Source organism: Oncorhynchus nerka, linkage group LG22 (genome assembly GCF_034236695.1).
Source record: "Oncorhynchus nerka isolate Pitt River linkage group LG22, Oner_Uvic_2.0, whole genome shotgun sequence".
Classification (NCBI taxonomy): domain Eukaryota; kingdom Metazoa; phylum Chordata; class Actinopteri; order Salmoniformes; family Salmonidae; genus Oncorhynchus; species Oncorhynchus nerka.
Window position 1 is genome coordinate 20,056,970 of NC_088417.1, and position 72,089 is coordinate 20,129,058.

The 72,089-nt window shown below is 44.7% G+C and overlaps 3 protein-coding genes across 4 annotated transcripts in view; all 3 read left to right on the plus strand.

The window, feature by feature from the left end:
- Positions 1–210: 210 nt before the first annotated feature.
- LOC115104570 (gamma-aminobutyric acid receptor subunit rho-3-like) lies at positions 211–12,845 on the plus strand. The gene is made up of 10 exons (XM_065006794.1): positions 211–813; positions 1,453–1,565; positions 3,793–3,860; positions 3,961–4,184; positions 4,284–4,366; positions 4,548–4,685; positions 7,306–7,372; positions 10,744–10,961; positions 11,624–11,790; positions 12,067–12,845. The coding sequence occupies exons 1-10, from the start codon at positions 659–661 to the stop codon at positions 12,370–12,372; spliced, it is 1,539 nt and encodes a 512-aa protein (XP_064862866.1). The 5' UTR covers positions 211–658; the 3' UTR covers positions 12,373–12,845.
- An 8,637-nt stretch (positions 12,846–21,482) lies between these two features.
- Positions 21,483–50,464, plus strand: LOC115104501 (uncharacterized). Of its 2 annotated transcripts, XM_065007024.1 has the most exons (16): positions 21,483–25,904; positions 29,348–29,474; positions 29,617–29,745; positions 29,840–29,888; positions 30,387–30,523; positions 30,661–30,764; positions 43,925–44,035; positions 44,290–44,343; positions 44,538–44,741; positions 44,822–44,898; positions 45,044–45,271; positions 48,732–48,777; positions 48,915–49,058; positions 49,135–49,232; positions 49,408–49,507; positions 49,600–50,464. In XM_065007024.1, the coding sequence occupies exons 1-16, from the start codon at positions 21,552–21,554 to the stop codon at positions 49,750–49,752; spliced, it is 6,114 nt and encodes a 2,037-aa protein (XP_064863096.1). In that variant the 5' UTR covers positions 21,483–21,551; the 3' UTR covers positions 49,753–50,464. The 2 variants fall into 2 exon arrangements, with proteins under 2 accessions (XP_064863096.1, XP_064863095.1); XM_065007023.1 differs by lacking the exons at positions 49,408–49,507; positions 49,600–50,464 and having other exon boundaries at positions 48,913–49,058; positions 49,135–49,223.
- Positions 50,465–52,191: 1,727 nt separating this feature from the next.
- The window catches only part of LOC115104502 (disco-interacting protein 2 homolog C-like), a 73,300-nt gene continuing 53,402 nt past the window's right edge, over positions 52,192–72,089 (plus strand). Inside the window, exons 1-21 of the mRNA XM_065007025.1 lie at positions 52,192–52,571; positions 60,501–60,572; positions 60,925–61,026; positions 61,213–61,338; positions 61,597–61,899; positions 61,979–62,101; positions 62,809–63,069; positions 63,249–63,446; positions 63,528–63,619; positions 63,762–63,872; positions 64,045–64,168; positions 64,281–64,390; positions 65,081–65,183; positions 65,410–65,474; positions 65,567–65,660; positions 65,811–65,930; positions 66,026–66,140; positions 66,323–66,468; positions 66,897–67,027; positions 67,190–67,398; positions 67,550–67,664. Coding sequence (XP_064863097.1) covers positions 52,493–52,571; positions 60,501–60,572; positions 60,925–61,026; positions 61,213–61,338; positions 61,597–61,899; positions 61,979–62,101; positions 62,809–63,069; positions 63,249–63,446; positions 63,528–63,619; positions 63,762–63,872; positions 64,045–64,168; positions 64,281–64,390; positions 65,081–65,183; positions 65,410–65,474; positions 65,567–65,660; positions 65,811–65,930; positions 66,026–66,140; positions 66,323–66,468; positions 66,897–67,027; positions 67,190–67,398; positions 67,550–67,664 — 2,799 coding nt within the window. The 5' untranslated portion in view covers positions 52,192–52,492. The remainder of the gene's footprint in view (positions 52,572–60,500; positions 60,573–60,924; positions 61,027–61,212; positions 61,339–61,596; positions 61,900–61,978; positions 62,102–62,808; positions 63,070–63,248; positions 63,447–63,527; positions 63,620–63,761; positions 63,873–64,044; positions 64,169–64,280; positions 64,391–65,080; positions 65,184–65,409; positions 65,475–65,566; positions 65,661–65,810; positions 65,931–66,025; positions 66,141–66,322; positions 66,469–66,896; positions 67,028–67,189; positions 67,399–67,549; positions 67,665–72,089) is intronic.

Sequence of the window (72,089 nt, forward strand, 5' to 3'; positions counted from 1 at the left end):
GCTGCAGATAAGAGGATTTGAGTGGAATTTGTGTCATTCTATCGGCGGAGGAATAGATTTATATTGATTTTAATCAGAGAGAGACAGATTCACTGAACCACAGATAATATAGATGGGGAGAGATAGAGAGAGGCAGAGAAGGTGTCAGAGGTAAACACAGAAAGAGAGAGCAAGCAACTGACGAGAGGAGAGAGAATATTAGAGAGAATAAAGAGGTTCTCCAAAACAAAAACACATGACACGCTGGCCGGGTGTTTCTTGGCGAGAGAGTGAAAGATCAACGGAACATCAGGACACCATTATGAGGAGGAAGAGCTAACAACACACTCATCACATCACATCTTGGAGTATTTGAAGAAATGCAGCTGTGTGGTGAGTGATCATCGACCACAACCATCAACAGTGCAACAAGGAACCACAACCATCATCACTGCAACAAGGACCACAACCATCAACCCCAACTCCTGACTGTGATCGGAGCAATCATAGTTCTATTGGAGTCCCTGCTTTAAGTGACTGCCATTTATTTTTCTAATATGCTTTTATTAGTTAATGTTTCCCTGGAAAAACAGTGACACATGTTATTGCTCTGTGGACTATACTGGCTACATAAAGATGAACTGAACTCCTGACCTTTAACTCCAACCCTGACCACATCATGAACGCTGTCCTTCTGGCCGTGAAGTGGCTGTGCTTGGTCTGGGCCGTGACGTGGCCTGTAACCATGGTGACAGGGATCCGTAACCCAGGACATTTACGACGGAGGCACAAAGACGTTTACTTGGGGGAGCACAGCAAGAACAAACACAGAGGGTAGGAGGACACATACTATAGGCACACATGCATCAGGGTTGGGGCTAATTCATTTTGAATTCCAGTCGATTCAGAAAGTACACTGAAATTCAAATTCTCTCCAATGTTTGGAATTGTAATTTGGTTTACTTTCTGAATTGACTGGAATTGACCCCAACCCTGGCATGCACACACATAACTCCGTAACCCTGTAAACCACATACCTCCATAACCCTATACATCCTGTACTTCAGTGGTTCTCAAACCTCTCCTGGGGACACACAACAGTTCCATGTATTTGATCTATTCAGTGCTACAACAACACTGTGAAATGTCTGGCAGTCCCAAGGAGAGGTTTGAGAACCATTGCTGTTATTTTTTCCTTGCTCTTACTCCCCGACCTGGGGTCCACCTTGGCTTCCAGCTATATCAGTCTTCATCAAGTTACGGAGTGCCGGCCCGGAAGAAGTCTGGAGTGATTCCAGGGAGTAGCTAATTACCAAATTTGTCAGTGTGTGTGTATGTGGGAGGGCTGTTGTGAAAACCGCAGGCTGTGTTTCTTCAATCAAACCCTACGATTAGTCTTATTAAAGAAACATATTGCTCAACTATTGCAGGGTGTTGGGGTGTGTGGGTTTATAATGTGTGTTTTCTTTCCAGGCGTATAGACCATAAACTGATGCGGCAGGACAGCACCAAGTCTCTACTCATTAAGACTGAACAGCTGCTGAGGATCGAGGAGCACGACTTCGCTATGAGACCTGGCTTTGGAGGTGAGAAACACGCATGTCCACCATACACAGGAAACACTAAAACTAATCCAATCAGTCACTCTCTGTCCCCCTTTAATGATGCGTACGATGGCCGTGCTATGAGAGGACCTGCAGGCCACTGGGTTTTCCTGAACATATCGCTCCCAAATCAACACTGACCCACATTACACTGTGTGTGTGTGTGTGTGTGTGTGTGTGTGTGTGTGTGTGTGTGTGTGTGTGTGTGTGTGTGTGTGTGTGTGTGTGTGTGTGTGTGTGTGTGTGTGTGTGTGTGTGTGTGTGTGTTGGGGGGATTCATAAACAGTAATCTGGATTATAATCCAGGTCTGTTGAAACAGATAGAGGGGTGGGAAATAGGGTTGGAAATAGCCCAGTTCAACCAAGGGTGGACGACAGGCCTTCATACTACCCAAACAGGTCATTGACAGTGAGAGAGAGACTGGTTTGACTGGTTAATAAGGCTTTAAATGTAATATAGAGATGTTTATTCTGTTGGTTTATGAGTCACTCTGTGCAACAGAAGGAAGCAGAGGCTTAATTACAAGATGTGGTGTGTGTGTGTGGTTTGTTTAATTGTGAGGGTGGTTCATTTAAAACTATGTTTATTGGGCTGAAAGGCTGCTAACATTCAGAGAACATCAACATACTTCACACCCATAAAAAATGATCAATTAAAACACACATATAATAATGGCACCACCGTTGATGGCTGCCGTTTTACAGGCTCCTAACCAACTGTACGATTATGTTTCTTTTTTTGCATTGTTTGTAACTCATTTTAAACATAATGTTGCTGCTACCGTCTCTTATGACTGAAAATAGTTTCTGGTCACCACAACAGCGATTACTCACCTCAAACAGGACTAAGATTTTTTTATTTAATGATTCTAATGTGAAGGATATACTGGTTTATCAAGACAAGGCCCAAATTCCCATCATCAGCGTGAAGAAAAGACGGAGAAAAAGGGGGGTGGAGTGTCTTGTAAGAATTTGCGATGAGTAGGTAAACCACCACTACCCTCCGTATTATTGGCCTGAAGTGCAATCATTGGAAAACAAACTGGACGATCTACGATTAAGATTATCATACCAACAGGACATTAACATCTGTAATATTTTATGTTTCACGAGACGTGGCCGAACGATGACACGGGTAATATAGAGCTGGCTGGCTTCTCCGTGCATCGGCAGGACAGAGCTGCTGCGTCTGGTAAGAAGAGGGACGAGGGTGTGTCTATTTGTCAATAACTGCTGGTGCGCGATGTCTAATATTAAAGAGGTATTGTTCACCTGAGATAGAATACCTCATTATAAGCTGTAGACCACACACACCAAGAGAGTTCTCATCTACATTTTTCATAGCTGTCTATTTACCACCACAAACCGATGCTGGCACTAAGACTGCACTCAACCAGCTGTATAAGGCCATAAGCAAACAAGAAAATGCTCATCCAGAAGTGGCGCTCCTAGTGGCTGGGGACTTTAATTCAGGCAAACTTACATATATTTTACCTCATTTCTACCAGCATATCACGTGCAACCAGAGGAAAAAAATACAAGATCCCCTTTACACCACACACAGAGACGCATACAATGCTCTCCCTCGCCCTCCATTTGGCAAATCTGACTATAACTCTATCCTCCTGATTCCTGCATACAAGCAAAAACTAATGCAGTAAGTATCCGTGACTCGCACAGTTTGCTAGCACAGACTGGAATATGTTCCGGGATCCATCCAATGGATTTGAGGGGTTTACCACCCGTCACCGGCTTCATCAATAAGTGCATCAATGACGTCGTCACCACATTGACCCTATGTACATTTCCCAAACAGAAGTCATGGATTACAGGCAACATGCGCACCGAGCTAAAGGCTGGAGCTGCCGCTTTCAAAGAGCGGGACACTAATCCGGACGCTTATAAGAAATCCCACTATGCCCTCAGGCAAACCATCAAACAGGCAAAGCGTCAATACAGGACTAAGATTGAATCGTACTACACCGGCTTTGATGCTCGTCGGATGTGGCAGGGCTTGGAAAATATTACGGACTACAAAGGGAAACCCAGCCGCGAGCTCCCCAGGCGAGCTAAGTGCCTTTTATGCTCGCTACGAGGCAAGAAACACTGAAGCATGCATGAGGGTGTTGGTGTTTGTTTCTCTGTTTTGGTGTTTTGGGTGAGGAGCTCTGCCGGTCCTGACGAGATGTGTGTGCGTGTCTGTTCTCAGGTGCAGCCATCCCTGTAGGCATTGATGTTCAGGTGGAGAGCATCGACAGCATTTCAGAGGTCAACATGGTATGAGCCTGTGTATCCTTTGTGTATAATCTATACACGTGTGTGTATAATCCACACACGTGTCTGAGTGTGTTTAATCATGAGTGTGTGTTCTGCTCAGGACTTCACCATGACTCTGTACCTGCGCCACTACTGGAAGGATGAGCGGCTGGCGTTTCCATCTCGTAGCAACGTGAGCAGGACATTTGATGGGCGTCTGGTGAAGAAGATGTGGGTTCCTGACGTGTTCTTCGTCCACTCCAAGAGGTCCTTCATCCATGACACCACCATGGAGAACATCATGATCAGGGTCTATCCTGACGGAAGCATACTCTACAGCGTCAGGTAGAGCATCAGTGTGTGTGTGTGTGCATGTGTGTGTTACTATATGTAGGTTTACTGTATCTTATCTATTGGCATATGATTATTATGTGGGTGTTATAGGATAACAGTGACTGCTCTCTGCTCAATGGACTTCAGCAGCTTCCCTCTGGACACACAGAACTGTTCACTGGAACTAGAGAGCTGTGAGTCACGCTGACTTACACACATCACGCAGCAGCACATATGCACACACACATATTTCCCCAAATATAAACCTGCACCCACACTAACAATCTGATTGCTGATTGATTGGTTAGACAAATACACACCAAACTCTCTCTCTCCCCCTCCTCCCTCTCTCCCTCTCTCCATCCCCCTTTCTAGATGCGTATAATGAGAATGATCTGATGTTGTATTGGAAGAATGGCAACGACTCTCTGAGGACAGATGAGATGGTTCTCTCTCAGTTCTTCATCAAGAAGTTCCACCCTTCCAGTGGGCTCGCCTTCTACAGCAGCACAGGTCTGTCTGGATATTTGTGTATGTGTTCTGTGTTCCATGTGTCTCATCTCTCATACCATTTAGACCAGGGGTACTCAACTACTATTTGAGAAGGTCCGGTCACACAAATTTCCTAGATGGCAAAGGGTCCGGATAGATATTTATCGGCATAGTAACAAACCGCCACCCAGTTTCAAAGCAAATTTCTTGCAATACTACACATTTTGCCATGTCATATGTGTTTTCATATCAAATCATATTTATTTATATAGCCCTTCGAACATCAGCTGATATCTCAAAGTGCTGTACAGAAACCCAGCCTAAAGCCCCTAGGAAAAACTCCCTAGAAAGGCCAAAACCTAGGAAGAAACCTAGAGAGGAACCAGGCTATGAGGGGTGGCCAGTCCTCTTCTGGCTGTGCTGGGTGGAGATTATAACAGAACATGGCCTAGATGTTCAAATGTTCATAAATGACCAGCATGGTCAAATAATAGTAATCACAGTAGTTGTCGTGGGTGGAGTCAGCACATCAGGAGTAAATGTCAGTTGGCTTTTCATAACCGATCATTAAGAGCATCTCTACCACTCCTGCTGTCTCTAGAGAGTTGAAAACAGCAGGTCTGGGACAGGTAGCACGTCCGGTGAACAGGTCAGGATTCCATTGCCGCAGGCAGAACAGTTGAAACTGGAGCAGCAGCACGGCCAGGTGGACTGGGGACAACAAGAAGTCATCGTGCCAGGTAGTCCTGAGGCATGGTCCTAGGGCTCAGGTCCTCCGAGAGAGAGAAAGAAAGAGAGAAAGACAGAATTAGAGAGAGCATACTTAAATTCAGACAGGACACCGGATAAGACAGGAGAAGTACTCCAGATATAACTAACTGACCCTAGCCCCCCGACACATAAACTACTGCAGCATAAATCCTGGGGGCTGAGACAGGAGGGGTCAGGAGACACTGTGGCCCCATCCGATGATACCCCCGGACAGGGCCAAACAGGAAGGATATAACCCCACCCACTTTGCCAAAGCACAGCCCCCACACCACTAGAGGGATATCTTCAACCACCAACTTACCATCCTGAGACAAGGCAGAGTATAGCCCACAAAGATCTCCGCCACGGCACAACCCAAGGGGGGGCGCCAACCCAGACAGGAAGATCACATCAGTGACTCAACCCACTCAAGTGATGCACCCCTCCTAGGGACGGCATGAAAGAGCCCCAGTAAGCCAGTGACTCAGCCCCTGTAATAGGGTTAGAGGCAGAGAATCGCAGTGGAAAGAGGGGAACCGGCCAGGCAGAGACAGCAAGGGCGGTTCGTTGCTTCAGAGCCTTTCCGTTCACCTTCACACTCCTGGGCCAGACTACACTCAATCATATGACCCACTGAATAGATGAGTCTTCAGTAAAGAGTTAAAGGTTGAGACCGAGTCTGCGTCTCTCACATGGGTAGGCAGAACATTCCATAAAAATGGAGCTCTATAGGAGAAAGCCCTGCCTCCAGCTGTTTGCTTAGAAATTCTAGGGACAATTAGGAGGCCTGCGTCTTGTGACCGTAGCGTACGTGTAGGTATGTACGGCAGGACCAAATCAGAGAGATAGGTAGGAGCAAGCCCATTTAATGCTTTGTAGGTTAGCAGTAAAACCTTGAAATCAGCCCTTGCCTTCACAGGTAGCAAGTGTAGGGAGGCTAGCACTGGAGTAACATGATCGAATTTTGGGGTTCTAGTCAGGATTCTAGCAGCCGTATTTAGCACCAACTGAAATTTATTTAGTGCTTTATCCGGGTAGCCGGAAAGTAGAGCATTGCCGTAGTCTAACCTAGAAGCAACAAAAGCATGAATTAATTTTTCTGCATCATTTTTGGACAGAAGATTTCTGATTTTTGCAATGCTATGTATATGATATGTACGTCAAAAGAGAGATCAGGGTCCAGAGTAACACTGAGGTCCTTCACAGTTTTATTTGAGACAATTGTACAACCATTAAGATTAATTATCAGATTCAACAGAAGATCTCTTTGTTTCTTGGGACCTAGAACAAGCATCTCTGCTTTGTCCGAGTTGAAAAGTAGAAAGTTTGCAGCCATCCTTATGTCTGAAACACAGGCTTCTAGCGAGGGCAATTTTGGGGCTTCACCATGTTTCATTGAAATGTACAGCTGTGTGTCATCCGCATAGCAGTGAAAGTTAACATGATGTTTTTGAATGACATCCCCAAGAGGTAAAATATATAGTGAAAACAATAGTGGTCCTAAAACGGAACCTTGAGGAACACCGAAATTTACTGTTGATTTGTCAGAGGACAAACCATTCACAGAGACAAACTGATATCTTTCAGACAGATAAGATCTAAACCAGGCCAGAACTTGTCCGTGTAGATCAATTTGGGTTTCCAATCTCTCCAAAAGAATGTGGTGATCGATGGTATTAAAAGCAACACTAAGGTCTAGGAGCACGAGGACAGATGCAGAGCCTCGGTCTGATGCCATTAAAAGGACATTTACCACCTTCACAAGTGCAGTCTCAGTGCTATGATGGGGTCTAAAACCCGACTGAAGCATTTTGTATACATTGTTTATCTTCAGGAAGGCAGTGAGTTGCTGCGCAACAGCTTTTTCTAAAAATTTTGAGAGCAATGGAAGATTCGATATCGGCCGATAGTTTTTTATATTTTCTGAGTCAAGATTTGGCTTTTTCAAGAGACGCTTTATTACTGCCACTTTTAGTGAGTTTGGTACACATCCGGTGGATAGAGAGCCGTTTATTATGTTCAACATAGGAGGGCCAAGCACAGGAAGCAGCTCTTTCAGTAGTTTAGTTGGAATAGGGTCCAGTATGCAGCTTGAAGGTTTAGAGGCCATGATTATTTTCATCATTGTGTCAAGAGATATAGTACTAAAACACTTGAGTGTCTCTCTTGAGCCTAGGTCCTGGCAGAGTTGTGCAGACTCAGGACAACTGAGCTTTGAAGGAATACACAGATTTAAAGAGGAGTCTGTAATTTGCTTTCTAATAATCATTATCTTTTCCTCAAAGAAGTTCATGAATTTATCACTGCTGAAGTGGAAGCCATCCACTTGGGAAATGCTACTTTTTAGTTAGCTTTGCGACAGTATGAAAAATACATTTAGGATTGTTCTTATTTTCCTCAATTAAGTTGGAAAAATAGGGTGATCGAGCAGCAGTGAGGGCTCTTCGATACTGCACGGTACTGTCTTTCCGAGCTAGTCGGAAGACTTCCAGTTTGGTGTGGCGCCATTTCCGTTCCAATTTTCTGGAAGCTTGCTTCAGAGCTTGGGTATTTTCTGTATACCAGGGAGCTAGTTTCTTATGAGAAATGTTTTTAGTTTTCAGGAGTGCAGCTGCATCTAGGGTATTGCGCAAGGTTAAATTGAGTTCCTCAGTTAGGTGGTTAACTGATTTTTGTCCTCTGACGTCCTTGGGTAGGCAGAGGGAGTCTGGAAGGGCATCAAGGAATCTTTGTGTTGTCTGTGAATTTATAGCACGACCTTTGATGCTCCTTGGTTGGGGTCTGAGCAGATTATTTGTTGCAATTGCAAACGTAATAAAATGGTGGTCTGATAGTCCAGGATTATGAGGAAAAACATTAAGATCCACAACATTTATTCCATGGGACAAAACTAGGTCCAGAGTACGACTGTGACAGTGAGTAGGTCCAGAGAAATGTCGGACAAAACCCACTGAGTCGATGATGACTCCGAAAGCCATATGATACCTGAGTGACTCAACAAAATCAATAGGGGCCACCTGGGGGTCAGGGCCCCTGGGCACGTAATCTGGCCATGAAAAATACAAGATTTAGATTGGTACGTTAGGCTAACCAGCTATCTAGCTAACATGGGTTTGTTGATCAACTGGACATTTCTGACAGGTTATAAATATCTCTCTGACGTCTATCAGTGAATTACATAACAAGAGGAAACTGCTGATGCACAACCAAATTTCGAAATTGCACCTTGGGCATTACAGTGCCTTCAGAAAGTGTTCACACCCCTTGGCTTTTTCCAAATGTTGTTGTGTTACAGCCTGAGTTTAAAATGGATTACATTGAGATTTTATGTCACTGGCCTACACACAATACACCATAATATATAATGGAATGATGTTTACAAATTAATGAAAAATGAAAAGCTGAAATATCTTGAGTCAATAAGTATTCAACCCCTTTGTTTTGGTAAGACTAAATAAGTTTAGGAGTAAAAATGTGCTTAACAAGTCACATAATAAATTGCATGGACATATTGTAATAGTAGTTTAACTTGATTTTTGAACGAAGGCCTTATAAATCTGCGTTCAAACTGGACAGTATTTATCTCAATCTCTTCATTCAAAGACTCAATCATCGACCCTCGTACTGACAGTTGTGGCTGCTTTGCGTGATGTATTGTTGTGGCTGCTTTGCGTGATGTATTGTTGTCTCTACATACTTGCCCTTTGTGCTGTTGTGCCCAATAATGTTTGTGCTGCTACCATGTTGTGTTGCTACCATGTTGTTGTCATGCTGTGTTGCTACCATGCTGTGATGTCATGTATTGCTGCCTTGCTGTGTTCTTGTCTAGGTCTCTCTTTATGTAGTGTTGTGTTGTCTCTCATCGTGATGTGTGTTTTGTCCTATATTTAAATGTTCATTTAAAAAAAAATTTTAGCCCTGCCCCCATCCCCGCAGGAGGTCTGTTGCCTTTTGGTAGGCCGTCATTGTAGATAATACTTTTTCTTAACTGGCTTGCCTAGTTTAAATAAAGGTTAAAAAAAATTATAATAATTTAAAAAATATCTGTACCCCACACATAAAATGATCTGTAAGGTCGCTCAGTCGAGCAGGCAATTTCAAACACAGATTCAACCACAAAGACCAGGGAAGTTTTCCAATGCCTTGTGAAGAAGGGCACGTATTGGTAGATGGATAAAAAAAGCATACATTGAATATCCCTTTGAGTATGGTGAAGGTATTCATTTCACTTTGGATGGTGTATCAAGCCTACAAAGATACAGGCGTCCTTCTTGACTCAGTTGCTGGAGATAAAGGAAACTGCTCAGGGATTTATTTCACCATGAGGCCAATGGTGACTTTAAAACAGTTACAGAGTTTAATGGCTGTGATAGGAGAAAACTGAGGCCGGATCAACAACATTGTAGTTACTACACAATACTAACCAAATGACCGAGTGAAAAGAAGGAATCCTAACAGAATAAAACTATTCCACAACATGCATCCTGTTTAGAAACAAGGCACTAAAGTAAAATTGCAAAAATGTGGAAAGAATTTAACTTCATGTCATGAATACAAAGCGTTATGTTTGGGGAAAATTTAACAGAACACATCACTGAGTACCACTCTTCATATTTTCAAGCATGGTGGTGGCTGCATCATGTTATGGGTATGCTTGTCATCGGCAAGGACTAGGGATTTTTTGGTGAATAAAAATAAATGGAATAGAGCTGAGCACAGTCAAAATCCTAGAGGAAAACATGGTTCAATCTGCTTTCCAACAGACACTGGGAGATGAATTCACCTTTCAGTCGGACAACAACCTAAAACAGTAGTGCAAATATACACTGGAGTTGCTTACCAAGATGACATTGAATGTTTCTGAGTGGCCTAGTTAGAGTTTTGAAAATGGCAAGACTTAAAAATGGATGTCTAACAATGATAAACAATCAATTCGACAGAGCTTGAAGAATTTTTAAAAGGATAATTAGCAAATATTGTACAATCCCGGTGTGTAAAGCTCTTAGAGACTTACCCAGAAAGACTTAAAGCTGTAATCGCTGCCAAAGGTGATTCTAACATGTATTGCCTCAGGAGTGTGAATACTTATCTAAATGAGATATGTCTGTATTTAATTTTCAATCAATTTGCAAACATTTCTAAAAACAGGCTTTTGCTTTGTCATTATGGGGTATTGTGTGTAGATCGGTGAGAAAACAAATATATTTATTCAATTTTGAGTTCAGGCTGTAACACATCAAAATGTGGAATAAGGGTATGTATGTAAGGGGTTTAGTCTCTTTGTCTCAATCTCTCACGCTGTCCCTTTCTTTCTCTCCCCCTCTCTCACCCCATCACCTACCATCTCTCTCTCTCTCGCTCTCTCTCTCTCGCTCTCTCTCTCTCTCTATCTAGGTTGGTATAACAGGTTGTATATAAACTTCATCCTGAGGAGACATATCTTCTTCTTCATGCTGCAGACATATTTCCCCACCATGCTGATGGTTCTGCTGTCCTGGGTCTCCTTCTGGATTGACAGGAGGGCTGTGCCTGCACGTGTCTCCCTAGGTAAACACAAACACACACACCAGGAAACACACCACTGAAAACACCTGGCTACACACCCAAGTTCACATGATTATACTTCTACATAAAATACCTACCATAGTTTATACGCACACTCCACTCCCTTCAGAGCTCTACAGCCCTAACATGCCTGCCGTCCTCTCCGTTTAGAGCTCTACAGCCCTAACATGCCTGCCGTCCTCTCCGTTTAGAGCTCTACAGCCCTAACATGCCTGCCGTCCTCTCCGTTTAGAGCTCTACAGCCCTAACATGCCTGCCGTCCTCTCCGTTTAGAGCTCTACAGCCCTAACATGCCTGCCGTCCTCTCCGTTTAGAGCTCTACAGCCCTAACATGCCTGCCGTCCTCTCCGTTTAGAGCTCTACAGCCCTAACATGCCTGCCGTCCTCTCCGTTTAGGCTCTACAGCCCTAACATGCCTGCCGTCCTCTCCAGAGCTCACAGCCCAACATGCCTGGTGTTTGCCTACAGCCCTAACATGCCACAGGTAAGTGTTTAGAGCTCTACAGTCCTGTGCCGTCCTCTCCCTTCAGGTATCACTACAGCTGACCATTACCATTCACTCCTCCTCCATGTGTGTGTGTGTGGGTGGGTGTTTTAATTCTTACTGTGTGTGTGTGTGTGTGTGTGTGTGTGTGTGTGTGTGTGTGTGTGTGTGTGTGTGTGTGTGTGTGTTTTCCAGGTGTCCTATGTGAAGGCAGTGGACATCTACCTGTGGACCAGCTTCCTGTTTGTGTTCCTGTCAGTGATAGAATATGCTGCTGTCAACTACTGCTCTACGCTAGAGGAGATGAGACGACTGAAGAGAGGAAAGGTCAGAGGTCATCCATATTATACCTGGAGCAGAGAGAGCCTGTCCCTGGCAGGATATTTGTGGAGTATTCTCTCTGTACAACACTGCTCTCTACTGGTTAGATAGAGAAAGGACGCCAAGAAATCATCACTCCCAGAAATCATCACAAGTTTCTCTCTAACTTTGTCCCCAGGTTGGAGACGATATTAGTTTATCTACTAGTCTCTATAGATACACAGTATATCTATATGGAGATGTTATATATCTGTATGTGTGTATGTCTGTCCCCCCATTCAGCTCCCAACCTCGTACAACACCAGCAAAGCCATGGCCTTCGACGGCTGTTTCCATGACAGTGACATTGAGCTGACCCCGTTCCCCCGTCTGCCAACCTCCATGACCTCCAGCCATCACAGAACTCCACTCCAGAACCCTGAGGACCCACCCATCGAGGGGACACGTCTCCGCCGGCAACGGTCGGTGCAGGAGAACGTGGATCTGCTACTTAGCAACAGCTACTTGATCGACTCGTACTCCCGCATGGCCTTCCCTCTGTCCTACCTCCTATTCAATACCATCTACTGGAGTATGTACTCCTCCTGAGGGACCCTACTAAGTATAGTGCTGGGACCCTACTGACTATAACTCCTTCCGAGGGACGGTCCTACTGAGTACTGGGACCCTACTGAGTATGTACTCCTCCTGAGGGACCCTGCTAAGTATAGGGACTTTACGGAGTATTGACCACCTAAGGGAGGGACCTTACATGGACTTCTCCTGTCGGAATCTACTGAGGATACTACTGGCACCCTATGGAGTATGGACTCCTACTCTGGGGATGTGTATAATACTGGAACCCTACCAAATTCTAAAGGGCACTTTTCTGTGTGTAATCCAATAATAATGTATGTAGCCCTTAATCTGCCCAGACTAAAACAATAAATGGTGGTCACTGCCAATTAAGGAATATTAACAGAGGGGAACATTTACTATAGCTAATTGTTGAGTGATTTATGATTTTCAGTTAGTTTAAATTCTGTGGTGAATTAATGGTGTATCTTATGTCCTTTATCCACATATCCAGTCATATAAACGTAACATGTGTAAATATTTGTATGAACATAACAAGATTCAACAACTGAGACATAAACTGAACAAGTTCCACAGACATGTGAATAACAGAAATTGAATAATTAGTCCCTGAACAAAGGGGGGGGGGTCAAAATTAAAAGTAACAGTCAGTATCTGGTGTGACCACCAGCTGAATTAAGTGCTGCAGTGCATCTCCTCCTCATGGACTGCACCAGATTTGCCAGTTCTTGCTGTGAGATGTTACCCCACTCTTCCACCAAGGCACCTGCAAGTTCCCAGACATTTCTGGGGGGAATAGCCCTAGCCCTCACCCTCTGATCCAACTGGCCCCAGACGTGCTCAATGCGATTGAGATCCGGGCAACTCGCTGGCCATGGCAGAACACTGACATTCCTGTCTTGCAGGAAATCACGCACAGAACGATCAGTATGGCTGGTGGCGTTGTCATGCTGGAGGGTCATGTCAGAATGAGCCTGCAGAAAGGGTACCACATGAGGGAGGAGGATATCTTCCCTGTAACTCACAGCGTTGAGATTGCCTGCAATGACAACAAGCTCAGTTTGATGATGCTGTGACACACCGCCCCAGACCATGACGGACCCTCCATCTCCAAATCGATCCCGCTCCAGAGTACAGGCCTCGGTGTAATGCTCATTCCTTCGAAGATAAACGCGAATCCGACCATCATTCCTGGTGAGACAAAACTGTGACTCGTCAGTGAAGAGCACTATTTGCCAGTCCTGTTTGTTCCAGCAACAGTGGGTTTGTGCCTATAGGCGACGTTGTTGCCAGTGATGTCTGGTGAGGACCTGCCTTACAACAGGTCTACAAGCCCTCAGTCCAGCCTCTCAGCCTATTGCAGACAGTCTGAGCACTGATCGAGGGATTGTGTGTTCCTGGTGTAACTCGGGCTGTTGTTGTTGCCATCCTGTACCTGTCCCGCAGGTGTGATGTTCGGATGTACCGATCCTGTGCAGGTGTTGTTACACGTGGTCTGCCGCTGCGAGGACGATCAGCTGTCCGTCCTGTCGCCCTGTTGCACTGTTGTCTTAGGCGTCTCACAGTACGGACATTGCAATTTATTGCCCTGGCCACATCTGCAGTCCTCATGCCTCCTTTCAGCATGCCTAAGGGACGTTCACGCAGATGAGCATGGACCCTGGGCATCTTTCTTTTGATGTTTTTCAGAGTCAGTAGAACGGCCTCTTTAGTGACCTAAGTTTTCATAACTGTGACCTTCATAACTGTGACCAGCCTAGCGTCTGTAAGCTGTTAGTGTCTTAATGACCGTTCCACAGGTGCATGTTTATTAATTGTTTATGGTTCATTGAACAAGCATGGGAAACAGTGTTTAAATCTTTTACAATGAAGATCTGTGGAGTTATTTGGATTTTTAGGAATGATCTTTGAAAGACAGGGTCCTGAAAATGGGACATTTCCTTTTTTGCTGAGTTCATATCCAAGGAGCCTGAAAGCTAACATTTTCATTCATCATTCAAATCAGTTGCCATGTAGTTGAGACATTTTTTTTAATAATAATTGGATTTAAACATAAACATTTTTAAATGTCTATAATTTTTTGTTAATTACAAATTAGCTATATATACACACACTACCAGTCAAAAGAACAACTACTCATTCAAGTTTTTTAAAAGTTTTTTTTTTACTATTTCCTACATTGTATAATGATAGTGAATACATCAAAACTTTGATATAGCACATATGGAATCATGTAGAAACCCCAAAAGTTATAAACAAAACTAAATATATTTTATATTTGAGATTCTACAAATAGCCACCCTTTGACCTGATGACAGCTTAGCAACCTCTTGGCATTCTCTCAACCAGCTTCACCTGGAATGCTTTTCCAACAGTCTTGAGGGAGTTCCCACATATGCTGAGCACTTGTTGGCTGCTTTTCCTTCACTCTGCGGTCCAACTCATCCCAAACCATCTCAATTTGGTTGAGGTGGGGAGACTGTGGAGGCCAGTTCATCTGATGCAGCACTCCATCACTCTTCTTCTTGGTTAAATAGCCCTTACACAGCCTGGAAGTGTGTTGAGTCATTGTCCTGTTGAAAAACAAATCATAGTCAAACAAAAAAACTATTTGGACCAGAAAAAAGGACAAATTTCCACCGGTCTAATGTCCATTGCTCGTGTTTCTTGGCCCGAGCAAGTCTCTTCTTCTTATTTCTGTTTCTGTGAAGCAATTCAACCATGAAGGCCTGATTCATACAGTCTCCTCTGAAAAGTTGATGTTGAGATGTGTCTGTTGAATTCTGTAAAGAATGTATTTTGGCTGCAATTTCTGAGGCTGATACCTATAATGAACTTTTCCTCTGCAGCAGAGATAACTCTGGGTCTTCCCTTCCTGTGGTGGTCCTCATGAGAACCAGTTTCATCATAGCACTTGATGGTTTTTGCGACTACACTTGAAGAAACTGTCAAAGTTCTTGACATTTTCTGTATTGACTGACCATGTCTTAAAGTAATGATGGACTGTCGTTTCTTTTTGCTTATTTGAGCTGTTCTTGCTATAATATGGACTTGCTATATTACCAAATAGGGCCATCTTCTGTATACCCCCCACCTTGTCACAACACAACTGATTGGGGCGGCAGGGTAGCCTAGTGGTTAGAGCATTGGACTAGTAACCGGAAGGTTGCAAGTCTTGTTAGTCGTATTGCTAACGTTAGCTAGTTAACTATGTCTAGCTTGATGAATGCTTACCTACCTAACTAGCTGACTTTGCCAGGCGAATCAGGTAATTGAGTCAGGTGGCTGGCAAGTGGCAAGTCATCAATTTACAGCTGGCCAGTTCTCGACATGCACATTTTCAAAGTTATTAAGTTGACTAGCTAGCTAACTTAAGTTATGTATGCTCGCTAAAAAAACATCCCAAAATAACTAACTTTATTAGTTAAGCTAAGCTCGTCTAAAATTGACATGAATGCTCTCACAAAGCCAGCTGACTGATCTTTTAAACTCTTGTCTGCCAATGTGGTGCAACAACCCACATACTGGACAGAGGTGATAGTCAGCTGTCATGGTCTCTCTGGTAAGTTGCTGTCAGATGTCCAGAGTCTGAAGCAGTAGATTGTGTCTGTGTCCTGCACCAGTTAAGCATGCACATTCTATTCTCTATCTATATATGTCTTGCTATATATACACACACATTACATAACCAAAAGTATGTGGACATGTGCTCGTCGAAAAACATGTAATTCCAAAATCATGGGTATTTATATGGAGTTGGTCCCCCCACTTTGCTGCTATAACAGCCTACACTTTCTGGAAAGGCTTTCCACTAGATGTTGGAACATTGCTGCTGGGACTTGCTTCCATTCAGCCACAAGAGCATTAGTGATGTTGGTCGATTAGGCCTGGCTCGTAGTCTGCGTTCCAATTCATCCCAAAGGTGTTCGATGGTGTTGAGGTCAGGGCTCTGTGCAGGCCAGTCAAGTTCTTCCATACCGACCTCAACAAACCATTCCTGTATGGATCTCGCTTTGTGCACGGGGGCATTGTCATGCTGAAACAGGAAAGGGCCTTCCCCAAACTGTTACCACAGAGTTGGAAACACAGAATCATCTAGAATGTCATGGTATGCTGTAGCATTATGATTTCCCTTCACTTGAACTAAGGGGCCTAGCCCGAACCATGAAAAAGCCCCAGACCATTATTCCTCCTCCACCAAATTTTACAATGGCACTATGTATTGGGCCAGGAAGTCTTCTCCTGGGACCTGCCAAACCCAAATTTGTCCGTCAGACTGCCAGATGGTGAAGTGTGATTCATCACTCCAGAGACCGCGTTTCCACTCCAGAGTGGAAACGCCTCCAACCAACGCTTGACATTGCGTATGGTGACCTTAGGCTTGTGTGCGGCTGCTCGGCTATGGAAACTCATTTCATTGAAGCTCCTGACAAACAGTTCTTGCTGACAAACATTGCTTCCAGAGGCCGTTTGGAACTCTGTAGTGAGTGTTGCAACCAACGACAGAATTTTTAGCACTCGGCGGTCCCGTTCTGGGAACTTGTGTGGCCTATCGCTTTGCAGCTAAGCTCTTGTTGCTCCTAGATGTTTCCACTTCATAATAACTGAACTTACATTTGACCGGGGCAGCTTTAGCAGAGCAGACATTTTTTAGAAAGGGGGCATTCTATGACGGTGCCACGTTGATAGTCACTGAGTTCTTCAGGAAAGCCATTCTACTGCCAATGTTTTCTCTATGGAGATTGAATGGCTGTGTGCTCCATGTTATACACCTGTCAGCAATGGGTGTGACTCAAATAGCCAAATCCACTTTTGTGTGTATGTACATATATATATAGACACGCACGCACACACACACACACACACACACACACACACACACACACACACACACACACACACACACACACACACACACACACACACACACACACACACACACACACACACCTATATATATGTATATGTATATACACACACACAGACATACAGTGGGGCAAAAAAGTATTTAGTCAGCCACCAATTGTGCAAGTTCTCCCACTTAAAAAGATTAGAGAGGCCTGTAATTTTCATCATAAGTACACTTCAACTATGACAGACAAAATGAGAAAAAAAATCCAGAAAATCACATTGTAGGATTTTTTATGAATTTATATGCAAATTATGGTGGAAAATAAGTATTTGGTCACCTACAAACAAGCGAGATTTCTGGCTCTCACAGACCTGTAACTTCTTCTTTAAGAGGCTCCTCTGTCCTCCACTCGTTACCTGTATTAATGGCACCTGTTTGAACTTGTTATCAGTATAAAAGACACCTGTCCACAACCTCAAACAGTCACACTCCAAACTCCACTATGGCCAAGACCAAAGAGCTGTCAAAGGACACCAGAAACAGAATTGTAGACCTGCACCAGGCTGGGAAGACTGAATCTGCAATAGGTAAGCAGCTTGGTTTGAAGAAATCAACTGTGGGAGCAATTATTGGGAAATGGAAGACATACAAGACCACTGATAATCTCCCTCGATCTGGGGCTCCACGCAAGATCTCACCCCGTGGGGTCAAAATGATCACAAGAACGGTGAGCAAAAATCCCAGAACCACACGGGGGGACCTAGTGAATGACCTGCAGAGAGCTGGGTCCAAAGTAACAAAGCCTACCACCAGTAACACACTGCGCCCCAGGGACTCAAATCCTGCAGTGCCAGATGTGTCCCCCTGCTTAAGCCAGTACATGTCCTGGCCCGTCTGAAGTTTGCTAGAGAGCATTTGGATGACCCAGAAGAGGATTGGGAGAATGTCATATGGTCAGATCAAACCAAAATATAACTTTTTGGTAAAAACTCAACTCGTCGTGTTTGGAGGACAAAGAATGCTGAGTTGCATCTAAAGAACACCATACCTACTGTGAAGCATGGGGGTGGAAACATCATGCTTTGGGGCAGTTTTTTTTGCAAAGGGACCATGACGACTGATCTGTGTTTATAGGAGAGAATGAATGGGGCCATGTATCATGAGATTTTGAGTGAAAACCTCCTTCCATCAGCAAGGGCATTGAAGATGAAACGTGGCTGGGTCTTTCAGCATGACAATGATCCCAAACACACCGCCCGGGCAACGAAGGAGTGGCTTCGTAAGAAGCATTTCAAGGTCCTGGAGTGGCCTAGCTAGTCTCCAGATCTCAACCCCATAGAACATCTTTGGAGGGAGTTGAAAGTCCGTGTTGCCCAGCAACAGCCCCAAAACATCACTGCTCTAGAGGAGATCTGCATGGAGGAATGGGCCAAAATACCAGCAAACAGTGTGTGAAAACCTTGTGAAGACTTACAGAAAACGTTTGACCTCTGTCATTGCCAACAAAGGGTATATAACAAAGTATTGAGATAAACTTTTGTTATTGACCAAATATTTATTTTCCACCATAATTTGCAAATTAATTAATTAAAAATCCTACAATGTGATTTTCTGGATTTTCTTTTCTCATTTTGTCTGTCATAGTTGAAGTGTACCTATGATGAACATTACAGGTCTCTCTCATATTTTTAAGTGCGAGAACTTGCACAATTGGTGGCTGACTAAATACTTTTTTGCCCCACTGTACATACATACATAGATACATAGATACATACATACATACATACATACATACATACATACATACATACATACATACATACATACATACATACATACATACATACATACATACATACATACATACATACATACATACATACACAGCTGAAGTCGGAAGTTGACATACACTCGTTTTTCAACCCCTCCACTTCTTGTTAACAAGCTATAGTTTTGTTTACAGAGAGATTATTTCACTTATAATTCACTGTATCACAATTCCAGTGGGTCAGAAGTTTACATACACTAAGTTGACTGTGCCTTTAAACAGCTTGGAAAATTCCAGAAAATAATGTCATGGCTTTAGAAGCTTCTGTATCTTCTGTACCTGTGGATGTATTTCAAGACCTACCTTCAAACTCAGTGCCTTTTTGCTTGACATCATGGGAAAATCAAAAGAAATCAGCCAAGACCTCAGAAAAATAATTGTAGACCTCCACAAGTCTGGTTCATCCTTGGGAGCAATTTCCAAACACCTGAAGGTACCACGTTCATCTGTAAAAACAATACTATGCACAGTATAAACACCATGGGACCACGCAGCCGTCATACCGCTCAGGAAGGAGACGCATTCTGTCTCCTAGAGATGAACGTGCAAATCAATCCCAGAACAATAGCAAAGGATCTTGTATAGATGCTGGAGGAAACAGGTACAAAAGTATCTACACCCACAGTAAAACGAGTCCTATATCGACATAACCTGAAAGGCCGTTCAGCAAGGAAGAAGCCACTGCTCCAAACCTGCGATAAAAAAGCCAGAATACGGTTTGCAACTGCACATGGGGACAAAGATCGTCCTTTTTGGAGAAATGTCCTCTGGTCTGATGACTGTTTGGCCATAATGACCATCGTTATGTTTGGAGGATAAAGGGGGAGGTTTGCAAGCCAAAGAACACCATCCCTACAGTGAAGCACGGAGGTGGCAGCATCATGTTGTGGGGGTGCTTTGCTGCAGGAGGGACTGGTGCACTTCACAAAATAGATGGCATTATGAGGGAGGAAAATTATGTGGATATATTGAAGCAACATCTCAAGACATCAGTCAGGAAGTTAAAGCTTGGTCGCAAATGGGTCTTCCAAATGGACAATGAACACAAGCATACTTCTAAAGTTGTGGCAAAATGGCTGAAGGACAACAAAGTCAAGGTATTGGCCATCACAAAGCCCTGACCTCAATCCTATAGAAAATTTGTGGGCCGAACTGAAAAAGCGTGTGCGAGCAAGGAGGCCTTCAAACCTGACTCCGTTGCACCAGCTCTGTCAGGAAGAATGGGCCAAAATTCACCCAACTTATTGTGGGATGCTTGTGGAAGGCTACCTGAAACATTTGACCGAAGTTAAACAATTTAAAGGCAATGCCTCCAAATACTAATTGAGTGTATGTAAACTTCTGACCCACTGGGAATGTGATGAAAGAAATAAAAGCTGAAATAAATCATTCTCTCTACTATTATTTTGACATTTCACATTCTCAAAATAAAGTGATGATCCTAACTGACCTACGAGAGGGAATTTTTACTAGGATTAAATGTCAGGAATTGTGAAAAACTGAGTTTAATGTATTTGGCTAAGGTGTATGTAAACTTCTGACTTCAACTGTATACACACACATCCGTGTCTATGAATATCCTATCTATACCCAACCAGCTTCCCTGGTGAGCAGCAGCACCCATCCCTGAGAGGAGTCCAGACATCACATGACATCAGATCAGGAGTTGGCCGTCCCAGCTAAGCCTCAGGTGCTGCTAACGCGGGAGACATGGTCACATGACCTCAGCCCGGAGCATCAACACCTGGTACCACAGCTCTCTGCTCACACGGGTCTGGTAGAGTAGATAACATGTAGGGCCAGGAGTTTTTCTCAGCTATGTGACCTGACCAATCAAACCTAGTACCTAACTACAACCCAGAGTTTTTGTCAGGAAAACCTACTAGCTCTAAGTCATACACTGCGGATAGCCACAAGGAGGAATGTGCAGTTGTTCGTAACTTGTAACACCCATAATTATTTTATCCCTCCTGCTGCTCAGAGCTTCAGTTGTTATTTAGCCATAGAGTCACAGTCTAGGCATGCCTTCTGTAGTGGCCTTGCAGGGAGAGAGAGAGATGGTGAGAGAGTGAGTCAGTCAAATAGGGAAGAGTCAAAGAAAACAAGAGAAACAGAGGTCAAGAGGGGATAGAGTAAGTAAAGAGGGAGAGATAGAAAAAGGGGGATGGCTTCCTCTATACTCTTGCATTGGTGCTCTTCTGGCCATGTGCCAGAGTACTAATCCTATTCAAACTATAACCAAACAAACACACACACACACACACACACACACACACACACACACACACACACACACACACACACACACACACAGGGAGGCTTTCTTGAGTGGCAGGGCCATGTGAGCTCCTAAACATGTGCTATTCTGGGCAGGGGAGGAGTAAAGCAGAGAGGAGGGGAAAGCAAGGGTTACTTTGGGGTCTTTTCTCTTTGTGTGTGAGTGAGAGGAACTGTGTCTGAGTGTTGGTGAAGTGCTGCTTTGCTGTTTAAGAAGCTGGTAGCGTAGTGAAAATGGGGTGCTGCTGCAGTAAGGAACTGAGCCCAGGCCTGCTAAGTGAGAGGACCAGGCTGCTTCAGGCATCAAGCCCAGAGGCGCTGGGGATCAAACACCAGGACAGACTACACACTAAATCTTTGGCTCAACATGTGTCTGACGAAATGGCTCAACACACGTGTATACCGGACGGACCGGCCAAACGGAAACTTCAGGAACAGGAGAAGAAGAACAATGTCATCCCGGACAACGTGTCGACAGGCCCCAAGGCGAGGCATAGCAGTGTCAGTGGCATGCAGAGTGGGGGGCTACTCACTCCGCAACACTCACACGAGGAGGAACTGGCTATTATTAACGCCTCCACAGGCCCCAGCATGGTCACACAGACAAACACGGACACACACACACACATGGACTCGACGGAGGCAGGCGTGCCACACACACACGCTGCCAAGGCCAGGGCCAGCTGTGGGAATGTTCCATATTTGGAGGGGAGTGTGAAGAGCCCATTAAAACAGAAGATAGCAGAGAACACTATGGATAATTCCGTTAGACAAAGGATACAGAGCACCATGGAGAACCCACCCAAACAGAAGATGGAGAAGACAATGGAGAACCTAGCGAAACAGATAGAGAATACCATTCAGAACCCAGACAGACAGAGGATAGAGAACACTGTGGAGAGCCCAGTGAGACAGAGGATAGCGGAGAACGCCCTGCTCAGGTCTACTTGGTTCAACCAGACCCCGGAGCCCGGCCAGGAAGAGACAGAGGGCTGGAGGACCCCCCTGGTCGGAACATCCCCAACCCACCAGCTGTATAATATCAGAGCTGGGGGGGATTCCACTAGAGTAGGAGCAGAGGTAGATGAGGAGGAAGACTGTGTCATCAGGGCAACCCTGGGGCGGGGTTTCAGGGCCAGAGCTCAGAGCTTCTACAGCATCTGTTCCATCGATGCTGACGACCTCGACACTGACCAATCCAACACAGAGGAACAAACAGCCTTCATCCAATCACACACAGCGGAACCTACAGCAATCCAATCACACATAGCCAAAACTACATCCTCTATTCAATCACACGTAGCCGAACATACAGCTTCTATCCAGTCACACATAGCCGAACCTACAGCTTTCCAATCACATTTAGAGGAACATACAGCCTCTATCCAATCACACGCAGAAAAACCTAAAGCCAATGACCAATCACACAGAGTGGAATCTGCAAAGGCTGACCTATCGCACATAACGGAACCCAAGGCTTCTGAACAATCAAAAACAGTTGAATTTACAGCCATCGACCAATCACAAACATTGGAACCTACAGCCTTTGACAAATCCCACTGTGAGCCCCCCGAGGCACCTGTTCTGCCGGACCTTCTCTGGAGAAGCTATGAGGACCCTCAGACTTCACAACAGGACAGCTCCATCACCCCCGGAGGCACCAGGACCCCACCACTAACTGGAGACATTACAGATCCCGACATACTTGAGCTGACATCACGCCAGGAGGAGAGTGTGTGTGTGAAGGACGAGAATGTGTGTGTTAAGACAGGTCTTTTGTCCACAGTGAAGACTGTTGATAGCAGCCAGGAAGGAGAAAACACAAAGAGGGATTTGAACCTCCATGATACTCAAAACAATATTCCCACCACCACATACCCCTGCCCTCCTAACCCTACCCTTACAGAGGAGCAGCTCACACACAGCCCCAGCCTTAGCTCTAGCCCCAACTCCAGCCCCCTGCTTGGGGCAGTGGATGGGGCCACATGTGTAGAGGAGATAGAGAGGATTGAGGTATACCAAGCTGTCTCAGTGAGGATGATCAGTGAGGGGCTGAAAGGAGAGACAGAGGAGGATGAGGAGGAGGAGACCATACTCAGCAGCACAGTGGAAACCACACTAACAGAGGTATCACCAGTCTCCACACTCTCTTCACTATCCACAGTCTATCCAGTCTACGCAGTGTCTCTACCCATGGACTTTACTGTCCACTCATTCAAATCTGACCTTAGACCAGTGGATATGGAACATGAAGTTGGAACAAAACCTGATCAGTATGATATTACTTCTGACAGCAACGCCAAGCCTGATCAAAACACAACACATGTGTACGCTGGGAGACCTGATAGGGATGATGTAAAACCTACTGGAAATAACAGAAGCCCCGTTGATGACTCAGAGCTCATTGATTGGCCAGTCCAGGCTGAGGATATAGTGGGAAGGTCTGCAGCAACAGAGAAGGAGCCGGAAACCAGTGTGGAACAGAAACACTGGCAGGAAATGGCTGCCATCACCAGTCACCCCACAAGAGAGAGCAGCTATCCTCAGAATTGTAGAGAGGACAGAGAGAGCAGCAATCCTTCTCAGGGTTGGGAGGACATAGAGAGCAGACATATTTCTCAGGGTTGTGAAGACATAGAGAGCAGCCATATTTCTCAGGGCTGTGAGGACATAGAGAGCAGCCATATTTCTCAGGGTTGTGAGGACAGCGAGAGCGGCCATCTCTCTGAGGAAAGAGGAGGCTCTACTCCTGTCCCTCAGGACCTGCCTAGTGGGGACACTCACTTACAGCCCTGCAAAGGTCCTCCATTCTCCTTGTCCCATTTCCTTTCAATAGGTCCAGAATGGAGAGATGGGAGGTTGAGTTCAGAGGGAGGAACTGAACCCACTGACTGCAGAAACCTGTCTGAGAAGAACGGAGGACAGAAGACGGACCACACGCGGAGGACAGAACACACACGGAGGACGGAACACACGCGGAGGACAGAACACACGCGGAGGACGGAACACACGCGGAGGACGGAACACACGCGGAGGACAGAACACACGCGGAGGACGGAACACACGCGGAGGACAGAACACACGCGGAGGACAGAACACACGCGGAGGACAGAACACACACGGAGGACAGAACACACACGGAGGACAGAACACACGCGGAGGACGGAACACACACGGAGGACAGAACACACGCGGAGGACAGAACACACGCGGAGGACGGAACACACGCGGAGGACAGAACACAGGCGGAGGAAGGAACACACACGGAGGACAGAACACACGCGGAGGACGGAACACACACGGAGGACGGAACACACGCGGAGAACGGAACACACGCGGAGGACGGAACACACGCGGAGGACGGAACACACGCGGAGAACAGAACACACGCGGAGGACGGAACACACGCAGAGGACGGAACACACGCGGAGGACGGAACACACGCGGAGGACGAAACACACGCGGAGGACAGAACACACGCGGAGGACAGAACGCACACGGAGGACAGAACACACGCGGAGGACAGAACACACGCGGAGGACGGAACACACGCGGAGGACGGAACACACGCGGAGGACGGAACACACGCGGAGGACGGAACGCACGCGGAGGACGGAACACACGCGGAGGACAGAACACACGGAGGACGGAACGCATGCGGAGGACGGAACGCACGCGGAGGACGGAACGCACGCGGAGGACGGAACACACGCGGAGGACGGAACACACGCGGAGGACAGAACACACACGGAGGACAGAACACACGCGGAGGACGGAACACACGCGGAGGACAGAACACACGCGGAGGACAGAACGCACGTGGAGGACGGAACGCACGCGGATGAAAGGGCAGAGATACACACTGAGAATAGAATATCCCTCCTAGAGGAATGTGTTGCACCAGACAGCCTCAGTAGCGTGTGTAGTGTAGGAACACAGTCTGACAGTAGTTTAGCGACACTCCCTGAGGACACTGAGTGTAGTAATATAGCAACAAATGACAGTGTGTTTGTCACCCCTGTTTTCCCACCTGTGACATTTGAATTCAGCCCATTTGATGAACCCCTGAAGTTTGTTTCCCACGGCGATGACTGCTCAGATGTGGACTACCCTGTAGACGATGCAACGAAGGCAGATTCCTATTTGTTGGTGGGAGTGCTGGGGGTGGAGCCTGATCAGATTGACGTTTACGCCTCGACCCCCTCTTACCAGATACAGTTCCTGGGTCAGGGGTCACTGGCTGTCACCACGGACATGGACACCATGGGGGTGAGAGGACAGGTCGAGGAAGGGGGCATGATAGACATGGTTTCAGAACTGCTGGGAGAGGAAGGGGACCCCACCCTCTCTGGCCTCTATCCCTCTCCCTGGACGCATTTAGGGCCAGGGCTGGTAGAGGAAGAAGTATGTGGAGGATGGGCCCAGGGGCTGGCCCAGGGTATGGTCCCCAGCCAGGGTGAGGGTGAGGAGGGCTGCGAGGAGGAGCAGCCCTCTAGCTCCATGGCCCTGCTGGGAGTCTACCCCACCTACAACACTCTTCTGCCTCAGGACTCTTGTCTCTGGGAATGGCACCATCAGTACCAGCCTGTGAGTACTTCAGCGGTGTGTGTGTGAGCGGTAGGGGTGAGAAAATACACGTACAGTGCATTCGGAAAGTATTCAGACCCCATCACCTTTTCCACATTTTGTTACTTTACAGCCTCATTCTAAAATTGATTTAAAAAATATTTTCCCCTCATCAATCTACACACAATACCCCATAATGACAAAGCAGAAACAGGTTTTTTGAAATGTATAAAAATTTATAAATGTATAAAAAAAACTGAAATATCACATTTACTTAAGTATTCAGACCCTTTACTCAGTACATTGTTGAAACACCTTTGCCAGTGATTACAGCCTCGAGTCTTCTTGGGTATGACGTTAACAAGCTTGGCACACCTGTATTTGGGGCATTTCTCCCATTCTTCTCTGCAGATCCTCTCAAGCTCTGTCAGGTTGGATGTGGAGTGTCGCTGCACAGCTATTTTCAGGTCTCTCCAGAGATGTCCGGGCTCTGGCTGGACAACTCAAGGACATTCACAGACTTGTCCCAAAGCCACTGTTGCATTGTCTTGGCTGTGTGCTTAGGGGTCGTTGTCTTGTTGGAAGGTGAACCTTCAGCCCAGTCTGAGTGCTCTGGAGCAGGGATTCATCAAGGATCTCTCTGTACTTTGCTCCGTTCATCTTTCCTTTGATCCTGACTAGTCTCTCAGTCTCTGCCTCTGAAAAACATCCTTACAGCATGATGCTGCCACCACCATGCTTCACCGTAGGGATGGTGCCAGGTTTCCTCCAAACGTGATGCTTGGCAATCAGGCCAAAGAGTTCAATCTTGGTTTCATCAGACCAGAGAGTCTTGTTTCTCATGGTCTGATAGTCCTTTAGGTGCCTTTTGGCAAAAGTCCAAAAATGCTGTCATGTGACTTTTACTGAGGAGTGGCTTCCGTCTGGCTACTCTACCATAAAGGCCTGCTTGGTAGAGTGCTGCATAGATGGTTGTCCTTCTGGAAGTTTCTCTCATCTCCACAGAGGAGCTCTGTCAGAGTGATCATCGGGTTCTTGGTCACCTCCCTGACCAAGGGCCTTCTCCCACGATTGCTCATTTTGGCCGGGTGGCCAGCTCTAGGGAGAGTCTTGGTGGTTCCAAACTACTTCCATTTAAGAATGATAGAGGCCACTAGATCATCGCCTCGACACAATTCAGTGTCGGAGCTCCACCAATTGAATTTACCACAGATGGACTCCAATCCATTTGTAGAAACATCAAGGGTGATCAATGGAAACAGGATTCACCTAAGCTGAACTTCATTGCAAAGGGTCTGAATACTTATGTAAATAAGGTATTTCTGTTTTTTATTTTCAAAGAATTTGCACCATTTTTTAAAACATTATTTATAAAAATGTGCTTTATCATTGTGTAGATTTTAATTTAATATATTTAAGAATAAGTCTGTGAGGAAAACGTCAAGGGGTCTGAATACTTTCCGAATGCACTGACAGTGGTGGCCAAAAATATTGGCACCCTTGCACTTAAGTAACTCACAATTTTCCCTAAAAATATGTTGAAATTGACGTCTCCACACTTCTTTATTTCACTGTTAATGTTACAGAACCTTTGTTTTTGATTCAGAACTTAATATATCCATTAAAATCAGAAAATAAACAGAAATGGCAATGACAAAATTGACACCCTACTTAATATTTGATAGTACTTGGTCAAAATAACTGCAATCATGTGCTTCCTATAACCAGCAATCAACTTGGGGCGGCAGGGTAGCGTAGTGGTTAGAGCGTTGGACTAGTAACCGGAAGGTTGCGAGTTCAAACCCCCGAGCTGACAAGGTACAAATCTGTCGTTCTGCCCCTGAACAGGCAGTTAACCCACTGTTCCCAGGCCGTCATTGAAAATAAGAATGTGTTCTTAACTGACTTGCCTGGTTAAATAAAGGTAAAAATAAAATAAAAAAACTTCCTGCACCTCTTTACTAGCAGTTTGGCCCACTCTTGTACAAACTGCTCCAGTTCTCCCAGATTAGAAGGGTGCCTTCTCCTAACTGCTGTTTTCAGATCTCTCCACAAGTTTTCAATGGGATTTAGATCTGGACTCATTGTTGGCCACTTCAGAACAGTCCAGCATTTTGTCTTGAACCATTGAACCATGCACACGTCTAGCATGGCTGGCTGTTAACCAGGAAGGTAAGCATGTGGAAGTAGACAGAGTATGGAACAGCGCCTAGCCATTAGTCCAGAGGTGGAAAGAGCTACTGGGTGTGCAGGCTTTTTGAAGTGTGTTTGGGGTCATTGTCCTGTTGGAAGACCCATGAACTTCGATCGTGACTCAACTTTTTGACACTGGGTTTAATATTACATTCCAAAATACCTTGGTATTCAGCTGATTTCATGATGCCATGCACACGTTCAAGGCACCCAACGCCAGAGGCAGCAAAGCAACCCCAAAACATCACTGAACCACCATGTTTGACTGTAGTGAAGGTGTTCTTTTCTTTGAAAGCTTCATTTAGTTTCCTGTAAACACAGAGATGGTGTGCTTTACCAAAAACCTCTCATTTGGTCTCATCTGTCCACAGGACATTCTCCTAGAAGGATTTGGGCATGCTCAGATGTGTTTTATCAAATTGCAGTCTGGCTTTCTTATGTCTGTCTCTCAGAAGTGGGGTCCTCCTGGGTCTCCTACCATATAACCCCCTTTCATTGAGTTGGCGACGGATGGTGCAAGTTGAAACTGTCGTACTTTGTGTCTGAAGTTCAGCTTGAATCTGTGTGGCAGTTGATTGAGGTGCTTTCTCCACCATTCGAACAATCCTTCACTGCAATCTTCCATCAAGTTCTCTCTTGTGGCCACGTCCAGTGTGGTTGGCTACAGTTGCAGGGGCCTTAAACGTCTTGATAACATTACATACGTTGGAAACAGGAACATCAAGGTCTTTGGAGATGGACTTGTAGCCTAGAGATTGTCCATGCTTGGCTACAATGTTGTGTCTGACCTCAGATAATACTCCGGTTTTCTTTATTTTCTCCATGCTCATTGCGGTACACACAGTGGCCCAACAGGAAAATGAGTCCTTTTCTCTATTCAATCTGGCTGAATACATGATGTTTATACTGCAGGAACCTTCAACTCACCACAGCTGAGTTCAATTCCAATATATATGAGAATCACCTGCTTGAAATCTAATTATTTCTAACCACTTCTAGAAGGTGCCAATAATATTGTCCCGGTCATTGTAGGATTTCTTTGTGGAATTAGAATGTTGTTAAACTGCACAACGAAGACATACATATGTGAATACCAAAATATGTTTTAATTTCAACAGTTTTCTGGAAGAAATGGTGCATTATTTGAAAAAGTGCAAGGGTGCCAATATTTTTTGGCCACGACTGTATATGTCAATTCGCTGACGTTTAAAGACACTGAGGGTGTGTGTGTGTGTGTGTGTGTGTGTGTGTGTGTGTGTGTTCTCTTGCAGAAATCCACCCTGGTCTCTGAGCTCAACCCCAACGCTCAGGTATGGGCCAATCACATGCTTAGTCTGGACCACTCAGGCCCCATCTACACTGACTCCCGTCTACCATGGCTGGCCGTTAACCAGGAAGGTAAGCATCTGGAAGTAGACAGAGTATGGAACAGCGCCTAGCCATTAGTCCAGAGGTGGAAAGAGCTACTGGGTGTGCAGGCCTTTTCTTTGGCTTTTATTTCGGTCAGTCTTGTAAATGCCGCTACCTGATTGGTCCTCAGGGTATGACCAGGGATATGACCTGGAGGAAGTGGGCGAGGCTCAGCTGGAACCGAGCGTCGTAGAATTCACAACGGTCACCATGGGAAACCTGTCAACCAATGGCCTGGTCCAGGACAGCTGTATATCAGGTACTAACGTTACTGGCTGATGGAGCTTAGAGCAAACAGGACTGTTTATCAGATGACATCTGATACAAATATTATATGTTATTGATGTTTTCAGAGGAGCTCATCGATCAACTGAAGACCTCACTGGAGTCCTGTCTGTCACGGTACGTATGTGTCACAGGCGGCTGATGGCACCTAAAAGAGCAACTGCCCCTAAAAATCAACTTCTCATTTTGAAAATGGTCTATCAATATGAGTCAGAAACATTTATTATAGAATACAAAGTGTAAATAGGATCAGTTTGGTCATAAAGTCAGTCTCGTCCAACTGAGATTTGCGAGATGATAAGAGAAAATGGTATGTCACGGAATGAAGAGTACCGTAAGAGTGGTCACATTTGGTTTGGCATTCAATATCCCTGTGGGGCTAGTTAAGGACCATCAGTAAATTAAACAATGTACATTTAACAATATTTTTTAAAGTCAGTAGCTCAAGATTTCAATGACTTAAAAACCAACTATAAATTGTAGAAAGTCATATACAAATATTGAAAACAATGAACAAAGACAACTAAAAGATGTGCAACATGAAAATACGGTCCCATTTACATTGTGTACATTTAGTAGGCAGTGAGTTTTTTTGATTGGCTGATGTCCCCTCAGGGAGAACCTTGCCAACGACCTCTACCTCGTCTCCCAGATGGACAGCGACCAGTTTGTTCCCATAACAACGCTAGCCAACCTCGACCACATCAAGAAGCTCAGCACGGACTTGGAACTCATCTCTGACATCCTCAAGTGTGAGTAAACTTTTTTTGTGTGTATGTATGTATGTATGGACGTATGTGGGTTATTGTTGTATTGTATTACATGATTGGGTAAGATGTTTACTGGAGGGAAGGCTCTGACCGTGTCCTGTCTCCTGATTGGCTCGTAGCCTTGCCGCTGGTGGAGGTGGCAGAATGTGGGCAAAAGGTACGGCCCAATCAGGGACGCTGTATCGTCATCCTCCGAGAGGTCCCGGAGACCACACCCCCAGAGGTAAGAACCGCCTGTTTAGAAACCTGCCTTAGTCCATGGGCCAGCTGAAAAAGATCCACTTTGTGGTGGCAGTTTGATGGAATTAAATTGTTCCCCACAAGCTCCTGATCAAATTGATTATATGATAGCCTCTCCAAAAAAAATGCTTTCTATGTTTTTCACACAATTATACATCTTGTTGTAAGGGAGTCTATGCAATAGAATGCAGACTGATAAAGGAATCTTGAGACGTGAGAATGGTCACATGCTCATTCAAAATGACTGTCTAGGTTTTTATCAATAAAATGTCACAATACTCTGCAGAGTGTTCGATTTGCAAGGAGACCCCCAGCCCTGCTAAAACCATAGACAACTGCGTGCTGTTTTCAAGGGATTGTTAAATAAACTATTTGGTTTTAATATAATCACTTCTTGAAGAGCATAGTCAGAACTACACATTTCGGATTATTCCACATCTAGCTCTATCATCAGAGTTGTACAGCATGTAACTGCATTCTTTTCATGATCAGCCAAAATCAATAGATCATGTCATTTCAGATACATGAGGGTACTGTATCCCTTTGGCATGTAGCTAGTTAAGCATACATGTCAATCTTGCGTCATCAGAGATTAGGCTTTTGGAAAGAGCTTGACATCAGTCCTTGTCCTGGTAAAATTGTCTGTTGGATTTCTGTCATCAACACTATAGATGGCAAGCAAATCAAACAATATTTGGATATAGCCATTTATACTGAACCAAAATATAAACACAACATGTAAAGTGTTGGTCTCATGTTTCATGAACTGAAATAAAAGATCCACAAAATGTTCCACAAAGAGCTTATTTCTCTTTCATTTTTTGCACAAATTTGTTTGCATCCCTGTTAGTGAGCATTTCTCCCTTGTCAAGATAATCCATCAACCTGACAGGTGTGGCATATCAAGAAGCTGATTAAACAGCATGATCATTACACAGGTGCACCTTGCGCTGGGGACAATAAAAGGCCACTGTAAAATGTGTAGTTTTGTCACACAACACAATGCCACAGATGTCTCGACTGCAGGAATGTCCACCAGAGTTGTTGCCAGAGAATTCAATGTTCATTTTACTACCATAAGCTGCCTCCGACATCGTTTTAGAGAATTTGGCAGTACGTCCAACAGGACTAAATACCGCAGACCACTTGTAACCACCCCAGTGGGTGCCAGGCCCACTCATCTCTGCCCCCCTGCCTAGTCATGTGAAATCCAGATATCAGGGCCTAATGAATTTATGTCAATTGACTGATTTCCTTAGGTCAATTGTAACTCAGTAAAATCTTTGAAATTGTTGCATTTATATTTTTGTTCATTATAGTTCATCCCCTGAAAGTTAGCTTGTTAACTAGCCATATTGACATAATTTGTTATTAGCAAGGTAGCCAATTTGACGTGGCCCATCAATCACTGTAACCTATCATGTCTATCAGCAGCAATCGTGATTAAACACACTTGAAAATAATGTTGAAAAGGGTATCATGTTAGCTAACTTTGCTAGGTAGGCCTATATTGGTTGGAGAAAAAAGTACATTAGGTCTACTTACCACTATGTTTAGCCAACTGTACAATGTTTCTACCTGTAGCTTGCAAAGTAAACCTTATCAGCTCATGTTGTCAATGTCAGTACATTGGCAAATGCGCCCTACTAGTGCTTGACAGAGCCCACAAAGGATGGGAAATAACCTAAACCACTCATACTTGTCAGGTAAAGTTCACTTTATTTGTAAAAAAAAAATCTAATTAATGGTGGCCAATATTGACAGATACCATGATGCTAACCTGAAATTACATGATCAATTGATGTTTTACTGAACATGAAAAGCGTACAGGTACTTGCTGTATAACTCTGATGATAGAGCTGAATGTGTGCAATTGTTTTGCATAGAATAATCGGAAATGTCTAGTTCTTAACTATGCTCTTCAATGTTTACATTCTGTGTTTGATATGCATATACTGTATTCTAGTCCAGGTCTATCCTTAACTATTGCTGGACACGTACTATTCTATCCTAAATATTCTACAGATATACTACATATTCTATCCATATATTTCTGTCCATAATGTCTATGCATCCCATCATATACATATCTATTTATGTTCTGGACTCTGTTGGGTTGGGAGCTAGAAATGTGGGTTTATGTCTAAAAATAGCTCTTCTCTCCCTGACCATCATAATCTTAAAATGATGCTCTCTAACCTTCAACAGTACAAGTTATTTAATGAAACCTAATCATTTTGTATACATTAGTTCAGTGGCTAGTTGACACGTTATAGAAATCATGTCATCGTGATTAGACAAAATCCAGCAATTGGACCATTGCCCTCGACAACCCTTAGCAGCCACTAACCAATACATATTTCAGAAGACCCTATACTACATTATACTATTTTTCCACAAAAAAAGTGTAACTACTCACCATCTATGAAGGCTGTAAGCTAAGGCTTTAATACTTCACCAGCTATGTAAGTTGATGCCCTCATCATCAGGTGGCTTGTTAAAATGTCATATTGGAATGCAGGGTATATGACAGGATTCAAGACATATTTTATATTTAAACAATATGGCATAATATTGTATATCAATATAGTCACTAAAAACCAGGGAAAGATCCCTTTAGAAATATTATAGATACATTTTTTATTGTTTGAAAATAAAATATAGATATCAGTGATGCAAATACAGACCAAAACCATTGATATGAGTAGTGTTTTTGGTACATCTTGGAACAGTTTTGCTAATGTTTTACAAAGATTATATATCTTGCAAACCTGGCTAAATTGGTTGTGTTATTTGCATAACTATAATCTATTTTTTATTGCCATTAGGCATATTCCACCTATTATTGAAAGAGTTGTGACAATGTCAGACCAATCCAATTTAAACCAATGGAGCTGGTTTGCAGCCATCAACAATATCTTGGCATCATTGTTTAGATTTTTTTTTGCTTTATGTGTACTTGGTGTACTCATTATGAAGGCATTTTGCAAAAATGATTAACTGTGTCTCTGTGCTGGACATAATGCATTCCTATGGGATTTCAAATAATGTGCATGGGAAGGTGTAACGGTTTTCTTTGGGTGAAGTAGAAGCGGACCAAAATGCAGCGTGGTTTCTTTGATTCATGTTTAATAACAAAAGATGAACACTACAAAACCAATAAATGTGGAAAACCAAAAACAGCCCTATCTGGTGCAAAACACAGAGACAGGAACAATCACCCACAAACACACAGTGAAACCCAGGCTATCTAAATATGGTTCCCAATCAGAGACAATGACTAACACCTGCCTCTGATTGAGAACCATATCAGGCCAGACATAGAAATAGACAAACAAGACATCCAACATAGAATGCCCACTCAGCTCACACCCTGACCAACCAAAACATAGAAACATACAAAGCAAACTATGGTCAGGGTGTGACAGAAGGTTTCAGATTGGGGAAGGTTTCAGATTACATTCCTTGATGTTAACATAATTAATAAAATCACATTGCATATAATGTTGATTAATAAAAAAGCAGTGAATGCTTCCAGAACAAAGTGTTTTGATGTAATATTTTTGGGAAACGGCAACAAAACAGCAGTTTGGACAGCTTTTTGGGCATATATTTGGCATACCACTCTTCTGATAATATTTTGGTGAATACATATAACTGACATACTTGGGCCATCATTGTTGGTTGTCCTCGTTGTGACACACATTTTAAGACATAATTGGTCTTATTACACCAATTATTTATTCAGTTATGGCCATGCAAAATGAATGCTGTTCCTCCCCATTGAAATGACTAAATCAATGATGACTCTATATACTGTAGCTAAAATCTTCCTCAATAGGTCTCCTTGTTCTGTTTGAAATTTGGTGTAGTTATCATCCCGGGTAACATGTGATGGTAAAGCTTATCCCAATAACTGTCCATTCGACTCGATATACCCCAAAATGCATACTGTACATGTATGACCTTTGACACCCCAAGGTGAGCCCATAGAGATACCATAATATGTGTTGTATCATGAAATTTATAACATATCAAATTGTGTTAGTTTGAGAAGTTAGTTCCCTGACAATACAAAATGATCATGTCCTCAGTCCTGTTGGCCCAGCTAACTGCATAACATATGTAATGAGGAATATTTAATAAAGTTCATATTCAGTTAAGAGTAATTAACACAATGCTTAGCATATTTATGTTTTCCCGACCTTTATGTAATTCACATGATTTCAAGTGTTCTGTTTGTGTCAAGGGTTGATGGTTACGAGACTCGATGCTGTGTGTTATGTATTAAACTCATATATGTTTATAGCAACTGAAACCAGACTGGATGTACAAGGACTGAGGACACTGATATGTTATTGTATTGATGACCTTATGAACACTGTGTGACTCTGCAGCAGCTGGCACAGTATTTTGTTGTGACGCCGTACAAGCCTCCCAGGCTGATGTTTATGGAACATTGGTGCTGTGAGGTTGGGATTTAAGGCCCTGCTTAGAGAATGCCAGTTAGACCTTTTCTCTGCTTCTGTGCTGTAGGTGTGTCCCTGTCTCCCTTGTAATAAACCAGATTTATTTATGATTGGCTATATTCCAAGAGTGCTCTTCTTTAATTCACCCCTTTACAGTTTCCATACAGTGCTTTCAGAAAGTATTCAGACACCTTCACTTTTTCCACATTTTGTTAGGTTACAGCCTTATTCTAAAATGTATTATTCAATTATTTTTTGAGCCCTCAATCTACAATCTGCCAACAATTACAAATGTTTGCAAATTTATTTAAAAAAAAAAAAATTAAACGTGAATATCACATTTACTTAAGTATTCAGACCCTTTACTCAGTATTTTGTTGAAGCACCTTTGGCAGCGATTGCAGCCTTAAGTCTTCTTGGGAATGATGCTACAAGCTTAGCACACCTGTACTTGGTGAGTTTCTCCCATTCTGTTCTGCAGATCCTCTCAAGCTCTGTCACGTTGGATGGGGAGCATCGCTGCACAGCTATTTTCAGGTCTCTCCAGAGATGTTCGATCGGGTTCAAGTCCGGGCTCTGGCTGGGCCACTCAAGGACATTAAGAGACTTGCCCCCAAGCCACTCCTGCGTTGTCTTTGCTGTGTGCTTAGGGTCGTGGTCCTATTGGAAGGTGAACCTTCGCCCCAGTCTGAGGTCCTGGGCGCTCTGGAGCAGGTTTTCATCAAGAATTTCTGTGTACTTTGCTCCGTTCACCTTTCCCTCGATCCTGACTAGTCTCCCGCTGAAAAACATCCTCACAGCATGATGCTGCCACCATGCTTCACAGTAGGGATGATGCCAGGTTTCCTCCAAACGTGACGGTTGGCATTCACGCCGAAGAGTTCAACCATCAAATCAGAGTTTCTTGTTTCTCATGGTCTGAGACTCCTTTAGGTGCTTTTTGGCAAACTCCAAGCGGTATGTCATGTGCCTGTTTCAGAGGAGTGGCTTCCATCTGGCCACTCTACAATAAATAAATACAATTTTATTTGTCACATGCGCTGAATACAAGAACACCTTACAATGAAATTCTTACTTACAAGTCCTTAACCAACAATGCGAGGCTATATACAGGGGGTACCGGTACAGAGTCAATGTGCGGGGGCACCGGTTAGTCAAGGTAATTGAGGTAATATGTACATGTAGGTAGAGTTATTAATGTGACTATGCATGGATAATCGATAATAAACAGTGAGTAGCAGCATTGTAAAAGAGGGGGGGGGGTGCAAATAGTGGCCATTTGATTAGATGTTCAGGAGTCTTATGGCTTGGGGGTAGAAGCTGTTTGGAAGCCTCTTGGACCTAGACTTGGCGCTCCGGTACCGCTTGTCGTGCAGTAGCATAGAGAACAGTCTATAACCAGGGTGGCTGGAGTCTTTGACAATTTTTAGAGCCTTCCTCTGACAGAGGTCCTGGATGGGAGGAAGCTTGGCACCCACACTACACACTACCCTTTGTAGTGCCTTGCGGTCGGAGGCCGAGCAGTTGCCATAGCAGACAGTGATGCAACCAGTCAGGATGCTCTTGATGGTGCAGCTGTAGAACCTTTTAAGGATCTAAGGACCCATGCCAAATCTTTTCAGTCTCCTGAGGGAGAATAGGTTTTGTCGTGCTCTCTTTATGACTGTCTTGGTGTTCTTAGACCATGTTAGTTTGTTGGTGATGTGGACACCAAGGAACTTGAAGCTCTCAACCTGCTCCACTACAGCCCCGTCGATGAGAAGGGGGGCGTGCCTGGTCCTCCTTTTCTTGTAGTCCACAATTATCTCCTTTTGTCTTGATCACGTTGAGGGAGAGGTTGTTGTCCTGGCACCACACGGCCAGGTCTTTGACCTCCTCCCTATAGGCTGTCTCATCATTGTCGGTGATCAGGCCTACCACTGTTGTGTCACTGGCAAACTTAATGATGGTGTTGGAGTCGTGTCTGGCCATGTAGTCATGAGTGAACAGGGAGTACAGGAGTAGACTGAGCACGCACCCCTGAGTGGCCCCCGTGTTGAGGATCAGAGTGGCGGATGTGTTGTTACCTACCCTCACCACCTGGGGGCGGCCCGTCAGGATGTCCAGGATCCAGTTACAGAGGGAGGTGTTTAGTCCCAGGGTCCTTAACTTAGTGATGAGCGTTGAGGGTACTATGGTGTTGAATGCAGAGCTGTAGTCAATGAATAGCATTCTCACATAGCTGTTCCTTTTGTCCAGGTGTGAAAGGGCAGTGTGGAGTGTAATAGAGATTGCATCATCTGTGAATCTGTTAGGTTGGTATGCAAATTGAAATTGGTCTGGGGTTTCTGGGATAATGGTGTTGATGTGAGCCATGACCAGCCTTTCAAAGCACTTCATCGCTAAAGACGCGAGTGCTACGGATCGGTAGTCATTTAGGCAGGTAACTTTAGTGTTCTTGGGCACAGGGACTATCGTGGTCTGCTTGAAACATGTTGATATTACAGACTCAGACAGTGAGAGGTTGAAAATGTCAGTGAAGACACTTGCCAGTTGGTCAGCGCATGCTCTGAGTACACGTCCTGATAAACCGTCTGGTCCTGCGGCCTTGTGAATGTTGACCTGTTTAGGTCTTACTCACATCGGCTACGGAGAACGTGATCACACAGTCGTCTGGAACAGCTGATGCTTTCATACATGTTTCAGTGTTACTTGCCTCTAAGCGAGCACAGAAGTAATTTAGCTCATGTCACTGGGCAGCTCGTGGCTGTGCTTCCCTTTTGTGCTCTGTAATAGTTTGCAAGCCCTGGACACATCCAACGTGCATCGGAGCCGGTGTTGTACGGTTCGATCTTAGTTCTGTATTGACGCTTCGTCGGCAGGCATAGCGGGATTTATTTTAAGCTTCCGGGTTAGTGTCCCGCTCCTTGAAAGCGGCAGCTCTTTTAAAAATATATATATATTTCACCTTCACCAGTTGAGAACAAGTTCTCATTTACAACTGCGACCTGGCCAAGATAAAGCAAAGCAGTGCGACAAAAACAACACAGAGTTACACATGGGATAAACAAACGTACAGTCAATAACGCAATAGAAAAATCTGTATACAGTGTGTGCAAATGAAGTAAGGAGGTAAGGCAATAAATAGGCCAATGGTGGCAAAGTAATTACAATTTAGCAATTTATACTGAAGTGATATATGTGCAGATGAAGATGTGCAAGTAGAAATACTGGTGTGCAAAAGAGCAGAAATACAAAAACATATATGGGGATGAGGTAAGTAGTTGGATTTGGCTATTCACAGATGGGCTGTGTGTAGCTGCAGCGATCAGTAAGCTGCTCTGACAGCTGACGCTTAAAGTTAGTGAGGGAGATATGTCTCCAACTTCAGTGATTTTTTTTTTGCAATTCGTTCCAGTCATAGGCAGCAGAGAACTGGAAGTAAAGGCAGCCAAAGGAGGTGTTGGCTTGGGGATGACCAGTGAAATATACCTGCTGGAGCATGTGCTACGGGTGGGTGTTGCTATGGTGATCAGTGAGCTGAGATAAAGCGGGGCTTTACCTAGCATAGACTTATAGATGACCTGGAGCTGGTGGGTTTGGAGACGAATATGTAGCGAGGGCCAGCCAACAAGAGCATACAGGTCACGGTGGTGGGTAGTTTATGGGGCTTTGGTGACAAAACGGATGGCACTGTGATAGACTACATCCAGTTTGCTGAGTAGAGTGTTGAAGGCTATTTTGTAAATGACATCGCCGAAGTCAAGGATTGGTAGGATGGGCAGTTTTACGAGGGTATGTTTGGCAGCATGAGTGAAAGAGGCTTTGTTGTGAAATAGGAAGCCGATTCTAGATTTAATTTTGGATTGGAGATGCTTAATGTGATTCTGGAAGGAGAGTTTACAGTCTAACCAGACACCTAGGTATTTGTAAATGCCCACATATTCTAAGTCAGAACCCTCCAGAGTTTTGATGCTAGTCGGGCGGGAGGGTGCGGGCAGCAATCGGTTAAAGAGCATGCACTTAGTTTTACTAGCATTTAAAAGCAGTTGGAGGCCACGGAAGGAGTGTTGTATGGCATTGAAGTTCATTTGGAGGTTTGTGAGAACAGAGTTGACCCGAGAATTGAACCCTGTGGCACCCCCATAGAGACTGCTAGAGGTCAGGACAACAGGCCCTCCGATTTGACACACTGAACTATCTATCTGAGAAGTAGTTGGTGAAACAGGCAAGGCAGTCATTTGAGAAGCCAAGGCTATTGAGTCTCCCGATAAGAATGCGGTCGAAAGCCTTGGCCAGGTCGATAAAGATGGCTGCACAGTACTTTCCTTTATCGATGGCGGTTATGATATCGTTTAGGACCTTGAGCGTGGCTGAGGTGCACCCATGACCAGCTCGTAAACCAGGATTGCATAGTGGAGAAGGTATGGTGGGATTCGAAATGGTCAGTGATCTGTTTGTTAACTTGGCTTTCGAAGATTTTAGAAAGGCAGGGCAGGATGGATATAGGTCTATAACAGTTTGGGTCTAGAGTGTCTCCCCCTTTGAAGAGGGGGATGACCGCAGCAGCTTTCCAATCTTTGGGGATCTCAGACGATATGAAAGAGAGTTTGAATAGGCTAGTAATAGGGGTTGCAAAAATTTCAGCTGATAATTTTAGAAACAGAGGATCCAGCTTGTCTAGCCCAGCTGATTTGTAGGGATCCAGATTTTGCAGCTCTTTTAGAACATCAGCTGTCTGGATTTGGGTGAAGGAGAGGGGGGGGGGGCTTGGGCATGTTGCTGCAGGGGGTGCTGAGATGTTGGCCGGGGTAGGGGTAGCAAAGTAAAAAGCATGGCCAGACGTAGAAAAATTCTTATTGAAATGATCGATTATCGTAGATTTAACGGTGGTGACAGTGTTTCCTGTCCTCAGTACAGTGGGCAGCTGGGAGGAGGTGCTCTTATTCTCCATGGACTTTACAGTGTCCCAAAAATTATTGGAATTAATGCTACAGTATGCAAATTTCTGTTTGAAAAAGCTAGCCTTAGCTTTCCTAACTGAATGAGTATATTGGTTCCTGACTTCCCTGAAAAGTTGCAAATCACGAGGGCTATTCGATGCTAATGCAGAACGCCACATGATGTTTTTTGTGCTGGTCTAGGGCAGTCAAGTCTGGAGTGAATCAAGGGCTATATCTGTTCTTAGTTCTACATTTTTTGAATGGGGCATGCTTATTTAAGATGGTGAGGAAAGCACTTTTCAAGGGCAACCAGGCATCCTCTACTGACGGGATGAGGTCAATATCCTTCCAGGATACCCGGGCCAGGTCGATTAGAAAGGCCTGCTCACTGAAGTGTTTTAGGGAGCGTTTCACAGTGATGAGGGATGGTCGTTTGACCGCGGACCCATTAGGCACACAGGCAATGAGGCAGTGATCGCTGAGATCTTGGTTGAAGACAGCAGAGGTGTATTTAGAGGGCAAGTTGGTCAGGATGATATCTGGTTACGGATTTGGTTACGGAGTTGAGGTCATACCTGGTAGGTTCCTTGATCATTTGTGTGAGAACAGCAGCTTGTGAGCTAAAGCTCTACCCTTTAGCTCAGTGCTGATGTTGCCTGTAATCCATGGCTTTTTGTTGGGGTATGTACGCACAGTCACAGGGGGGCTGACGTCATCTACACACTTAGTGATTAGAGCGTTGGACTAGTAACCGGAAGGTTGCAAGATTGAATCCCCGAGCTGACAAGGTAAGAATCTGTTGTTCTGCCCCTGAACAAGGCATTGAACCCACTGTTCCTAGGCCGTCATTGAAAATAAGAATTTGTTCTTAACTGACTTGCCTAGTTAAATAAAGGTAAAGTAAAAAATGTATCAAGCCAGTGACTGTTGTGGTGTACTCAATGCCATCGGAAGAATCCCAGAATATATTCCAGCCTGTGCTAGCAAAACAGTCCTGTAGTTTAGCATCTGCTTCATCTGACCACTTTTTTATTGACTGAGTCACTGGTGCTTCCTGCTTTAGTTATTGCTTGTAAGCAGGAATCAGGGGGATAGAATTATAGTCAGATTTGCCAAATGGAGTGCAAGGGAGAGCTTTGTACGCATCTCTGTGTGTGAAGTAAAGGTGGTCGAGAGTTTTTTTTTTTTTTTCCCCTCTGGTTGCACATTTAACATGCTGGTAGAAATTAGGTAAAACGGATTTAAGTTTCCCTGCATTAAAGTCCCCTGCCACCTCTGGATGAGAGTTTTTCTGTTTGCTTATGGCCGTATGCAACTCATGCAGTGCAGTCTGAATGCCAGCATCGGTTTGTGGTGGTAAATAGACAGCTAAGAAGAATATAGATGAAAACTCTTTTGGTAGATCGTGTGGTCTACAGCTTTTCATGAGATACTCTACCTCAGGCGAGCAAAACCTCAAGACTTTCTTAGATATCGTGCGCCAGCTGTTGTTTACAAATATGCATAGACTGTCACGCCTTGTCTTAAGAGAGGCTGCTGTTCTATCCTGCCGATACAGTGTGTAACCCGCCAGCTGTATGTTGTTCATGTCATATGATGTTACAGTTTTTAATATCCTGTTGGTAGGATATACATGCTTGCAGTTCGTCCACTTTACTATCCAGCAATTGTACGTTGGCCGATAGTACCGTTGGCAAAGGCAGATTAGCCACTCATCGCCGGATCCTTACAAAGCACCCCGATCACCTTCCGCGATATCTCCGTCTTTTTCTCCTGCGATTGACAGGGATGAGGGCCTCGTCGGGTGTCTGGAGTAAATCCCTCTCGTCCAACTCATTAAAGAAAAATTATTTGTCCAGTTTAAGGTCAGTAATCGCTGTTCTGATGTCCAGAAGCTCTTTTCGGTCATAAGAGACGGTAGCAGCAACATTATGTCCAAAATAAGTTAAAAACAATGCAAATAAAACAACAAAAGAGCATGGTTGGTTAAGAGCCCATAAAACGGCAGCAGTCCCCTCCGGTGCCATTATACATAATAAAGGCCTGATTGGTGGAGTGCTGCAGAGACAGTTGTCCTTCTGGAAGGTTCTCCCATCTCCACTGAGGAACTCTGGAGCTCTGTCAGAGTTACTATTGGGTTCTTGGTCACCTCCCCGACCAAGGCCCTTCTCCCCCAATTGCTCAGTTTGGCCGTGCGGCCAGCTCTAGTCTTGGTGATTCCAAACGTCTTCCATTTAAAGAATGATGGAGGCCACCATGGTCTTGGGGACCTTTAATGCTGCAGACATTTTTTGGTACCCTTCCCCAGATCTGTGCCTCGACACTATCCTGTCTCTGAGCTCTATGGACAATTCCTTCAACCTCGTGGCTTGGTTTTTGTGCTGACATGCACTGTCAACTGTGGGTCCTTATATAGACAGGTGTGTGCCTTTACAAATCATGTCCAATCAATTGAATTTACCACAGGTGGACTCCAATCAAGTTGTAGAAACACCTTAAGGATGATCAATGGAAACAGGACACACCTGAGCTCAATTTTGAGTTTAATAGCAAAGAGTCTGAATATTTATGTAAATGAGGTATTTTTGTATAATTTTTTAAAATACATTTGCCAACATTTCGAAAATTCTGTTTTCGCTTTGTCATTATTGGATATTGTGTATAGATTGATGAGGTGAAAAAAACATTTGATCCATTTTAGAATAAGGTCTGAATACTTTCCCGAATGCACTGTATAATGCAGTGTTAACCACATTTATCTTTCTCCGATACTTTTCTATCAAAACTAAATACAACCCACAGACATGGACCTTAATGAAAATCATCATTAGACTTTGCCACCCCAAAGTCGACAAATACAGTGAACAAAAATATAAAGACAACATGTAAAGTGTTGGTCCCATGTTTCATGAGCTGAAATAAAAGATCACAGAAATGTTCCATTCTCACAAAAAGCTTATTTCTCTCAAATGTTGTGCACAAGTTTGTTTAAATCCCTTTTAGTGAGCATTTCTCCTTTGCTAAGATAATCCATCCACCTGGCAGGTGTGGCAAATTAAGAATCTGATTAAACAGCATGAGTGTTACAAAGGTGCACCTTGTGCTGGGGACAATAAAAGTCCACTCTACAATGTGCAGTTTTGTCACATAAAACAAGTTTTGAGGGAGGGTGCAATTGGCATGTTGACTGCAGGAATGTCCACCAGAGCTGTTGCCAGATAATTTAATGTTAATTTCTCTACCATAAGCCACCTCCAATGTCATTTTAGATAATTTGGTAGTATGTCCAATCGGCCTCACAACCGCAGACCAAGTGTGTGGCGTTGTGTGGGCGCGTGGTTTGCTGACGTTGTGAACAGAGTGCCCCATGGTAGTTGTGGGGTTATGGTATGGGCAGGCATAAGCTACGGACAATGAATAGAATTGCATTTTAAAGTTGTCAATTTGAATGCACAAAAATACTGTAACGAGATCCTGAGGCCCATTGTTAAGCCTATTTTTTTATGGTATCTATGACCAACAGATGCATATCTGTATTCCCAGTCATGTGAAATCCATAGATTAGGTTCTCATGAATTTATTTCAATTGACTGATTTCCTCATATGAACTGTAGCGCAGTAAAATCTTTGAAATTGTTGCATATTGCATTTATATTTTTGTTCAATATATGTTACATTTGTCCTGCTGGCCCATGGATTATGTGTGTGTTTCAGTGCTGATGTTGTGCGTGTTTATTTTGTTAAACCACCAGGACGTAAAGGCTCTGTTTGCGTGTGAGAGCCTCCCCAGGATCCAGAGCTGTGAGTTTGCCCAGAACGACAACTGGTTCATCACCTTTAAAACTGAGGCTGACGCTCAACAGGTACAGCTGGGAGAGACAGAGATTGGGGTTACGGAGGTTAACAACAGCTGGGAGAAGGATTGATTCTCTAGACATTCATGCACATTTCATTCAGCTGCAAATTTAATTCACGTGTGTGTGTGTGTGTGTGTGTGTGTGTGTCTGTGTGTGTGTGTGTGTGTGTGTGTGTGTGTGTGTGTGTGTGTGTGTGTGTGTGTGTGTGTGTGTGTGTGTGTGTGTGTGTGTGTGTGTGTGTGTATGTGTGCGTGCTCCAGGCATTTCAGTACCTGAGAGAGGAGGTGAGGACGTTCCAGGGAAAACCCATCAAGGTGAGTTGAGACGTTTTATTTATTTAACCTTTTATTTAACTAGGCAAGTCAGTTAAGAACAAATTCTTATTTACAATGATGGCCTACCCCTGCCAAAATCTAACTAGATCTAAATATTTTTCTATACATGATGCAAGTGCCAGTCACATGATCAAAGATTGATTGATTGCTTTGTTGAATAATAAATTGATCAGGCACGGATCAAGGCCAATGTGATGGCAGTCACATCTTACGCTCCAAAGAATGGCTACAGGCCCCGCGCAATGGACTCCTGCACAAATCAGCAGCCTTACAACCCATACTACGCCCCTCCCACTTTCCAGCAGCCCCTCCCACAGCTTTACCCAATGACCAATCAAAGCTTGGATGCCATGGCCGGATACACGGACCCTGACCTGGTGAGATGGACACACACACGTACAGATGCAGGTATAAGCATTTTCTCTCACACTGGTGTCATTGGTGTTGTGTACAACAGATGGCGTCATTATCTGGCTTCATGAACGGCTTCCCAGGAGGCCCCAGCTTCAAAATATCCCCCTCATACAGACACAGGTACTACACTCCTCAATCTTTCTCATTCTGGAGAGACGTCTCTCTCCTTCTCCCAAGCTATCATTCTCTCTCTATTTCTTGATGTTGGAACCATGGTTGTAGTTAGGTTGTTGTGATGTTACATGTGTTTCTCTCTCTCCTCCAGTAGGGGGCACCGTGGGCAGCGGGACCAGAGGCGGCGGTCTGGCGACAGGGAGCCGGGCCTTCTGGATGACCCCCCCTTCTTCCCAGAGCATGTACCAATAGGACGCCCCCCTGGCCCCCACAGGCAGGGCCCGCCACGGTTACCAGGCAACAGGCGTATGGAGGGAGAAGGGGGTCGACGTGGAGGGAGAAGGGAGTCAGGGTCCTCCCCAAGCACTGGCATAGGAAGGTAATGACCTCTAACCTCCAGCCCTTAGAGACAGGACACTTCCTGATATGATATGTTCAGGAGAGACTAAAAAAAAGATAAAAATGTTTTTGAGGTACCACGTGAACTGAAGGAAGATAATAGCTATGTTTTCATTAACTTGTCCAGTGATTTTATTTTTTTACATTTAAAAAGTTGACATAGATGCTAAAATGGCATGCTATGCTACAGTGCGTTTCCATTGAACTATATTGTCAATAAAATGAGCTGGATGTAATCATTTCACACCTAAAAAAAACATTATCGCAAACACCTACAATGTCGAATAGAAATGAATTGTTTGAAGTTTTTCCAATACCTACAGTATTTAGGCAAATTGCGCATTAGGCCTAATAACTTGGCGACAGCTTGTAGCCTATGCCCTCCTGCCATCTGTTTTATGTCTCAGGTAGCCTGCAAAGCCAGCATGGATAGAATGCAATAATTGACTAATATTTACCCTATTCAAATCATTCTTATGTGCCAACGTATCGCCAAGGTCCATGGTACCATTTTGAAACTTGCACTCCTGTAGATCTGAAATAATTGGATGATGAAACTTGCCAGACAACCAGAACAGCAAGGCAAAGCAATTCAGGCATTCAGAAAGTCAGGACAATAATAGATTTTGCAAGCAGTGGGCATTAGAATGAAATGTGGAGTGGAGCTTTATAGTCACGAGCATGGCCAACCAGCTCATTAGACAGAATTAGGCGGCCACCTATGGCATCAGATTGACGAGGGCGGTATTTTCTGAGCTAAACTGACCAAGACGCACCTCCAACAACAACACATGACACCCCACATAATTCTGCCCAAAAACAATGACAATTTCTCACAACTAGTGGCATAAGGGCGTTTTAGCTGAGTGCGATAAGTGATAAGCAGTGCCCACTTTGTAAAAGGCAGGGGCGCAAAATATTTTGCTCGTCCATTCACAGGGCGCCTCTCCATGGTACTGTTGGAGAGACGCATCGCTGTGGCGCGACACCAACGCAACGTTCCATAAATCATGTAACAGATCTAGGATATGGTGAAAAGAGTATGTGGCCTTTTCTGTAGCCTACAGGCTGGAGATGAAATGTATGACAATGTAATGAGACAGACACTTTTTACATCATGTAGGTTTCTCCGATCAAATAGCCTAACCTACATGGCGCCCATTCAAATAAAAATGCACTGACATGTTAACAAACAACATATCCTAAAAACAGGACAAGTCAAAGGAGAATGAACAACCACAAGTGTTGTCTAGGAGTTTCACCCCATTGTCATGATCAGTGGTTTCAAGTTAGTATCCGTCAATTGTTTTGACAAGCTGATCATAGCAAAAAATTTAAATAAAATTAAAATAAAGCCAGTGCTACGGCCAACCACATGGCATGACATTCATAAAATTCTGTTGCTGGCCACATGGTGGCCCCAGTAAGCACGAGCCGAAGACTGTTTGATCTTTTATAAACTGTAGTCTTACCATATACAGTGCATTCGGAAAGTATTTAGAACCCTTGACCTTTTCCAAGTGTTGTTAAGTTACAGCCTTATTCTAAAATGGTTTGAATTGTTATTTTTCCTCATCAATCTACACAAAATACCCCATAAACTGGTTTACATAAGTATTCAGACCCTTTACTCAGTACATTGTTGAAGTGCCTTTGGCAGTGACTTACATACTTGAGTCTTCTTGGGTATGATGCTACAAGCTTGGCACGCCTGTATTTGAGAAGTTCCTCCCATTATTCTCTGGAGATTCTCTCAAGCTCTGTCAGGTTGGATGGGGAGCGTCGCTTCACAGCTATTTTCTGGTCTCTCCAGAGATGTTTGATCGAGTTCAAGTCTGGGCTCTGTCTGGAACTCTCAAGGACATTCAGAGACGTGTCCTTCGTTGTGTTGGCTGTGTGCTTAGGGTCGTTGTCCTATTGGAAGGTGAAACTTCGCCCCAGTCTGGAGCAAGTTTTCATCAAGGATCTCTCTGCACTTTGCATTCATCTTTCCCATCTTTCCCTCGTGACTAGTTTCCCAGTCCCTGCCGCTGAAAAACATCCCTACAGCATGATGCTGCCACCCTGGATTCACCGTATGGATGGTGCCAGGTTTTCTCCAGACGTGATGCTTGGCATTCAGGCCAAAGAGTTCAATCTTGATTTCATCAGACCAGAGAATCTTTAGGTGCCTTTTTTCAAACTCCAAGTGGGCTGTCATGTGCCTTCTACTGAGGAGTAGCTTCCGTCTGGCCACTCTACCAAAAAGGCCTGATTGGTGGAGCGCTGCAGAGATGGTCGTCCTTCTGGAAGTTTCTCCCATCTCCACAGAGGAACTATGGAGCTTTGTCAGAGTGACCATCGGGTTCTTGGTCACCTCCCCGACCAAGGCCCTTCTCCCCCGATTGCTCATTTTGGCCGGGCGGTCAGCTCTAGGAAGAGTCTTGGTGGTTCCAAACTTATTCAATTTAAGAATGATGGAGGCCACTGTGTTCTTGGGGATCTTCAATGCTGCAGAATTTTTTTGGTACACTTCCCCAGATCTGTGCCTTGACACAATCCTGTCTCTGAGCTCTACGGACAATTCCTTCGACCTCATGGCTTGGTTTTCACAAGCACTGTCAACTGTGGGATATCATATAGACAGGTGTTTGCCTTTCCAAAGCATGTCCAATCAATTGAATTTATCACAGGTGGACTCCAATCAAGTTGTAGAAACATCTCAAGGATGATCAATGGAAACAGGACACACCTGAGCTCAATTTTGAGTCTCATAGCAAAGGGTCTGAATATTTATGTAAATAAGGTATTTTGGCTTTTTATTTTTAATATATTTGCAAAAATTTCAAAAAACGGTTCCCGCTTTGTCATTATGAGGTATTGTGTGTAGATTGTTGAGATTTAAAAATATATATGTAATCCATTTTAGAATAAGGCTGTAACGTAACACAATGTGGAAAAAGTGAAGGGGTCTGAATACTTTCCGAATGCACCGTAGATGGGCATTCATAAAATTATATTTCAGGCAACACTGTAGGCTACACCTCAGTAAGCATGGACTAGCACTGATGCCTTTTGGACGTCGTTTTTTGGTGCAGTCCGGACCGGCCTTGATTTCCACATCCACTGATATTAGTTTTTGGTCCTGTCCGGACATTGGTTTTTGGTCTCACCTAGAATGGCAGAACGGCATCCGTTACGCGATGACATCATGGGCCCTGCATACTTTCAAAATTATTCAGCAATCAATATTTATTTGAAAAATACTTACATTTTTTTTGATTGTCTTAGTAAAGCTTGACAAAAGAAAGATCCACCTCTGTCGAACGGATACAAATTTTGACGATCTTTAGAAAAGTTATCCAATATCTGTTCTTTCCATTACACATGCCGCAGTAATATTTTTGTTGAATAAAGCTGGGTCAATGAGAAACCTGCCTATTGAATCTCTTTCTCTGAAGGAGAGGCCCCATTGGTCAGAGGAGGAGAAGAGATGAGAAGTACACTGTAAGTACTTCACATGTGGATGGCTTTGGGGAAATGTTAAGGAGAAGCTCTTACTTTTGAGTCTTGTTTTTGTTTGTCTGTGGATATGTATGTTTGTGTATAACAATATGTGTATATAAACGTATGTATGTTTAGAGAGAGCCCCCAAGTCGCCCCCCCGCTCCTTGTCTCCCAGTCTGGAGCTTGGCCCTACTAGCTTCCCCCCGCTGCCCCCAGCAACAGCCTCCAGAGAAACACTTACCATAGCAACCAGCAATCACAAAGCAACCTGCAACCACAAGGTAACCAAGAGTCACACACACATACACACTCACACATGCCGTCTACTTTCTTGTAAGGTTGTTTTTCTTGTTACAGTGTGCAGTTACATACAGCAGTACCAGCCAACCAACCACTGTGACATTACAAGACCTCCAGCCTATCACAGCATTGCCTCAGAAAAACCTCCCCCCAGAGTAAGTTTATTCTCCTTCCTTTGAATCATCATTGCTGTGGAATGGGCCCCTTTCACAATGTGTTTTGTATGATTACTTCAAGGAAGAAGAATACATGCAGACTCATGTCTGTGTTATGGTTGTGTTGTGTTATGGTTGAGGGTTGTGGTTGATGGTGGTTGTTGCTGTACCACAGGAAGCTGAAGGAAACCATGCCATCTCTCAAGAGGACCACAGCAGCACCTCTGACCGTGAAAGAACCTATCCAGACCACGAAGGAAAACAGACCAGCAGTGGTGAGACACCTCACAGACTACAGAGACAAACTGGTTATTAGTGAATGTAGTGTATGCTGGATACTGACCTGTCCTGTGTTGTGATTGGTTAGGAGTCCAAGAAGCCAAGCTACGCCGAGATCTGCCAAAGGATACGAGCCAATCAAACGCTTTGCGCAAACCCCATTGACCACACCCCATCCGGGGCGGAGCTTGCCCCAGCCTATCCTGCACAGGAGTCTGACCAGGCTCAGTTACCACGGTGACCAGAGTGAGCTGGTTACTTTTGGTTGGGGAGGGCAAGAGGGGAGGAGAAGAGAAGAGGAGGATGTTTTTCAAGCCAAAGGAAAAAAATCTATAGCCCTTTAATGTTGAGGTTTTCATTTATTTTATTTATAAAGTTTAGTTAGTTTTAGAAGCCAAGTTGTAGAACTCTTGTTTTTCTCTGCTGTCTGTCTGTCCGTCTTGTGTCTGTCTGTCTGTCTGTCTGACTGACGGAAGTCTCTGAATTCTTTACGGTTTAATATTGATTCATTTCTTTTTATGAATATTGATTAGTATTTAGACCATCAGACATACTTCTGTATTAATTCCTAAGTCTAAATAACTTCCGCAGAACAGTTACAATAACTACACTGAACACACTGGAACAGTTACAGTAACTACACTGAACACACTGGAACAGTTACAGTAACTACACTGAACACACTGAAACAGTTACACTAACTACACTGGAACACACTGGAACAGTTACAGTAACTACACTGGAACACACTGGAACAGTAACAGTAACTATACTGAACACACTGGAACAGTTACAGTAACTACACTGGAACAGTTACAGTAACTACACTGAACACACTGGAACAGTTACAGTAACTACACTGGAACACACTGGAACAGTTACAGTAACTACACTGAACACACTGGAACAGTTACAGTAACTACACTGGAACACACTGGAACAGTAACAGTAATTACACTGAACACACTGGAACAGTTACAGTAACTACACGGAACACACCGGAACAGTTACAGTAACTACACTGAACACACTGGAACAGTTACAGTAACTACACTGGAACACACTTGAACAGTTACACTAACTACACTGGAACACACTGGAACAGTTACAGTAACTACACTGGAACACACTGGAACAGTTACAGTAACTACACTGGAACATACTGGAACAGTTACAGTAACTACACTGAACACACTGGAACAGTTACACTAACTACACAGGAACACACTGGAACAGTTACAGTAACTACACTGAACACACTGGAACAGTTACAGTAACTACACTGAACACACTGGAACAGTTACAGTAACTACACTGAACACACTGGAACAGTTACAGAACACACTGGAACAGTTACAGTAACTACACTGAACACACTGGAACAGTTACAGTAACTACACTGAACACACTGGAACAGTTACAGTAACTACACTGAACACACTGGAACAGTTACAGTAACTACACTGAACACACTGGAACAGTTACACTAAGTACAAACAGCCAGACACTGAGTGCCAAGAAGCTAAAAAGCAATGATTTCATATCAAAATGTGTTTCTGCATGAGTTTTATATGTATTTATTTACTGTTTTATTTAGATGGGATGTCTTATGTGTTTATTGGTTTGTGTTGTTTTGAGTTTGGAGGGTGTCTGTTTAGAAGAGAAACATCTGAGGTGGATATTGATATGTGTACATACAACACTGTTAGCATTAACAACTTGAATTTGATTTGGAATCTGGGGTAGCTGGAGGGAGAGGGTGGGGGATGTAGATAAAACTTCCAGTTCGCATGTCCTATGTTTGAGAGAGATTAACTGTGCAAATGCGGTTAATCGATTTTCTGTACAGATGTAAATAATTTGACTATTATTAAATAAGTGCCTTTAATAATAAACAATGGAAAACTCTATGCTCGCTTAATTATTGTAAGGGAGCCTTCCCTTTAGTCGTAGGCTGTGGTCAGATTGGCAAAGTGGCGAGTGGGTACACCTGGAGACGGTCGCTTTCCACGGTCATGTGGTGCTGTGCTGAACTTCAGAGTTCTGTCGCTGTCTGCTTCTGTGGTGCTGAATCTCTGATCGCCGCTATTACAGCTTGTTTGTTTAGCATTCTTCGGACCTTTTCAATCATGTGACAAAATCGACACATGCTGCTGTTTTGTGTTGTGACATGCCGTGATACTATATGGAGCCTGCTGCTGTGCCTAGGGCTGATTCTTAGTATGGCATTGGTTGTGGTTTCACCGTGTGACCAGCAGGTGGCAACATCACTTCATAGTCACAATAGCCATCTGTGTACAATACAATATCTTACAAAATCAGATGATGACGAGTAACCTTGCCTGAGACTTGACGACTTGAGCTGAGATCCCAGAGCTAAGCCAAGTGGTGGGCAGACAACCCGGCTAGTGTGCTCCTTGGCTAGTCCTGGGGATTCATATGAAGATCAAAGATCCACCAGCACGGTATTGTTGCTATAATTCAATGATATTAGATATATGCTATAATTTCCAATATGCGTGCGTGCGTGTGTGTGTGTGTTTGTGTGTGGAGAGGGTGTGGTGTTTGGGTAATAATACCCCCGCCTCCCACGCTGCGACCCCTATCGGTCATTCCCGGTACTGCGCCCCTCCTATCTGCGTCACGTGACATCAGTAGGCGCTGTGAAACAGCGCGAGTCTCATCATCAGCACCGCATCGCCAGGCAAGCAGCCTCGAGACCCACCGACCAACGGACCCTCAGTGGTCCCTCATCACAAATACTATAATAACGGAGAGGAGGTAGACTCCTCACGAGACCATGTCAGGGCCCCGGTGAACAGACAAACAGATTTATTCTCTTTGTTCGCGTCGACGCACCGCTCGCCGCCGAGGAGGGGCCGCAGAATAGTGCTCTCTCTCTCTCTCTGGCGGAGGAGTGGGGGAAGAGGAGAAGAGAAAGCAACAGAGAGAACCGAGGTATTTTTCTACCGGATAACCTAATGGCAGAGCGCGAGGCGTCGCCGTTACCACTGGAGGTTCGCGCCCGGCTGGCGGAGCTGGAGCTCGAGCTGTCAGAGGGTAAGAACGAACCCCGTGCGCCCCGTTTTTCCGTTAACGTAGAGGAATCTCTACAGTAATGGCTCGTTCCACCCTAGACCCCCCTCCCTCTCCCCTGCTCCGCCCCTCCAGATGTTTGTCAGAGCCGCCCTCACAGTCTGCTCTAGCCGGGACGGGGTGAGGGAAGAGTGGGAGCCCACTGCGGGATTCACCCGCCTTTCTTTGTCTCTCTGGTCGTGACACATACACAGACATATGGCCCTGTGCTCGGTTCAGGTCTGAAAACTGTCTATTTGACCTTGAGAAGTACGTTTTGTCCGTGCGTCCACGGACCTGAGTGCGTGTGGTGTGTGTAGGCCTACGTGTGTGTGTCACGCTCAAACGAATGGATGTAATAATAGCGATACCGATGCAACACTGCGTGACAGGAGACGGTTCCGTGGTGTGTGTGTGCTCAGGCTCGGTGTTTTGGCCTGCACGCTCAGCAGCTGATGATGATTTCGGTTAATTTTTATGCTGACAATCGAATCTAAAATAAAAAAAGCCGACACCGAATCTGTTAAATCACAACCAAGCGTATCCCACCAATTGAGTGCGGATATGATTTTGCCGCATGTTATATTGTCAGATAAATTACGCATTTGTGTCTGCATTATATAATGTTTACATTTTTAATCAATATACATTGTCTGCTCTATAGATTGCTGTCAACGCTCCTGGTGTATGTTGTGTGAAGCGTCTAGCGGCCTGTGTGTATGTGGTTTACATGGACTAGCGTGTTAGGGACACCCTGTTGAACGCCTATAACCTTGATGTGTTGTTGTTAACGTTTTCTATTGCAGCCAGATTTACAGTATTTTATGATTGTTAGAGTGTTGGTTCCCAACCCAGCTGTCCCTCCATATGCTGTCCAATCAGAGCAGAACCAGGACATGGCAGATACTGGTGGACAGTGTTTCCCCTAGGGTTTTTTTCAGCAAGGGTGGGGGCATTGCTAATAGTGTAGCAATGCAATGACATGCTAGCTGTTCCCATTAACTTCCAGTTGTTGAGCCAACTACTTACCATTTAAAAGCTTGTCTCGTGGGCCACCGCTGCCAAATGACTAAGAGGAAACGCTGAGATAGACAGGTCCTGTATGTGGACATGGATGATGAGGAGGGGTTCTGTTTTTATCCAGCTCCTTTGGCAAGCTGCTCTCTTGTCAAATCAAATGACATTTTGTTGTCACATGCAGATGTTATTGCGGGCGTAGTGAAATGCTTGTGTTTCTAGCTCCAACAGTGCAGTAATATCTAACAGGGCAGTAATATCTAACAGTGCAGTAATATCTAACAGGGCAGTAGTATCTAACAGGGCAGTAATATCTAACAGGGCAGTAGTATCTAACAGGGCAGTAGTATCTAACAGGGCAGTAGTATCTAACAGGGCAGTAGTATCTAACAGTGCAGTAATATCTAACAGTGCAGTAATATCTAACAGGGCAGTAGTATCTAACAGGGCAGTAGTATCTAACAGTGCAGTAGTATCTAACAGGGCAGTAGTATCTAACAGGGCAGTAGTATCTAACAGGGCAGTAGTATCTAACAGGGCAGTAGTATCTAACAGTGCAGTAGTATCTAACAGGGCAGTAGTATCTGGCAGTAGTATCTAACAGGGCAGTAGTATCTAACAGGGCAGTAGTATCTAACAGGGCAGTAGTATCTAACAGGGCAGTAGTATCTAACAGGGCAGTAGTATCTAACAGGGCAGTAATATCTAACAGTGCAGTAGTATCTAACAGTGCAGTAGTATCTAACAGGGCAGTAATATCTAACAGTGCAGTAGTATCTAACAGTGCAGTAGTATCTAACAGGGCAGTAGTATCTAACAGGGCAGTAATATCTAACAGTGCAGTAGTATCTAACAGGGCAGTAATATCTAACAGGGCAGTAGTATCTAACAGTGCAGTAATATCTAACAGGGCAGTAGTATCTAACAGGGCAGTAGTATCTAACAGGGCAGTAGTATCTAACAGGGCAGTAGTATCTAACAGGGCAGTAATATCTAACAGGGCAGTAGTATCTAACAGGGCAGTAGTATCTAACAGGGCAGTAGTATCTAACAGGGCAGTAGTATCTAACAGGGCAGTAGTATCTAACAGGGCAGTAGTATCTAACAGTGCAGTAGTATCTAACAGTGCAGTAGTATCTAACAGGGCAGTAGTATCTAACAGGACAGTAGTATCTAACAGTGCAGTAGTATCTAACAGTGCAGTAGTATCTAACAGTGCAGTAGTATCTAACAGGGCAGTAGTATCTAACAGGGCAGTAGTATCTAACAGTGCAGTAATATCTAACAGTGCAGTAGTATCTAACAGGGCAGTAGTATCTAACAGGGCAGTAGTATCTAACAGGGCAGTAGTATCTAACAGGGCAGTAGTATCTAACAGTGCAGTAGTATCTAACAGGGCAGTAATATCTAACAGTGCAGTAGTATCTAACAGGGCAGTAGTATCTAACAGGGCAGTAATATCTAACAGGGCAGTAGTATCTAACAGGGCAGTAGTATCTAACAGGGCAGTAATATCTAACAGGGCAGTAGTATCTAACAGGGCAGTAGTATCTAACAGGGCAGTAATATCTAACAGGGCAGTAGTATCTAACTAAATGCTTGTGTTTCTAGCTCCAACAGGGCAGTAGTATCTAACAGTGCAGTAATATCTAACAGGGCAGTAGTATCTAACAGGGCAGTAGTATCTAACAGGGCAGTAATATCTAACAGGGCAGTAGTATCTAACAGGGCAGTAGTATCCAACAGGGCAGTAGTATCTAACAGGGCAGTAATATCTAACAGGGCAGTAGTATCTAACAGGGCAGTAGTATCTAACAGGGCAGTAGTATCTAACAGGGCAGTAATATCTAACAGGGCAGTAGTATCTAACAGGGCAGTAGTATCTAACAGGGCAGTAATATCTAACAGGGCAGTAGTATCTAACTAAATGCTTGTGTTTCTAGCTCCAACAGGGCAGTAGTATCTAACAGTGCAGTAATATCTAACAGGGCAGTAGTATCTAACAGTGCAGTAATATCTAACAGGGCAGTAGTATCTAACTAAATGCTTGTGTTTCTAGCTCCAACAGGGCAGTAGTATCTAACAGTGCAGTAATATCTAACAGGGCAGTAGTATCTAACAGTGCAGTAATATCTAACAGGGCAGTAGTATCTAACTAAATGCTTGTGTTTCTAGCTCCAACAGGGCAGTAGTATCTAACAGTGCAGTAATATCTAACAGGGCAGTAGTATCTAACAGGGCAGTAGTATCTAACAGTGCAGTAGTATCTAACAGGGCAGTAGTATCTAACTAAATGCTTGTGTTTCTAGCTCCAACAGGGCAGTAGTATCTAACAGTGCAGTAATATCTAACAGGGCAGTAGTATCTAACAGGGCAGTAGTATCTAACAGTGCAGTAATATCTAACAGGGCAGTAGTATCTAACTAAATGCTTGTGTTTCTAGCTCCAACAGTGCAGTAGTATCTAACAGTGCAGTAATATCTAACAGGGCAGTAATATCTAACAGGGCAGTAGTATCTAACAGGGCAGTAATATCTAACAGGGCAGTAGTATCTAACAGGGCAGTAGTATCTAACAGGGCAGTAATATCTAACAGGGCAGTAGTATCTAACAATTCACAACAATACACACATCTAAAAGTAAAAGAATGGAATTAAGAAATATGTAAATATTAGATTGAGCAATGTCGGTGTGGCGTTGACTAAAATACAGTAGAATATAATACAGTAAGTAAGTAAATAACAAAAGTTTGACCGGTAGTGTATATACTGTATTATATTCTACTGAAGCTAGTTGAGAGAATGCCAAGAGAGAGCAAAGCTGTCATCAAGGCAAAAGGTGGCTACTTTGAAGAATCTCAAATATAAAATATATTTTGATTAAAAAAAAATTGGTTACTACATGATTCCATATGTGTTATTTCATAGTTTTAATGTCTTCACTATTATTCTACAATGTAGAAAATAGTTTTTAAAAAATAGAAAAACCCTTGAATGAGTAGGTGTTGAAAAACTTTTGACCGGTAGTGTACATAGATGAGTAAAGCAGTATGTAAACAATGTTTAAACATTATTAAAGTGTCTACTGTTCCATTATTAAAGTGGCCAGTGATTCCAAGTCTATGTACATAGGGCAGCAGCCTCTAAGGTGCAGGGTTGCGCAACTGGGTGGAAGCCGGCTAGTGATGGCTATTTAACAGTCTGATGGCCTTGCAGTCTCGGTCCCAGCTTTGATGCACATGTACTGACCTCGCTTTCTGGATGATATCAAATCAAATGTATTTATATAGCCCTTCGTACATCAGCTGATATCTCAAAGTGCTGTACAGAAACCCAGCCTAAAACCCCAAAACAGCAAGCAATGCAGGTTTAGAAGCACGGTGGCTAGGAAAAACTCCCTAGAAAGGCCAAAACTTAGGAAGAAACCTAGAGAGGAACCAGGCTATGAGGGGTGGCCAGTCCTCTTCTGGCTGTGCCGGGTGGAGATTATAACAGAACATGGCCAAGATGTTCAAATGTTCATAAATGACCAGCATGGTCAAATAATAATAATCACAGGCAGAACAGTTGAAACTGGAGCAGCAGCACGGCCAGGTGGACTGGGGACAGCAAGGAGTCATCATGTCAGGTAGTCCTGAGGCATGGTCCTAGGGCTCAGGTCCTCCGAGAGAGAGAAAGAAACAGAGAATTAGAGAGGTCACACTTAAATTCACACAGGACACCGGATAGGACAGGAGAAGTACTCCAGATATAACAAACTGACCCTAGCCCCCCGACACATAAACTACTGCAGCATAAATACTGGAGGCTGAGACAGGAGGGGTCAGGAGACACTGTGGCCCCATCCGAGGACACCCCCGGACAGGGCCAAACAGGAAGGATATAACCTCACCCACTTTGCCAAAGCACAGCCCCCACATCACTAGAGGGATATCTTCAACCACCAACTTAGCGGGGTTAACAGGCCAAGGCCCGGGTGGTTGATGTCCTTGATCTTTTTGGCCTTCCTGTGACATTGGGTGCTGTAGGTGTCCTGGAGGGCAGGTAGTTTGCGCCCTGTGATGCGTTGGGCCTACCGCACCACCCTCTGGAGAGCCCTGCGGTTGCAGGCGGTGCAGTTGCCGTACGAGGCGGTGATACAGCCTGACATGATGCTCTCAATTATGCATCTGTAAAAGTTTGTGAGGGTTTTAGGGGCCAAGCCAATTTTCTTTTAAACCTCATAAAGTTGAAGAGGCGCAGTTGTGCCTTCTTCACCACACTATCTGGACCATTTCAGATCATCAGTGATGTGTACGCCGTGGAACATTTCACCTTCTCCCTGTATGCTGTCTTGTCATTGTTGGTAATCAGACCTACTACTGTTGTGCAAACATGATGATTGAGTTGGAGGCGTGCATAGACACGCAGTCATGGGTGAACAGGAGGTACAGAAGGGGTCTGAGCACGCATCCTTGTGGGGCCCCTTTGTTAAGGATCAGCGAAGTGGAGGTGTTGTTTCTCACCTTCACCACCTGAGGCAGCTCATCAGGAAGTCCAGGACCCAGTTGCACAGGGCGGGGTTCAGACCCAGGGCCTCGAGCTTAATGATGAGCTTGGAGGATACTATGGTGTTGAATGCTGAGCTATAGTCAATGAACAGCATTCTGACATAGGTATTCCTCTTGTCCAGATGGGATAGGGCAGTGTGCAGTGCGATGGCATCGTCTGTGCATCTATTGGGGCGGAAAGAAAATTGAAGTGGGTCTAGGGTGTCAGGTAGAGTAGAGTTTATATGATCCTTAACTAGCCTCTCAAAGCACTTCATGATGACAGAGGTGAGTGCTATGGGGCGATAGTCATTTAGTTCAGTTACCTTTGCTTTCTTGGGTACAGGAACAATGGTGGACATCTTGAAACAAGTGGGGACAGTAGACCAGACCAGCTGGCTGCGCATGCACTGAGGATGCGGCTAGGGATGCCGTCTGGGCCAGCAGCCTTGCGAGGGTTAACACACTTAAATGTCTTAGTCACGTCGGCCATGGAGAAGGAGCCAAAAAGTATTGTGCTAAAAGTATTGTGCTACACAGTATATTATTCTCCCACCTTCCTCTCTTTCTTTCTCTGGCCCATCGAGTGACCATTCCGTGTGTGTGAGCCCTCTGGCCCAGCTCTGGACACGTGTGTGTGTGTGTGTGCGTGTGCGTGTGTGTGTGTGTGTGTGTGTGAGTGTGTGTGTGTGTGTGTGTGTGTGTGTGTGTGTGTGTGTGTGTGAGAGTGTGTGTGTGTGTGTGTGTGTGTGTGTGTGTGTGTGTGTGTGTGTGTGTGAGAGATGAAAGGAGATTGTAATGGATACAAAGATAAAAGGAGAAACCAGAGAGTGAAAGAGAGGGAGGGGGGGTACACAGAGTGATTGGCATGGCATCTCTCTCCCACTGTCTTTCTGTGTGATTTTAATTTGTTCACAATGACCAATAGGGAAGGAATGCTGCTTAGACTGTAACCAATCACAGCTGGGTGTAGATGTGATTCTGAAGATCAATGTGAGTCACACAAAAACACACTTTCCAAAGGTTCTATGTTGGTTAGCAATTTTCAGCCACTTGAAGGAAAATAGAATTTTCAGTTTTATTACACATTTTCTAAATAGGAAAATGAGACATTGCTTTAGTGGTTGTGACATGGACTATAGATTCCCTCTCAGCTGTATTCATAGGAAGCACCTCTGTCACTCGGTCGTGTCATGCCATTGTTATGAATGTTCTCAAGCCTCCCTCTGCCGGCGATGCCGGTGCCAAAAAGTAATGATAAGCCCAATCGTTCTGGACGGAGGCTAACGGCTGTTTCTTCTAAATTACACTATAGTGTCTTGGAAATACGATGACATTGCTAAAGTAGGCAGATATTTTGTAGGAAACAACTTTTCCATCATTATCATGTCATCAAATTTACTTTAAACAGATGGCAATGTTGTCATTAGCTGGCAAAGTTTGTCAAAAATAGCTAGCAATGCTAATGTTAGCTAGCTAAAATTCTTAACTAGCTAGCTAACGTTTATACTCCATCTAAAGTCAATCTGACGACATCAAAATCATGACACACGGTTTTTCTACAAATTATTTGCCTCCTTTTGAAATGTCCAAGCCACAGTAATGCACTTTTGAGAGTCTAAAACATCCAAACGAATGTTCAAAACTATATTAAGACGAAATCTGCAAACCATGAATAGTATGAAACTGAGAGACCGAGAGAAAAAGATCATTTGAAGAACAAGAGAATAGGAGAGAGAGAGAGAGAACGGGCATAGGGTTGTTATGAAATCTGATAATTCAGTGTGGTGTTCTCTCTCTCTCTCACACACACACACACACACACACACACACACACACACACACACACATGCAGGGATCATTAGCCCAGTTTTCACATCTGGAAATCCAAGATGGCCACCAGGCCTTCTCCAGGAGAACGGTTGCTAGGCAACTCCCTCCCTGCTCCGCTGCGATAAGATTGGAAGATGGTGTCTCCCTGTGGACAGTGTGTGTGTGTGTGTGTGTGTGTGTGTGAGTGAGTGAGTGCAGAAACAGGAATGCTGTATCTGATCTGCAGAAAAGCCTCACAGACACACACACACACATGCCTGAATATCATAGCAAGGAACAGATGAGCAGATTGGACCCAGATGTTCTGGCCACTCTCCATGGTCAGATTGTGAAACACATGCTCTCGCTCTTATTCACTTGTCATTCACTCTAAAAAATAGAATGTTCTCTAAAACACACTAAAGGAGTGGGTTCTGAGGCCTTGTCAAAAAACTGGGTTAACTGATACTCTTACACTCAAAACAACCTCTTTCCCTCTCCCTATCCCCCCCTCTTTCTCTCTCCCTTTCTCTATCCCCCCTCTCTCTCTCTGCCAGGTGACATCACACAGAAGGGTTATGAGAAGAAGCGGTCTAAGCTGATCAGGGCCTACTTCCCTCATCCTGGAGGTACATAAATACACAGTCTCTGTCCTCTAGTAGAACACCAGTCTGCAGCACATCTATTCTAGTCCCACTGGGTTTGACCCTCCTCGTTTAACCCTGTCTCTCTCTCTCTCTCTCTCTCTCTCTCTCTGGGTCACACAAGACTTTGTATTACTCCAATGCGCTGAATGTAGCAGCATAATGAATATGCTGAAAGCTCCTTCCACACTGAGAATTTGGGGGGATTTTTGTATCTCTCTCCGTCTGTGACTTTGACTGTATCTTTTTGACTCGCTCATTCTTTTCCTGTCTGACCTCCCCTGTGTGTGTGTGTGTGTGTGTGTGTGTGTGTGTGTGTGTGTGTGTGTGTGTGTAGGTATGGAGGGTATGTCTCACCGCCCCCCCTTTGCCCCCCCATCTGCTGTTCGCTTCCACAGACGGCGCTCTTCTGGAACACGTGATGAACGCTACCGTTCAGGTAAACACACACACACCTTTACTACAGATTCATCTGACCTTAGACCAGAGTTATTCAAACTGTTGGTCAATAGACACGCCTTTAGTCAGTCCTTTCACTATAAGCATATAATATAGATCTAGATTTGGATGAAATTGACGAACATAATTCCTGCCCATCTCTCTCCAACACCATATCACCCCCTAGATGTCCACAGTGAGGCGGTGCAGGCAGTGTTAGCCAGACATGTGGAGAGCAATGTGGCAGTGCCTATGCCCTCCAAACGACGATCACTGGTGGTACAGACATCCATGGATGCGTACACACCCCCAGGTGAGACACACACACTCATACACTTATCAGGTTATGTTCAGTGATTGACTTGGGCAGGAGCCCACTATTTTAGTCCAAGTCAAGCACTGGTTATGATTATGTTAATGTTATGCTGTAGTAAAGTTGGATGATAGTTACTGACCGTCGCTAGGCCGGTCTCCACTGTGTCATAGGGTTGGGGTTAGGTTGTGTTTTAGTTAGCTATGGGTTTTAGTTATATTGAACGAAAGTTGGATGAAGGTTACTGACCCTCACTAGGCCTGTCCCCACTGTGCTCAGACTCGTCGTCGGGCTCAGAGGAAGAGGCGGGGCCAGGCAATGACATGCCGGGAATGGAACACTGGATGACTCGCCCTGCCCACTTAGGTCCAGCCCACCTAGGCTCCACCTCCTCGTCGTCCTCGTCCACTCAGAGCGGAGGAAGTGGCAACGCAGGACGACTGGCCGACTCGCTCGCACACACACACCTCTCACACCCACACCTGGCACACGCCCACCTCACACACACACACCTGACCCAGTCACACCACGTGTCAGCTCACCACTCACAAACACACCACGGTGAGTACAACTTCACTGTGTGTATGTGTGTGTACAGGATGTGTGAGTTTATGTCTAATCTTTATGTGTGTGTCTGCAGGTATAGGGCACCTGTCTCTAAAGCGTAAGGCAGCTCTGGGCATGGCGGAGAACGGAGGCTCTCTCAGAAGATCCTGTGAGTTCGGCTCTGATATGCTGTGGCCTCCACCACTGGAGTCTGACGGTCAGTAGGCACACACACACACACACACACACACACACGCACACACACACATACCTTGTTTATACATGTTCCCCACCCCTGCTTTAACTCTGTCTCTCTCTTTCTGTCTCTCTCTGTCTCTCTCTCTCTTTGTCTCTGTTTCTCTCTCCTCTCTCCATTTCTTTCTGTCTCTTTCTGTCTCTCTCTCTTTCTCTCTTTCTGTCTCTCTCTGTCTCTCTCTCTCTTTGTCTCTGTTTCTCTCTCCTCTCTCCATTTCTTTCTCTCTTTCTGTCTCTCTCTCTTTCTGTCTCTCTCTCTTTCTCTCTCTTTCTGTCTCTCTCTGTCTCTCTCTCTCTTTGTCTCTGTTTCTCTCTCCTCTCCATCTCTTTCTGTCTCTTTCTGTCTCTCTCTCTTTCTGTCTCTCTCTCTTTCTGTCTCTCTCTTTCTGTCTCTCTCTCTCTTTGTCTCTGTTTCTCTCTCCTCTCTCCATCTCTTTCTGTCTCTCTCTTTCTGTCTCTTTCTGTCTCTCTCTCTTTCTGTCTCTCTCTCTTTCTGTCTCTCTCTCTTTCTGTCTCTTTCTGTCTCTCTCTGTCTCTCTCTCTCTTTGTCTCTGTTTCTCTCTCCTCTTGCCATCTCTTTCTGTCTCTCTCTGTCTCCTCTTTTTCTGCCTCTCTCACTTCTCCTTTTTGTCTCTGTCTCTTTCTGTCTCTCTCTCTGTGTGTGTGTAGAGAATCACTCTGCTCCTCCTGATGTGACTGGCTATTCGTCTGACTCCTCCCACTCCCGCCCCCACTCAGAGCGCCATATAGGAACCATCGCCCGAAACACTCAAAAATACGGCAACGCTGAACGCATGGAGACTGGAGATGGTGTCCCGGTCAGCAGTCGTGTGTCTGCTAAGATCCAGCAGCTAGTGAACACTCTGAAAATGCCTCGTAGACCTCCGCTAAGAGAGTTCTTTGTTGATGACTTTGAAGAACTTCTAGAAGGTAGGAGCTATCAACCAATAAATCTATAAATAAATAAACTAAGCTTTAAATCTAGCTGTCTAGCTATTTTTTTTTTGTCTATATTTAGTGAACATTTCTACAGTAATCTGTAGTGTGTTTAATGGTCTTATTTGCATGTTTCACAATAAAAGTCTCTGTCTCTCTTTCACTCTTTGTAGTCCAGCAGCCAGATCCTAAGCAGCCGCGCCCGGAGGGGGCAGAAATGTTGGCAGTAAGTGGAGAAGCCCTGGGGGTGGTGACTAACTGGCCACCCTCCCTGGAGGCAGCTCTCCAACGCTGGGGCACCATCAGCCCTAAAGCGCCCTGTCTCACCAGCCTGGATACCACTGGCAAACCTCTATATGTACTCACATACGGTAACCACACACACACCCACACATACACACGTACGCACACACACACACACACACTTAATCAGCCTTGTGTTTTGTCCACAGGGAAGCTGTGGTCTCGGAGTATCAAGCTGGCCTATAACATCCTCCACAAGCTGGGCAGCAAGCAGGAGCCCATGTTGCGACCGGGGGACAGGGTGAGTACATGTAGAAAATCCATCCCTTGAATGAAATAACTAGTAAAAAATATAGTTTTTTTTGTTATGCTATTTTCAGAAGGATTAAGGTCAAGACGGATTGTAATATTTTCTCATTGTCTGTATTTGTCCGATCCACTAGGTGGCGCTGGTGTTTCCTAACAATGACCCGGTGGCCTTCATGGTGGCCTTCTACGGCTGCCTGCTGGCTGAGGTGGTCCCTGTACCCATAGAGGTGCCCCTCACACGCAAGGTACAGTACATCTAGTGGATACATAAATCAGGGGTCAGAGCACTGAGCCCTGGGGAACACCTTATTTAATTGAATTAATGTATCTTTTGTTGTATAAGCAATAAGCACATTCAATCAAATATATGTATAGAATTTTATTGTCTTGGACTTAAGTGTCTATCTTGTCCAATAGGATGCTGGCAGCCAGCAGATTGGGTTCCTATTGGGAAGCTGTGGGGTTACCGTGGCACTGACCAGTGATGCCTGCCATAAAGGCTTGCCCAAGAGTGCTACAGGAGAGATACCACAGTTCAGAGGTAAGTGTGTGTGTGTGCATGTGTTTATATATATACTATATTCAAAGAAAAGGTTATAGTAATCAAGTCCCTTGACAGTGTATGAATAATGATTGCCACTCTGTCTCTCTAGGGTGGCCTAAGCTGCTGTGGTTCGTGACTGAGTCGAAGCATCTCTCAAAACCTCCTAGAGATTGGTTCCCTCACATCAAAGATGCAAACAGCGACACAGCCTATATAGAGGTAATGCACATTTATTACATGTCTGTTACAAGAAAAACTTCTAATGCAACTCAATACACATTTCTTTAGAAAATGCTACGTTTAAAAAAAATGTTTTAATTTGTTACTCTACACATAGACATTTTCACTTGCTTTCTCTCTCTCTCTCTCTCTCTGTCTCTCTCTCTGTCTCTCTCTGTCTCTCTCTGTCTCTGTCTCTCTCTCTCTGTCTCTCTCTCTGTCTCTCTCTGTCTCTCTCTGTCTCTCTCTCTCTCTCTGTCTCTCTCTCTGTCTCTCTCCGTCTCTCTCTGTCTCTCTGTCTCTGTCTCTCTCCGTCTCTCTCTGTCTCTCTGTCTCTCTCTGTCTCTGTCTCTCTCTGCCTCTCTCTCTCTGTCTCTGTCTCTGTCTCTCTCTCTCTCTGTCTCTCTCTCTGTCTCTCTCTGTCTCTCTCTGTCTCTGTCTCTCTCTCTCTGTCTCTCTCTCTGTCTCTCTCTGTCTCTCTCCGTCTCTCTCTGTCTCTCTCTGTCTCTGTCTCTCTCTGCCTCTCTCTCTCTGTCTCTGTCTCTCTGTCTCTCTCTCTGTCTCTGTCTCTGTCTCTCTCTCTCTCTGTCTCTCTCTGTCTCTCTCTGTCTCTCTCTGCCTCTCTCTCTCTGTCTCTGTCTCTCTCTCTGTCTCTGTCTCTGTCTCTCTCTCTCTGTCTCTCTCTCTCAGTATAAAACGTGTAAGGATGGGAGTGTCCTGGGCGTGACAGTGATGAGGATCGCTCTGCTGACTCACTGCCAATCCCTCACACAGTCGTGTGGCTACACAGAAGGTAAGACACTCACTTTAAGTCAAACAGACAGTCTCTCTCTCTCTCTCTCTTACACACTCACTCACTCACTCACTCACTCACTCACTCACTCACTCACTCACTCACTCACTCACTCACTCACTCACTCACACACACACCCACACATGTGCGCTCCCACAGATACACCCTCTGCCAGGTAATCACTCACTCCTCTCTTCTACCCCCTCTACCTCTCCTCTCTCTGCAGCGGAGACCATAGTGAATGTTCTAGACTTTAAGAAGGATGTGGGACTGTGGCACGGCATCCTCACGGTAAGACCAGCTACTAGAGGTCAGGTGCAGGGAAAGTATGATAAGGGGTTAATGGTTAGAGGTTGAAGGTTATGTGTGTCTCCCATCTCCAGAGTGTGATGAACATGATGCATGTGATCAGCGTTCCCTACTCTCTGATGAAGGTCAACCCGTTGTCCTGGATACAGAAGGTCTACCACTTCAAAGGTCAGACACACCAACCTGTCAATCAACCACTCTATAATCAATTCATCTGTCAATCTATAAGATATTCTCATCAAGTCATATGTCAATCATTCAGTATTTGATGCCAACTTTGTTAGAACTGATGTCAACACTGTGTGTGTCCCTCTCCAGCCAAGGTAGCGTGTGTAAAGTCCAGGGACATGCACTGGGCTCTGGTGGCCCACAGAGAGCAGAAGGACATCAGCCTGAGTTCCCTCCGGATGCTGCTGGTCGCCGACGGATCTAACCCCTGTAACTATCACTCTACTTCCCACCTCAATCTATCTTGCCCTTCCCTCCTCTCTGCTCCTGTCCTCCTTTCATCCCTCTTTCCTCTCCTCCTCCAGGGTCTATTTCATCCTGTGATGCGTTCCTCAACGTGTTCCAGAGTAAAGGCTTGAGGTCAGAGGTCATCTGTCCCTGTGCCAGCTCTCCTGAAGCCCTGACCGTTGCCATCAGAAGGTGCACACACATCATAATAATCAGCAGCATTCTCACTTGGTCTATCCTAGAGTAACAGACTAAACATTTAGATTTAGTTGGTTTGGAAAAGTATTCTCACTAGGTGAAGTGGCTGAGGGGGCACTAGCTTAGATGTGTTATAGTGTAATATAGCTCTTCCTCTCTGTTTCTCTCTGATCCAGGCCAGTGGAGGACAGTAGCCAGCCACCAGGCCGAGGGGTTCTCTCCATGCAGGGTCTGAGTTACAGTGTGGTCCGCGTCGACACCGAGGAACGCCTGTCAGTCCTCACTGTGCAGGATGTGGGCACTGTTATGCCTGGAGGTAGGGGTCTGTGTTTGTGTGTGGTCCGCGTCGACACCGAGGAACGCCTGTCAGTCCTCACTGTGCAGGATGTGGGCACTGTTATGCCTGGAGGTAGGGGTCTGTGTTTGTGTGTGGTCCGCGTCGACACCGAGGAACGCCTGTCAGTCCTCACTGTGCAGGATGTGGGCACTGTTATGCCTGGAGGTAGGGGTCTGTGTTTGTGTGTGGTCCGCGTCGACACCGAGGAATGCCTGTCAGTCCTCACTGTGCAGTATGTGGGCACTGTTATGCCTGGAGGTAGGGGTCTGTGTTTGTGTGTGTGCGCATGCACATTTGTGTGCGTGTACATGTACATACCTGTGTGTGTGTGTTAAGCCTGCTCTCTTCTTCAGCTCCAGTTTTGTGAGGGGTGAATGTGAGGTTTAATGTGTGTGTTCTGTCCCCAGCCGTAGTGTGTGTGGTGAAGCCAGAGGGTGTGCCTCTCCTGTGTAAGACAGATGAGATCGGGGAGCTGTGTGTGTGTTCTGTCGCCACGGGAACCTCTTACTATGGATTGACAGGCATGACCAAGAACACCTTTGAGGTAAGGAGACGTGTGTACGTGTGCGTGCGTGCGTGTAAAATACATTTAGTATTTGTGTATAATGTATGAGTACATGTACAATATGTGTATAACGTGTGGGTGTTTGTTTATAATATGTGTGTGTAATGTTTGTGTATGATACGTGTGTGTGTGTGTGTGTAGGTGTTCCCTGTAGCCTCAGGTGGAGGCCTGGTCAGTGAGTATGCGTTTGTGCGTACGGGGCTACTGGGCTTTGTGGGTCCAGGCGGTCTGGTGTTTATCTCCGGAAAGATGGACGGCCTCATCATGGTCAGCGGGCGCAGACATAACGCTGATGACATCGTAGCCACCGCACTGGCCGTGGAGCCAATGAAATTCGTCTACAGGGGGAGGTATGCAACCGGGCCACATGTTCTGGTCAAAAGTAGTGGCCTACATAGGGAATAGTATTCTCCTCTGTACTCTGCATGTAAACGGTAGCAGTACATATACAGTACCTTAATAACCATCTAACTCTAACCTTCTGTCTGTATGTGGCTCCAGGATAGCAGTGTTCAGTGTGACCGTGCTGCGTGATGAGCGTATCGTGGTGGTAGCAGAGCAGAGACCAGACTCTACTGAGGAGGACAGCTTCCAGTGGATGAGCCGCGTGCTGCAGGTAACACCACTGAACACGACCATAATGTAGGTAACACTACCTCAACACGACCATAATGCAGGTAACACTACCTCAACACGACCATAATGCAGGTAACACTACCTCAACACGACCATAATGCAGGTAACACTACCTCAACACGACCATAATGCAGGTCACACTACCTCAACACGACCATAATGCAGGTAACACTACCTCAACACGACCATAATGTAGGTAACACTACCTCAACACGACCACAGTATGACCATAATGTAGGTAACACCACTGCAACACGACCACAGTACGACCATAATGTAGGTAACACCACTGCAACACGACCACAGTACGACCATAATGTAGGTAACACCACTGCAACACGACCACAGTACGACCATAATGTAGGTAACACCACTGCAACACGACCACAGTACGACCATAATGTAGGTAACACCACTGCAACACGACCACAGTACGACCATAATGTAGGTAACACCACTGCAACACGACCACAGTACGACCATAATGTAGGTAACACCACTGCAACACGACCACAGTACGACCATAATGTAGGTAACACCACTGCAACACGACCACAGTACGACCATAATGTAGGTAACACCACTGCAACACGCCCACAGTACGACCATAATGTAGGTAACACCACTGCAACACGACCACAGTACGACCATAGTAGGTAACACCACTGCAACACGACCACAGTACGACCATAATGTAGGTAACACCACTGCAACACGACCACAGTACGACCATAATGTAGGTAACACCACTGCAACACGACCACAGTACGACCATAATGTAGGTAACACCACTGCAACACGACCACAGTACGACCATAATGTAGGTAACACCACTGCAACACGACCACAGTACGACCATAATGTAGGTAACACCACTGCAACACGACCACAGCACGACCATAATACAGGTCGACCACAGTACGACCATAATACAGGTCGACCACAGTACGACCATAATGTAGGTAACACTACCTCAACACTACCTCAACACGACCATAATGTAGGTAACACTACCTCAACACTACCTCAACATGACCACAGTACGACCATAATGTAGGTAACACTACCTCAACACGACCATAATGTAGGTAACACTACCTCAACACAACCATAATGTAGGTAACACTACCTCAACACTACCTCAACACGACCATAATGTAGGTAACACTACCTCAACACTACCTCAACACGACCATAATGTAGGTAACACTACCTCAACACAACCATAATGTAGGTAACACTACCTCAACACTACCTCAACACAACCATAATGTAGGTAACACTACCTCAACACTACCTCAACACTACCTCAACACGACCATAATGTAGGTAACACTACCTCAACACAACCATAATGTAGGTAACACTACCTCAACACGACCATAATGTAGGTAACACTACCTCAACACAACCATAATGTAGGTAACACTACCTCAACACGACCATAATGTAGGTAACACTACCTCAACACTACCTCAACACGACCATAATGTAGGTAACACTACCTCAACACTACCTCAACACGACCATAATGTAGGTAACACTACCTCAACACTACCTCAACATGACCACAGTACGACCATAATGTAGGTAACACTACCTCAACACGACCATAATGTAGGTAACACTACCTCAACACAACCATAATGTAGGTAACACTACCTCAACACTACCTCAACACGACCATAATGTAGGTAACACTACCTCAACACTACCTCAACACGACCATAATGTAGGTAACACTACCTCAACACAACCATAATGTAGGTAACACTACCTCAACACTACCTCAACACAACCATAATGTAGGTAACACTACCTCAACACGACCATAATGTAGGTAACACTACCTCAACACAACCATAATGTAGGTAACACTACCTCAACACGACCATAATGTAGGTAACACTACCTCAACACAACCATAATGTAGGTAACACTACCTCAACACGACCATAATGTAGGTAACACTACCTCAACACGACCATAATGTAGGTAACACTACCTCAACATGACCACAGTACGACCATAATGTAGGTAACACCACTGCAACACGACCACAGTACGATCATAATGTAGGTAACACTACCTCAACACGACCATAATGTAGGTAACACTACCTCAACATGACCACAGTACGACCATAATGTAGGTAACACCACTGCAACACGACCACAGTACGATCATAATGTAGGTAACACCACTGCAACACGACCACAGTACGACCATAATGTAGGTAACACCACTGCAACACGACCACAGTACGACCATAATGTAGGTAACACTACCTCAACATGACCACAGTACGACCATAATGTAGGTAACACTACCTCAACATGACCACAGTACGACCATAATGTAGGTAACACTACCTCAACTCGACCATAATGTAGGTAACACTACCTCAACACAACCATAATGTAGGTAACACTACCTCAACTCGACCATAATGCAGGTAACACTACCTCAACATGACCACAGTACGACCATAATGTAGGTAACACCACTGCAACACGACCATAATGTAGGTAACACTACCTCAACACGACCATAATGCAGGTAACACTCCCTCAACACGACCATAATGCAGGTAACACTACCTCAACACGACCATAATGCAGGGAACACTACCTCAACACGACCATAATGCAGGTAACACTACCTCAACACAAACACAGTACGACCATAATGCAGGTAACACTACCTCAACACAAACACAGTACGAGCATAATGTAGGTAACACTACCTCAACACGACCATAATGCAGGTAACACTACCTCAACACGACCATAATGCAGGTAACACCACCTCAACACAAACACAGTACGATCATAATGTAGGTAACACCACTGCAACACGACCACAGTACGACCATAATGTAGGTAACACCACTGCAATACGATCACATTATGACCATAATGTAGGTAACACCACTGCAACACGACCACAGTACGACCATAATGTAGGTAACACCACTGCAACACGACCACAGTACGACCATAATGTAGGTAACACCACTGCAACACGACCACAGTACGACCATAATGTAGGTAACACCACTGCAACACGACCACAGTACGACCATAATGTAGGTAACACCACTGCAACACGACCACAGTATGACCATAATGTAGGTAACACCACTGCAACACGACCACAGTACGACCATAATGTAGGTAACACTACCTCAACATGACCACAGTACGACCATAATGTAGGTAACACCACTGCAACACGACCACAGTACGACCATAATGTAGGTAACACTACCTCAACACGACCACAGTACGACCATAATGTAGGTAACACTACCTCAACATGACCACAATACGACCATAATGTAGGTAACACCACTGCAACACGACCACAGTACGACCATAATGTAGGTAACACTACCTCAACATGACCACAGTACGACCATAATGTAGGTAACACCACCTCAACACGACCACAGTACGACCATAATGTAGGTAACACCACTGCAACACGACCACAGTACGACCATAATGTAGGTAACACTACCTCAACACTACCTCAACACGACCATAATGTAGGTAACACTACCTCAACACAACCATAATGTAGGTAACACTACCTCAACACTACCTCAACACAACCATAATGTAGGTAACACTACCTCAACACTACCTCAACACACCATAATGTAGGTAACACTACCTCAACACTACCAACACTACCTCAACACAACCATAATGTAGGTAACACTACCTCAACACAACCATAATGTAGGTAACACTACCTCAACACTACCTCAACACAACCATAATGTAGGTAACACTACCTCAACACTACCTCAACACTACCTCAACACGACCATAATGTAGGTAACACTACCTCAACACAACCATAATGTAGGTAACACTACCTCAACACGACCATAATGTAGGTAACACTACCTCAACACAACCATAATGTAGGTAACACTACCTCAACACGACCATAATGTAGGTAACACTACCTCAACACTACCTCAACACGACCATAATGTAGGTAACACTACCTCAACACTACCTCAACACGACCAACACTACCTCAACACTACCAACATGACCACAGTACGACCATAATGTAGGTAACACTACCTCAACACGACCATAATGTAGGTAACACTACCTCAACACAACCATAATGTAGGTAACACTACCTCAACACTACCTCAACACGACCATAATGTAGGTAACACTACCTCAACACTACCTCAACACGACCATAATGTAGGTAACACTACCTCAACACAACCATAATGTAGGTAACACTACCTCAACACTACCTCAACACAACCATAATGTAGGTAACACTACCTCAACACGACCATAATGTAGGTAACACTACCTCAACACAACCATAATGTAGGTAACACTACCTCAACACGACCATAATGTAG

What these genes read in the sequence shown, in the direction of transcription:
- LOC115104570 (XM_065006794.1), top strand. Translation starts at nt 659, where the DNA reads ATGAACGCTGTCCTTCTGGCCGTGAAGTGGCTGTGCTTGGTCTGGGCC. An exon ending in TATGAGACCTGGCTTTGGAG is followed by an intron (nt 1,566 to 3,792) that starts GTGAGAAACACG and finishes GTCTGTTCTCAG; the next exon opens with GTGCAGCCATCCCTGTAGGC. An exon ending in GACGACTGAAGAGAGGAAAG is followed by an intron (nt 11,791 to 12,066) that starts GTCAGAGGTCAT and finishes CCCCCCATTCAG; the next exon opens with CTCCCAACCTCGTACAACAC.
- LOC115104501 (XM_065007024.1), top strand. Translation starts at nt 21,552, where the DNA reads ATGGGGTGCTGCTGCAGTAAGGAACTGAGCCCAGGCCTGCTAAGTGAG. An exon ending in CTGGAGTCCTGTCTGTCACG is followed by an intron (nt 29,889 to 30,386) that starts GTACGTATGTGT and finishes ATGTCCCCTCAG; the next exon opens with GGAGAACCTTGCCAACGACC. An exon ending in AGGAAAACAGACCAGCAGTG is followed by an intron (nt 49,508 to 49,599) that starts GTGAGACACCTC and finishes GTGATTGGTTAG; the next exon opens with GAGTCCAAGAAGCCAAGCTA.